General features: G+C 34.6%; 1 pseudogene; it reads right to left on the bottom strand.

The window, feature by feature from the left end:
- Positions 1-65672: 65672 nt before the first annotated feature.
- LOC141549898 (heat shock cognate 71 kDa protein pseudogene) lies at positions 65673-70976 on the bottom strand (annotated as a pseudogene).
- Positions 70977-72089: the final 1113 nt, after the last annotated feature.

Below are 72089 nucleotides of genomic sequence, written 5' to 3'. Positions count from 1 at the left end.
ATTGGCATGTTTTAAATATAATTTCAGAGTTCAAAATGAAGGGAGTAGGAAGAGGAAGAGTCCTGGTGACAGTTTGATATTTATCCTAGTTTCTTTACCAGAAAGAATGTACAGGTTAAAAAATGGTTTGCTGTGATATAGCCAAGTATGTTGTATAAGGAGTAGATGAGAAGAAGAATATCAGGAAGAGAGATGAAAAGATTTTACAAATGATCTATATTTAAAGAAATTGGACTTAATTCCAGTTTGTAACATTTGAGAGGTCCTAAATTAAAAACAAAAAACAAAAAACAAAAAAAAAAAAAAAACAAAAAAAAAAACTGGGGGTTCTTTAGCCTTCATTAACGCCTTTGGGAAAGCAGTGAAGTCTATGAACTTCTCAAAGGAACTAAATTATATTGGAAAAAATGTTTTTGTTTTGTTTTTAATTCACAGACCTCCAGATTAAAAAATCTCTCATTTAACTTAAATGAGAATTAGTTTTCTCATCTAGGATAATAAGGGGATATTTATACTTAAACTTAATTACACTTTAGTTTAAATTACACTTAAAGGGCTGTTATAAGGAAAGCATTTTTATAATCTTTAAATAACAATAAAATTTAGTTTAATATACATCCACTATCAAGTTTTAGGCTATGTAGCTGAGAAAAAATATTCCCCAAAGAAGCTTATGTATCATAGGAAAGACACGAGATAGAGAAAAGCAATTAGAAGACAATTTACTGTTACTGTTCTGTCATTTCAGTTGTGTCCAACTCTTTGTGACTTTATGATCCATAGTACACCAATACTGTCTATTGGGTTTTCTTGGCAAAGATGCTGGAGTAATTTGACATTTCTTTCTCCAATGGATTAAGGCAGACAAAAAGCACTGACAGTAAGATTAAGAAGGACCTCATAGAGGCAGTGGTAACTAAATAGATTATTGAAGGAATCTTGGAATTATAAGAGATGAAGGCAACAAAAAATTGAAAAGGACAGAGTCTTTGCAGTCATCTTACACCTTACTCCCCACAATATATTTTTCAGTCCATTGACACTGGCCATCTTGATATTCCACAAACAAGACACACCACTGCTTGATTTCACAAATTTTCTCCAGCTATAGCCTATACCTTTCCTGGATTTCTTTAATTACCACCTAAAACTACCTTTTGTGGAATATTTAAACAACTTATTGACAAAGTCTAGAATTGGGGTACCTAAATGAAATTAGGCTTTAATTGAGGTTTAGTGGCAGTTCGAGGTACAGGGAGTCAAATAGAGCTCCCCTGCAATCCCTTTGGATTCGGCACAAGGATATGGAGCTAAATGAGGTCTAGTGGCAGCACAAAAGTTCCCTGTAAAGGAATTTACAGACCCAAAAACCTAGCTTGATAAAAGAGGTTTATTATGGGGTTGGGAAGTAAAGTTAAAGTTAGTAAAGTTGAAGGTAGAGATAAGAGGGCACCAGAAAAAGTGTTCCAATGGGCAGATATCCTTGGTGCCAGGCATCAGGCTGCCATGTTTGGGACCTCTGCAAAGAGATGGCTCCAGTCTAGCTCTTTTATAATAGAGGACTTGGGCTACAAGCTGAAGGGAGCTTGTGGATGGAGTCCCAGGTTGGTTCTTGGCTGGGTTAGACTTTGAATTGAATTCAATTGATTTTGGGACTGAGCCGTCCCCACCAAAATAACAAAGATGAAACTGTGCTTGGGGTGGAGTCCCCTCCCTGAGTCGGAGGCAAAGGAGGTTTTCTCCTTTAAGGATTTTTCAGAGTTTTGGAGTTTCTTCTTCATTATTATCAAAAAATAATAATAATAATAATTTATGACATTATCATAAATTGAAATTATGAGATTATCATAAACATGACATTGTCATAAATTAATTGCCAAAGGATCATATGAATTAATAAATGAATTCTATCAAACATTCAAAAAACAATTAATTACCATAAATATATAAATATTAGTACAATGGCTACAGCAATATAACAATGTATTAGTACAATTGAAAATTATAACTAGGTTCAGTTTATTCCAAGTAAACAGAATATTTTTAGTCTTATAAATTTGAATCATTACCTTATATATTTTGTGAATAATATCATTATCTGAGAAGTTTGCTACAATTATTTTCTCTAGTTACTAGTTTCTTCTAGCTAATTGTTACCTTCTAATTTTCCTCCATTATTTATTGAAATAAAACATTTAAAATATTATATAATTAAAATTACAAATTTTATTTTACATGTTCTTTTTTATTACTTGTTTGGTCATGGACAAGATTTCCTCTCCATAGGTTTAAAAGATGATTACTTTTTTACTTCTTTAATTTCTTTTTTTTCCCCTTAATTTCTTTATGATATGACTTTTATGTCTAGATTATTAATTTGTTTGGTACTTATCTTGGTGTATATTGTAAGGTGAGGGTCTAAACTTATTCTTCCAAGATTTCTGTTTTGTTTGCATTTTTTTAGTATTTTTTTTTTCAGTTATATGTAAAAAAAAAAAGTCTAATGTTTATTTTAAAATTTTCTTCCTCCCTCCCTATCTCTCCTACCCCCATTAAAAATGCAAACAATTTAATATGGATTATTCTTATGTAGCTATGCAAAATATTTCCATATTACTTATGCTTTTAAAAATACTAAAAAAAAAAAACACCTCAAGGAAAATAAAGTTTAAAAAATAATAATATGCTTCAATCTGTGTTCAAACATGATCAGTTCTTTCTCATGGGAGAAAATTTTCTCAAATAGTAACTTCTCCCAGTAACTCTGAGTTTTGATGCTCATCAAACTCTTTCTTGTTGTTGAGTCTTTTTAATTATTAACCTCTTTGAGGTTTCATTACAAAGATACTGGAATGAATTGCCATTTCCTTATCCAGCTCATTTTACAAATGAGGAAACTAAGGCAAACAGGATTAAGTAACTTGCCCAGACTTGCACAGCTGGTAACTGTCTGAGATTAGATTTGAACTCAAATATTTCTGATCTCAGGACTGGGCCCTATCCACAATGCTACCTATCTCCCTCTAAAAGGAACATATATGAAAGATTCATGGATAGAGATATGAACATCTGGAAAACACAAACATGTATATTAAGGAGCAGTCAGTCAAAGAGGTAATAGAAAAACCGAGAGAGCAACATCATAAAGAGCAACAAACACTTTAAAGATAATGGATTTAGGGAGAAGTTGGAGAAAAGTGTCAGACGTCACTGAGAGGTCAAGAAGGATATCTACTGAGAATAGTCATATGATTAGACAATGAAGATATAATTAATAACCAGATTAAGGAATCCTATAAGCATATACAGGGCAGCATAGAAGAAAGCAGACCAGGCCTGGGTTCAAGGAGACTCATTTTCCTGAGTCCAAATCTGGCCTCATACACTTATTAGTTGTGTGACTCTGGACAAGTCACTTACCCTTATTTGTCTGTTTTCTCATCTGTAAAATGAGCTGGAGATGGAAATGGGAAAACCACTGCAGTAATTGTCAAGACAAGTCTAAATGTGGTTAAGAAAAGTCAGACATGATTGAAACAACTAAATAATAACAAAAAGAATACACTAAATTATTTATATTGAGATGCATATTCTTATGGAGAATGAGAAGTGATAGTTCCTGGAAGTTCTGCCATCATTATCTGGTTAAGTGTTCAACCAAGAGATGAGACTCAGGTTTTGCCACAGTATGGCTTGTACTTCCCAAGTCTGAAAAAGTCATATTGTTAAAACCACTTAACATCCAAATACAATAAAAAATAAAGGAAATGAAGTGACATCAAAAGCAAGACTCTCACAGTATTCTTGAAACTGGACCTACTACTTCCTGCTTCTTGTTTTTTTTTTTTGTTTGTTTATTTGTTTGTTTGTTTGTTTGTTTTATTGTTGTTTTGGGGGGAGATTATTTTTTGTTTTTGTTGTTTTTGAAAGCAGGAGAATTATTGAATATAGGCATGTCTATTAGCCATAATAAGGACACTGAACATAAAGCAACAAATATTAATGATGAGGAAAAGTTAAGATTCAGTGCAAAATAATAAATCAAAGACTAAAAGATAGGCAAAGAGTTGAAAGGGGAAAAAATTAAGTACTACAGTGTCTAGATCACCAGCCTGAAATTAAAAAAAAAACAAAAAAACCTGAGTTAAAATCCAATCTTAGAGCCTTAAAATTTCAAATAGGGTCATGAAGAGTCAGACACAATTAAAATAACTGAATAACAGCAAAGAATATAAAAAAACAGGATTACTGAGCTTCATGCACTATGATATATATGTATATCATATATGTATATCATATATGTATATATACATATATATACACTATGATATATATATATATATATATATATATATATAATAGAGGCCTTTTTCTAAGTCTTTTGGTATTCTATGTATAAATGGAAGCATCTAAGCCATACTTCTGTTATCCCTTGACCTTACTATGTTGTCAGTTCATTCCATTCTCTTTTATTAATGTAATTCTGGTCTCAGCTCATTGTCCATTTACAATGCTTATTCAATATAAAACACGTGCAGATACAATAATTCTATGGGGTGTTTACTCCAGTTTTATCTTATTGGTTTTAATTTTAAAGATATAGATATAGAAGTCAATTATAAACTTTTAAATTTATGATTTGGAATATTAATTAATTAATACTGTAATACACATAATCAGCCTCCAATAAAAGATCACAATCTGCTGGAATAAAGACTTGAAACTAAAAAGAAGAAAATCAAAAATCAAAATTAAAGTTTTATAACAGGATTAAAAAATTAAATGAACAAGCATAAAACAAAGTAACTAATGCTAGAAGATGAGTATTATTTAACTTATTTCACTGAGTTGAAAAGTAAATTTAAGTGAGCCCAAAGCCATCACAGCAGCCAAAGCTAATTCTATGGCAATACAAAATTAAATATATTACCTATATCAATAGAGGTAGTAGTTCTGCCATAATCTTCTTTGGGCAAAAATACATCTTGATGATTGTGCCTAGTTCTGGATACCACATCTTCATAGACATATATTAATCGTTTACAAAATTGTGAAACTAGCATGGTAATGCTATAGTGAATGGTTAAAATTTTGGGAATGTATAATCTGAGAAAGGCAAGGCAGAGAAAACAAAATAAATATTTTCAAATATTATGAGATATTTTTCACCCCAGAAAGATAAAAATAAGATCAATAGACAAAAAATAGAGGAAAAAAGTAGTTTCAGATATATCTTATCCTTTTTGACTCCCAGTTGGGGATTTCTTGGCAAAGAAAATTGAATAGTTTGTGGTTTTCTTTTCCAGTTCATTTCACACAGGAAGGAACTGAGGCAATCAAGATAAATAACTTGCTCACAGTCACCTAGCTAGTAAGAACCTGAGGTTAGATTTGAACTCACAAAGATAAACCTTTGTGACTCCAAGCCCAGGGCTCTATCCATTATGCAGCCTATTTGTTCCTCTCTCATGAATTACTTCAACAAAAAGAAAAAAAAAAGAAAAATCTTTCCTTCTCCCTACCCAGTTGCCAATTTAAAAATCTTTCCCTTCCTCTCCCCAGTTGCCAATTTAAAAATCTTGCCCTCCCCCTTCTCAGGTGCCAATTAAGAAATTATTTCCTCCCTCTCCCCAGTTGCCAATTTCTCTCGAACCCCTTTAAACATAGATAGGCATGGCATCAAATGTTACACGCAGTTTCCAGGCTCATACTTGAAACTTTTCCAACTCGTTAAGGACTTCTAGAGTTTTAAATTCACTGAAGCTCTTGAGATTTTAAGATAACTTCAATATCAAAGGAAACCTAAGAGGATAACTTAAAATAATGATGGCTTGTAATTCTCTGTGGTTGATAATACTCTTCAAGCATATTATTATATTTTATTCAAATAATAACTCTCAGATGATGGTTATATTCATCACATTTAGGGAAACTGATTGAAGAGTGAAATAAATTTTCCAATACCATGAGTATACTATGCATTAATCCTGGGACTCAAACCTAAATTTTCTAACTTCAATGTATTATTGTTATTGTTGTTTTTCCCATTATATCACAACTTTCTATCTTTTTTCTATATTGTTTTCTATCTTTTTTGCAGAAAGGTAAACTGGGTCATATAATCAAAATGTTTTATTCAAGAGGCAATGATGAGGTTTTGAGATGGAAAACAGAACAGACAAAAGTGACCTCATACTCACTAACTGAAAATCAGGAAAATACTTGTATACTGAAACTTTTAAAGTTCCTCTAGTTAGGATAACAACAAAAAATACTTTTCAGAGAATCAATAAACTGGTTGTGGAAAAGAAAATATATTTTGCGGAGTATGTTAAAATTGATAGAACCTTTAATCAATGGGAAAAAATAAAAGAAAGGAAAGGAGAAACCAAAAGAGTAGTAAAGGCATATAGAAAAAAGCAGAGAAATACATAGAGATAGGGAGACAGAGATAAAGAGACAGAGAAAAACAGAATCAGAAGATTGAGACAAAGATAAAGCAAGTATAAATGCTATCCAGGGAAACTAAAAGGCATAAAGATCCAAGTTTATTTGAGTTTTTCACAATTCAGTCAGAATAGAATATTATTCAGAATTTTCAAGAGAAGAAATATGACTTGCTGACCCTGATTCAATTGCCCTATAGCTATCAGAAGATTAGCTATTCTCAAGATATTTATTTCTTATTTTCTCAAGACTTATTTCTGTCTTTACAGAACACAGTTGAAGTGATTTTCTTTCTGTATTTCTTGCTTAATAATCATGTAGGGCAATGAGCTTTGAACAGATTTTAATATGAAAGACCATTTATTTCTGTTAATTTGGTTTCATAAACCATTATAAGGACAAATGATTGTTAGGTTGTTTTGTGTGTGTGTGTGTGTGTGTGTGTGTGTGTGTGTGGTACTGTGATTCTAGGATATATATAATTTACAATATTGAATCAAATTGTTTCTATTTTATCTTAGTGAAACACGAGTGGTCATCAACTTAACCAAAATTATCAGTGGTTTATGTTTGGAAAAAATGTAGACTTCTTTAATACTTCTTTTGAAGATTTCTCCTTCAGCAATTCTATAAATAGCAGTGATTATTGAATAATGTCATGCATGAAGTTTTTAAGACTTTGAGAGACTATTTTCAAAAGAGATCTTATTCATAAAACATAAGAGAAAGACATGAAAGTAAAATTTGAGAGTTCTTGAATACACTAGAGGAAAAAAAATTACTATTAAGAACATGTGTTCCTTCCAACTCTGATATTCATTGATTCTGTAAAATGCCAAATCAATTGACTTTGATTAAATGTGGGAGCTGCTTACATTTGACTATCTAAAGATACTACTGGTAAACGTTTTACAACTGGATATCAGTGGGAAAATGTATTCATGACACACTTTTAATTTTAATCTGAATAACACTTTCTCCATCACGACTTTAGGACCAACTATACAATGAAAATGCTAGTAAATCAAGCCTTGATTTTCTGATTTCCAAGGAGTAAATGCTCAAATTGTAAATTAAACAATTGGCTCTCACAAGCCACTAAGAGCTGGCTTAATCCTATCCCTGAGATCAACTCACATACTTGACAAATTAGTACAAGCTTCAGAGAAGTCATGAGCTATTTCTATTGGCTGGAATATTTAGACTAATGAATCCAAAATCTCTGAGGTATTTATGTAATTATATACTACCTCAGAGACAGAAAAGCATGATGGACCAAAAATAATCTGAGGGTGGCCCAAATCACATCTCAACTTAAACTAGCCTTAAGATAAGTATTCAAACCTGGCAGCATATTCCCTAGGAATACAAAAATGAAATACAACTAAGGTTGGGCAGCTAGATGATGTAGTAGATAGAGCACCAGCCCTGAAGGACCTGAGTTCAAATGTGACCTCAGATACTTAACACTTCCTAGCTGTGTGACCCTGGGCAAATCACTTAACCCCAGCCTCAGAAAAAAAAAAAAAAAAAAAAAAAAAAAAAGAAAAAGAAATCCAAATAAGGCATCTAAAGTGACATTCAAAAAGCATGTATGTAAAGTTTGACACTGATTTATAGCAGAAAACACCAAAATCATCTAGAAGCCTGAATAAATTGCTCAATATTCCACATGTCTCTGAGACAGACTTAAGACTTTCAAATTGAATATCCTAGAGCAGGACTTCTTAAACTTTTTTCCATTTATGAGCCCTTTTTTCCCAAGAATTTTTTATACAACGTTGGGTATATAGGTATATATAAAATAGCTATGCAATTCAAATACTTACTGAAAATTAATCATAATTTTTCAACCCCCCCCATTTCAGTTATGTGATCCATTACCCACAGTTTAAGAAGCTTTGTCATGGGGTGCTTCAATTGGAGCACAGAGTATTTAAAATATGGAGGAAAATGCTAAAGATCAAAGATCTGACATCATCTGCATAACTATGGAAAACTTATTTAAATTTTCTGGCTTCCAAGACAGCTAGTTAGTGCAGTGGATAAAGCACAAGCCCTCAAGTCAGAAACACCAGAGTTTAAATCTGATCTCAGATACTTAACATTTCCTAGCTGTGTGACCCTGAGCAAGTCACTTAACCCCAAGTGCCTCAGCAAAAATAAATAAATAAATAAAAAGATTTGAGCTACATGGACTCTAAGACTCAGTTCTATCTGACTTCAACAATGTTAAAAATACCATCACTATTCATTAATGTCTTTTAAAATATAATCTGACTAATAGCTTCCTAAGGAAAATGATAATTGGTTTATATTTATATTTTTCTCAATTGATATTTTCCTTATCTATTATGTGCTAAATTAAATGAATGAGTAAATGAATTAAAACCATGTTCAGTACACTACAGATCTACTTGTTTAGGTGATATTGCATTGTAGATCAGCCAGTTGCTGTTACCTAGAAAGCAAAATAGAAAAACCTCATTTTATATGTTACTTCAGCTAGTGTTTCTGCTGTCCAGCTAAACTATTATTCTGTTCTTATTGACTCCTTAGCTCCTTAAGTACCTTTGGAAGTATTTCAATTTTTCCCTCTATCTACAAGAACCTAAATTCAGTACTATCTCACCCTAATTCACTTATACAAATGACCTATTATCTCATTTCACAGAGAATAAAGAGACCATCTGATGACATTTCCTTTGTCTCTTCCTGTTAATCAATATTTCTAAATATTCATCACCATATATCTTTTTACTACCTTCTCAAAAAAATGGCCATTCTTGCTAAGATAAATCCCTTGAAATGTCTATATATTGGGCACCTTTTCTAAGCTTTTGTACCTATAATCACAGAATCAAATAATCTTAGAGTTGGAAAACCCCCATGGAACCCATGGCTTTTGATAGGTTATCTTGTCCTGATCCAGATTCCTTCGATACTTCTCAGTCATCATCAAGCTTCTATATTTTTGGACTCCAATCTCTACCTCTTAGTCAGAACTCAAGTTCTCCATCTATCCAACTAATTGACAAGCATTCCCCTTAACTTCACAAAACTGAATCTACATTATTACTTCCCAATCATATTTCTACTGTGCCACTAAGCTCATGATTTCTTCTTCTTTACCAAATCTAGCTTTTACTACATTAATCAAAACAACACTTTTATTACTGGAAAAGATAGATCAATTATTTGTCAATTACTTATAAACACAGTTGCTTTACAATGCCTTGTACAATGCCTTCCCAGATCACTACTACCTTCTCTTTTTAGCATGTAAATTTCTTAAGGTCAGGCACTACTAGAGCAGGAATTCTTAATCTAATTTATGTCATCTGTCTTTTAGTAGTAGGATGACACCCTTCTCAGTATAATGCTTTTAACTATATAAAACAAAACACACAGGATTACAAAAGAAATCAGGTATGTTGACAAACAGTTGTCAAAATATTTTAAAAATCAAGTTCTCAAATTCTTGGTTAAGAAACACTGGGATAATTTATCAGAATGCTTGAAACCCCCTAAACAGCCTAAATCACTATTTATTCCTATTGGCAAATCAAAATAATTTGCAAATTCCTTGACTTTACTGTAGTATGTGACACTATTAACCAGAATTTCTTTTGGGGTACTCAATTCTTCCTTAGCATCAGATACAATATTCTCATTTGATTAAACTATTAACTTTAATTATTCCTTCTTTCTCCTTTAAACAAAAATACAGTGGAAACTTGTTAGTAGATATATTTGATGAACTCTTGGATATATTATAACTTTGAGATTAGGGTTTTTTGGTTCATTTTTTTGTCAATTCCATAAGTGCTTCGTAAGTTCTGCATTTGGCCCTTATGTGAGTGTATGTGTGCGTGTTTGTGTCTGTGTATACACATTCATCATATATATAAAAATAACCTGGGAAGAAAAACAGAAATGCAAGCAGTCCACATTCATTTCCCAATGTTCTTTCTCTGAGTGCAGCTGGTTCTGTCCATCATTGATCAATTGGAATTTAATTGATTCTTCTCATTGTCAAAATATCCACTTCCATCAGAATACATCCTCATATAGTATTGTTGTTGAAGTGTATAATTATCTCCTGGTTTTGCTCATTTCACTTAGTATATATATATATATGTATGTGTCTATGTAAATATATACAAATGTATTTATATCTCCAGTTCTTTTTCCTCCGATAATTTCTTCTGATAAGCTCTAGCTGCACATCACAAACTATATTTTAACTATATGATATTTCTGCATTTATTTATTATTTTATATAATAATATCCATCTTATGGGCATGTAATGCGGATAAAATGAGATAACATACATAAAGTTCTTTGCAATCTTAAAATACCACATAATTAGATATTATCTTGTTATTCCCTTAAATTCTACCATCATAAATAAATAATTGCAAATTGTGGGTTTTCTGTTGGAAACAAAGTATAAATATCCTTAACAAAGGTAATACCTACATGAATTTTCAATTCTAATTATCTTAGTGTGAATTGTATCCCAAGTCATCCAGTATGCTGTACAGATAGGAGAAAATGGCAAAGAATTTTGATAAGAGAAAAAAGAGGGGGGGGGGGTCAAAATTCTGTAAGATACCCTTATCTTACAGAGAAGTTCTATATGCTGTGTGGTCAGTAGACTCATAGGTATCTAGAGTCAACATGTAAGCACTCTCCCATGAAGAAATAGATCTTGGTAGGAGGTAAAAAAGCACTAAAAAAGAGGTGAGAAAAGCACCAAAAGATATATCTCTCCTATTTCTCAGTCCTGTATAGGGCAGTTGACAACAGAAAGAAAGAATTTTGCACTTAGGCTCTGGGCCATCTTTGAGGGGAAGTAGTAAAGCCATAAATAGTGACAGGCTTGGTAAACTCTGTCTGTGACAGCCACTTCTAATACAAAGGACAATGATACATGATATCTACAATTCTGAGTGAATTGTGTTCATCTTTCATTTCTCCACCAAGCCCTTACATATCCCATCTATTTTATTCCAAGGTCTCTTTGCGATAAGTCTGCCTCTTTGTGAGATTGCCTGGTGGCCTTCACCTAACAAACTCCTTTTTGATAGATTGTCCTTTCTAAGAGCATAGTTACTGCACAAAAAAGAAAATTTGTTTCACTCTCTGTTCATTTTTTTTTTTGCATAACCATATTCTTGAACACCTTATATACTGTTTATATCACAGAAGAACGGATTAACTCATGTCCATGGTTATGATGCAGACAGATGACAATTCACCTACTGGTTTTTATCTCATCAGTTTCTTTTCTTTGGCTTAGTAAGTCTCTGACAATGAAGTTCAGAAACATGAAAAATTTCAAACAATGGAGCATAGCACAGTGCACATCAGCAAAGAGATAAATGAGCTACTTAAAAATCAACCTGCATATAGGAAGATGTTACAAATTTGTAGAACTTAATTTGGGAGTTTAAAAATAAGAAGGGAAAAGACTATTTGTTACCTTATAAATCATAAATGAATCAAGTTTATTATTTGTTTTTTTCTCAGCTGCTGCTTTTACCATATTCCCTTCTTTTCCTCCAAAAATGCTTAAGTTTGCATTAACCAAGGCAAGAAGTCCATAAGAAGCAGAGAATGGTAAAAGAACAAGGCTTGAATACACAAAGCCTGTACACCTATTCAGCCTTACCATTTACTAGACATATGACTCTTGATGAGATGCTTAATCTTTAAGTCTGAATTTCCATCTGGAAAACAAGGATGATTATAATTTGTACTTGGGTATAGCATGACATAATGGATACATGTCCAGTTTCAAAGTCAGGAAGATCTAGTTCAAAACTCTCTTCTGTTGGACTATAGGTAAGCTACTTTAAAAGTGGCAGACAGCACTATAGGACTAAGCTAGAAGAGGAACAATTGATCTGTAACAGTGGAGAAAGCTTGAAACAAGAAAGTGCGTCCACTAAAAACATCAATAAATAAAAATAATAATGTTAATGATGAGGACAAACTCATACATATTATGATTCTATACATATATATCCTTAAGATAAATGTGAAGATAAACTCAAATTCTGTATCTAAATACTTTGGTGTTTTAAGTGGCAGCATAAAATGAACTTCTGTTGTTGGTTGGGTATTTCAGTCATATTCAACTTTTTCAGATCCCATTTAGAATTTTCTTGGCAAAGACACTGGAATGGTTTATCATTTACCTCTCCAGCACACTTTTACAGATGAGTAAACTGAGGTAAAAGTTGCCTACGGTCATATAACTTGTAAATGTCAGAAGCCAGATTTTAATCCAGGAAGAGAAATCTTCCTAACTCCAGATCAAGTATTCTATCCACTGTGATATCTACATGCCCTAAAATAAATTCCTAATAGTATTCATATTCAAAAGAAATATTTCAAAGGACTTAGTAATTGTTTGGATATTGGAAATAAGAGTTGGGGAAGTAGTAAAACACACCAGTTCTAACCCTTTGTGGAAGGTAGAAAATCTACATGTATTGCACATTACATATGATTTTGGATTTTTTCCTACTACTAATAAGTTATACTGGGTTTTTTTTCCCTTTTTTGTCTTTAAAAATGTATTTTCTTATGGCTCTCTGGGAAGGAGAGGGATATTGGAGAAAATAATGATGATGTAAAAACAAAATACTTCAATAAAAACTTAATAAAACCAAAATAAAGCTCTCAAACTATGGTCATTTTTCTTATAATATGGTTGCTTACCCTGAGACTCTCATGAAAATATTTTACTTAGACTTCAGGTTGGCAAAGCTTCTCATGATATCTTTATGTCTTGCATGGAGAGATGCTGGCTACTTGATAGTACATGTAATTGAAGTTGAATCTAATCCCATGTTTAGCTCTAAGGAGTAATTAATGGATTTCTGTCAACCCAGAGGGAGATTCTATTTGGTCCGGGATGCTCAACATTTATACAAATGAGTTGGATAATGAAATAAATGGCATGCTTATTACTTGCCAGATGACACAAAGCTGGGAAGAATAGGTAACACACTGAGCAATAAAAATCATAAACAGGCTAAAAATATGAATCTAATCTAATAAGATGAAAACTAATAGGGATAAATGCAAAGTTCTACACTTGGGCATAAAAATTACATAATTGCAAATTGAGGAAAGAAGACCTCATATTATTCAATGTGTAAAGGCTTGAAAATTTTAGCATAATATAAACTTGATATGAATTAACAGTGTATGAGCTTGTAGACAAAAACAGAACAAAACAAAACCTTTCAGACTTTTTAACTTCATGTCCAGGGTAAGAGATTAAAAATTTTAAATTATGTTGTACTTTTTCCTGGTCAGAACATATCTTGACTGTTGTGTTAAGTTCTATATGTTTTATTTTAATATAGACACTGAATACTGGAACCACATCTGGAATGAAGCGACCAAAATTGTTTTGAAGATGATGTGATATATTGATTAGATGAAGGAAATGGAGATTTTTATTGGGGGAAAGAGAACAAGATGGACATAAATTTTAATTGTCTTCAAATATTTAAAGATATTTCTTGTGGCATCAGTTTTAGATTTTATCTATTTGGCTTTTAAGGGCAGACCTAGGAATAGGAAGAGGTTTCAGGAAAACAAAAATATTTTAGATGTAAGGAAAAACAACAATATCCATTTAAAAGAGTAACTACCTGAACTAATAATGTTAAAGCATTATTACATGAGTAATAACAATTCTAGGAGTGGAAGCATTGATTATAAACAGCTGTCTCAAATGCAGAAGAGATATAGGAAAAAGACATAGAAGAGATGTATGGATCATGAGGGTTTTTGACAATCAAGAAGATAATAGTATGCTTATAAGAATCAGAGAACTGCCAAGGAGAAAAGGAGAGATCAAAGATAAGTGGAAAAGTAAGAAAGATGCAGAAGACAATCTTATGGAAAAGATGGGATGGAATGGGATGATGTGCACATAGAGGGACTTGCTTTAGTAAAGAAAAGGGCCATCTCTTCATGTGAAACAAGAGTAAAGGCAAGATAGTGGCAAAAATATGAAGAGAATTTTTTATCAAAGTCCCTTTTTTTTCCAACAAATTGTGGGGCAAAGATCTTGGCCAAGAAGTTGGAAAAAGGAATCATTGGAGAATTCAGAAAAAAATGAAAAAGTTTGGAAAGTCTGAGGTGCATGGCTTAGAAAACTAGTAATGTGTAAAAGAATTGCCTTATAGCAGTAAGGATCCAATTGAGATTGTATAGTATAAATTTGTAGTAGACCAAATAGAATGGATCTATGATTTATTTTCCAGCTTTATTCAGTGGCATGTGTGTAGGACTAAAGGCAACAGATAACGAGAGTAATCTCAGGTGGATTCTTAGCAGAGAAAAATTTGTGATATGACAAGGATACAAGGGATCAAAAAAAAAAAAAAAAAAAAGACAGTATGTAGCTGAACATATTTAGTAACACCTCAGTAAACAATTTCCAAAACATGGAAAGGAAGAGAATATAACTAGTGCAGGGCTAATGACTTGAGAAGGACCTAAAGGATTGAGGGTTATGAGATCATGTTGAGAATTAAGAAAAAGTTTTGAGACTGACATTGCAGAGGAAGAATTGCAATGACATTAGATTGTATTCAGATAAAGCAATATTTTGGTCATTAACAATGAAAGAAGTGTACCTGTGCATATGAAGATTAAGTGATTAAGACTTAGGGTTAAGGTTAAGGTCTTTACTCATGTAAAATGGATAAACTATTTAGTTTATCTGTGATGGTTTAACTAGTTTAATAGTTTAACTGTGATGTTAGAATGTTTGAGAGGATATTGATGTGTTTAATGAAGTCCTTTTGCAGGGTTTGAAGAGGATAGAAAAACTGTGAAACAGGTTTGAATTAATAGAGGAAAGAAAGGGTGTGTCCTGGGGCTCTGTAGAAAATAGGACTAGTAAAATATTAAATATTACTATATTAAAATTACTCTCTTTAAAAATAGAGAAAAAGGAGATTTAGAACAAGGTTTGAATGATGACAGCTGGAGTTTCAGAATCACCTAATTTTGTTTGTTCTTTATTTTAGAAAAGAACTAATGACTTCACAGGGTGATATCTTGACTTGCATGTTAGTTAGATTTAAGTGAAGCTGTTCTACCTAAAGTTTTCAGTTTCATTCTTTCTTCCAGAGTCATCAAAGGCCATTGTTAAAACGAAAATCAAGAAGACTGGTGATAGCCCAGGATGCAATAGATGATTTGGGCATCTTTGATGTCTGACCAAACTCTAGCTTCAGCTAGCTTCATGGTCATTAGAACAAATTCTTGTTATTCACCTGTTCCACTGAGTAAAATCTTCACATGCTGGGGGTAACCCCCTTACTTAGCACAGGGTTTGAGGTCTGTTGGTTATTTTCAATTTGCTGGTTTAGCCAATCTGCTGAGAAAATGCTCTCATGGTGTAGTCACTGGGCAGGCTACAATATGAGTTGGATAACAGGTGAACCCCAAAAGTGAATGAGCCCTGAAAAGGATTTAGCAAGCTCACACCAGAGCTGTCAGTGCTCCATGAATATCCTCTATACCTCAAGGCAACTAAGTGGCTCAGTGGATGGAATGGTGGGTCTGTAGTCAGGAAGATCCAAATTCAAATCTGAATTCAGACACATACCAGCTGTATGACCCTGGAAAAGTCACTTAATCTCTTTCTCCCTTAATCCCAGAGAGAAGGAAAAGAAAAAAAATTACCTGGGAGGGAGTTTATCACCCAAGAATATATTTTGGGGGGTTCACATTGCCTAGAGGGGTTGGATCTCTAGATAGAGTTCTCCCAAGGTCTTAAGCAATTTAAAAGAAAGGACAAATTCTAGGAGTTGAAAGAATAGTTTTATTCCATTTCCCTTATGGAAAGAAATGAGGCCTGCAGACCTAATGAAAAGACCTTTCTCCTCTTTCCTGGAAGGGGAGTGTTTGGAATGTTGTTTCTCTTCTTCTCAAGGGAGGCAGGAGACCTGATTTATATGGAATAACATTTTTCTCCCTTCAACTCAAAGGCCAGTGCCTGGCACATGATGCAAGGATGTTTCTCCTCTTCCTGAGAGATATTAGAGATCTTAAATTGGGGAATAACTATATTAAGTGCAGTTTTACAAAACATTTGTCATTTGTAAGGCTAACTTAAACTGGATTTTCATATGTTTTCCTATTAACACTCTCTTTCAAAATGACTTGTTCTTGCTTCAGGGGCCCACTATGCTAAATGCTAAATCTTCAGTAAAAGTTAATCCATTTACAATTGGAATTAGAAAGGCTGGCTCTCCTCCCTCAGAAAGGTTGCTTGGTCAGCTTTGCTGCTCATTCCCTGAATCTCAAAGCCCCTCCAAATAAGCTGCCATTAAGTAATGACAAAAATTTTGAATGTTTAACATCATTGCTGACTAACTAGCCAGAGTAGAAACTTGGAGAATTCCACTGTATTATTATGTCTTTATCATTACTCCTCTATGTTTTTATTAGCTTCTTTTAATGGAAGTAGTATAAGTCAAATCCAAAAAAAAGAAAAGCCTCGTTGTTCATTAAAGCTGGATTCTCTAGCACATCAGCTTAAAAGCATTTCTGAGAGTAAGAGAAAATGATGACTTGAATATCCCAAGTGAATCATAATATTTTCCTTCTCTCAGATCTAGAGATTTTCTGAAAAGTATTATGGCTTTTATGGATATTAAAATGGTATAAATATAAAATGTTAGAAAGACATTTGTGTCACTGAAGCAAACTTAAACCATAAGAATGTTACTTCTGCCTAGAACCTGAACCAATTTTATATTAAGCGAGGCATAAATCAATTATATGAAATGTAGTAATTATTTCTTCAAGTCTTAGTAGAAGCAATGAGGTCTTCCTCTTCTCCAACCATATGAAATGCTGCTGTACTTTCTTATTATAGGAAAAAGACAGGATTCAATATGTTGCCTTGTCACAGGACCTAGAAGTTATTTTGGAAGAAAAGCATTTTAATAAGTTATAACTTGATGGGTTTCAATAGCTTGTGACAAAAATATGAATGAGATGAGGTGAGATCTTTCAAGACAGTTGTGAAAATCGAGTAAGGCTTCATCTACTTCAGAGTTCGAGTAGGCCTGAAGGACTCTGAAGGGCATTGCCTTCCCCTCCTACGACATCTCCCTATTTCATCCAAATATGGGCAACTATGTACTTATTGGTCAAGTTCAATTTCATGGGTAGATCTCGCGTTTAGAATGTAAGACTCTCAGCCAATGAGGATGAGGGTCAGTGGTGGGAGGGGGCGTTTTGCGTTAGGGATTAAAGGTGCTGTCCTGCCCACAGGAGGCGCTTCCTCTCTTCGATAGTCTACTCGAAGAGTGGGACGCCCTTCTCGCGAGAATGTACAATAAACTTTGCTTTTCTCTAGAGCTCTCTCCAGCTTTTTTATTAAATGGTGACCCTTCACCATTTCCGTACCACACAGTTTGGGGGCTCGTCCGGGATCCTTTACTCGGTGAGTAAGTGAACTCCTGGGTGCTAGTGGGATGGCGCCCTGCCTTGATTTAGGCAGCCCGCCAGCTTCCAGGGGCTTCTCCTTGCTCCCTGACGTAGAGTGGACCCGAAGTGGAGAAACTCAGAGAAAAGCAACGGAAACTCCGCGGTGAAAATCCCAACCGGTTGGTGGAGGACAGATCAGTCAAGTAATTTGTTGCGCAGCAACCCAGAGGTAAGCGTCCTGTGAAGCCCCTTGAGTCTAGTTATAGGTTCTGGAGGGGGCTGTAGACGGTAGACAGGAAGAGAGCTAGGCCTTCCTGGGTGACTGAGTTAACAGGCGACTGTTAGCGTGTTTGGGCGTTTAGGAGTCTGTTAAACTCCTTCCAAATTCAATGGGTATGGCCTAGTCCCAGCCAGCCCTCGCGGAGAGAAATGAGAAAAATATCAGAAAATACCGGTAGATATTCCCTTGGGAGATAAATTAAGTAATTGGAACAAACTGCCAAAATATGAGGAAAAATAAAAAGCAAGAAAAAGATGATAAGGTATTGTTGTTTTGTTGCAGACTGGTGGTACCAAAAGGATTAAATGGTACCTGAAAGGAAGGACCTGAGAGGATTTAATTCCATTAGCCCTTCCAGGGGCCTTTGGGCCGGGAGGAGAACTAGGTCTTTTGAAGCAGGGGTCGTTTCAGCTGACCAGAAATAGCTGTTAGTAAATCCCATTTGGGATCAGAAACCCTGTACATGGGGAAGTTTGTGGGATTGAGCGAGTGAAGATGGTGGCTTCCTTCCTCTTCCTCCCACGTGTCCTGACTGCAGCAGGGCCACATGGGCCGGGGGAAAGAAACCTTTAAGTTTTGTGAAATTTGGGTCAGTTACGTGCAAACATTGAAGTGTAAAGTTTAAAAATATATACATATATATTTACTTAAAGGCGGGACAGGAAAGATTGATTTGTAAAAGTAATTAATAGTTTAAATGGAGCTATGATATATTGGGTCGGGAAGCATGGTGGTGTGGGGGAAGGGTGACCACGTGGAGAGGTCCCTCCCATTAAGTATAGTGGGGTTTTTTTTGTTTTTAATAACTGCACCTCCTTGCTGATTTAGATATTAATTATTTCTACTGTTTAAAGGAAAAGCCTACATTTATATGGTGTTGATAACTGAATGTTTTATTTTTATTTTTCAAGTCTAACTGTTCTAAGGAGTTGGAACTGAAGTTTTCTGAAAACAAGTTATTCAATATTTATTTACATGTATGATAGTCTCCTTGTTTAAAGATTATTTTAATCTGATCTGATAATTTGATAGGTTTATTTGCAAAAATTTTAATCCTGCTTCCTTTTTGTCCCCTGGAGAACAGAACTATTGCTGTATAAAACTGTATGACTATTGCTATTTTGGGAAATTTACTAGTCTGTTGTGTATAATATAATTTCTGTAAACAGGGGGGGGAAGGGAAACTGAGATTTCAACTGGTCAGAAAATTGGGAAAAACTGATGTCTTATTTCAGTTCAGGCCTAATTGGAAACTACTTACTCTTTGCTTACCTCATCATTTTGGTTCCCTGATGAAGGACCTCGAAAATAGACATAATTTGGGTACTGAATGGAACTCTGGAAAAGGTAAAAGATTTTTTTCTTTTTTTGCACCGGACATCCAGGCTGCTTCTGGCCTGGATCGTTGTTAGAGCTCTATGCTCGGCACAATTCTTTTAAGAATTGCTGCGATTGACGAAAGGTCTCCTTTTGTCTTGCTCTCTTGTCTCTACAGATAAGGGAGAGGCTGCAAAAAGTTGAAAAAGCTCTTTACCTGTCCACTAGCTAGACACACCTGATTTTAGCAGATGCTGGGTTTGGAGAAGGCTGCAGAGACAAAAGGCCTTTACAGGGGACTCTAGCTGAAAATTTGCTAGACTATGATTGGCTAGCTTATGTTTTAACTTTGAATTATTGTCCTGACTCAGTCCTGCCTCAGTTTCCTTGCCTCTTAGTTCTGCAAAAAACCCCCCCTGCCTCTATCAGAATACTTGATAAGACCTTATGTTTCAGAATAGCAGAATGTCTCTCCCATTACAAGTTAATGGGAATCTATTATCAAAACTTCTTGAATTCTCTTGTGTGGAATTAGACATTCTGTATATGATTGTATTTGCATTGGATGTTTTTAAAAACAAACTGATTTGTATGAATAATGTTCACTTATGAAAGATCTACTTGGATATAAACTCATTGGGACAAATTCCTTATTGTTATCAACACAAGGTTATGATAAATATTTGTTTAGAATTTATGTATGGTTCTTCTAGGATGGTAAATGGGAAAAGAAATGGGTTTGTTAGAACTTCCACTGTTACCAAGGGCAGTCTACCTGCCCATTGGTCTGCTCAAACTTGTGAATTGCTGTGAATTGTATGCTTTAAATCAAGCGTTAAAATTATTGTGTGACCAAGATGGGAATATATATACTGATTCTAAATATGCCTGGGGTGTGGTGCATGTATTTGGGAGGATTTGGGAGGAAAGAGGATATGTAAACAGTAAAGGTAAAGAACTGGTTCATCATACACTAGTCAGAGAGATACTAGAAAATATTCTGACTCCTAGGAATATAGCAGTAATACATGTAAAGAGACATCAGATGGGAAATTCTTTTGAGGTAAGGGGAAATAGATTAGCAGACCGGGAGGCCAAGGGAGCCGGAGATCAGGAAATCTCTCATATAATGGCTTTGATACCTGTACTACCCCCTAGTCTACCCTCTCCCAGTTTTACTCAGGAGGAAAAAGAGAAGGCCTCAACTCTCGGAGCAGTTGAGAACTCGGAAGGATGATGGCTCTTACCTGACGGCAGAGAGGTACTGACCAAAGCAAGTATGAGGCAAGTCCTTCAGCAACTGCACCAGGGCAGTCATTGGGATGTCCAAAACCTGTGTGATGCTATACTGACAAGGTATGTTTCCCCCGGCCTATATACTATGGCTCGACAACTGGTGGACGGTTGTCTTGTTTGTCGAAGGACTAACAGGGCTGCCCAACGCCAGCTTCCAAAAGGGGGACGACCTCCTGGAATAAGACCATTCCAAAGCATCCAGGTGGACTTTACTGAGCTGTCACCAGAGTCACCTCAAATACTTGCTGATCATAGTGGACCATCTGACCTCATGGGTGGTGGCATTCCCGTCAGGCCGAGCAACTGCCTCGACAGTAAGTAAGGTCTTATTAGAACAAATTATTCCTAGATATGGAATGGTGGAGAGGATAGACTCGGATCAGGGAACACATTTTTCTGCCCAGGTATTGCAGAATCTGATTAGGGCCTTAGAAATCACTTGGGATCTCCATACCCCTTGGCATCCTCCCTCTTCTGGGAAAGTAGAAAGGATGAACCAAGAAATAAAATGGCAGCTGACTAAGTTATCTTTAGAGACCCAACTACCTTGGACAAAATGACTTCCTCTTACTCTGGTTAGAATCAGGACCAAGCCACGTAGAGATATTGGGCTTTCACCTTATGAATTATTGTACGGTCATCCTTTCCAGGCTTATCCTAAGGGAGACTGGGACCCTATTTTAGAAACTAAGGATTTGTTTGTTAAGAGATATGTGAAATCATTGCTGGAACATTTGCAAGGACTTCAACAAAAAGGGCTAATAGCTCAGACTTCTCCTCTAGGTTTCCCTGTTCATAGAATTCAGGTTGGTGATTGGGTGCTGATCCGTTCCTGGAAGGACGAGAAGCTGACTCCGTGCTGGGACGGACCCTACCAAGTGATACTGACTTCAGATACTGTGATTCGCACCCAGGAACGAGGCTGGACACACCACACCAGGACAAAAGGACCTGTGGCGCCACCTTTATCAGAGTGGACAGTTGAAGACAGGGGAGACCTCCAATTACATAAGAGGAGGGGACCTCCACTGAATGGAAACACTGATTCTGAATCCAGTGCATTGTAACTGTATGACTTCTCTTTTCTTACTTTGGGTCTCTTTGCCTGTTTGTGATTTGATATATTTTCCTTTGGGAAGTTCACCTTAACTTCACGGTGTTATAATAGTTGAACATTATGAGGCTCTCCCTAAGCTTTGGGTTTATCTATTTCCTTATGACCTTCTAGAGATGAGAACCAATTTCTCCTGCTCATGCAGAATATAGGGAGGACATTTAACTTATCAAATTGTTGGATCTGTGGTGGATCCCAACAATTGAACCAATGGCCATGGGTACCTATCCCCCTAAGCCCAGCCTGGATCCTTAGCAACAGATCCCAAATTCATAATGGGACTGGTTTCTGGAATTTAGAAGAGAAACATCAGTGGTCATTGACCAAAGATAGGAAAGGGAAATACTGCTTAAATCAGACAGGACGAGGTTTGAAGCTGGGAAATAGTGTTTGTGAGTGGACCTATTCGAGAACAGACCTGAGGCCAAAGACAATTGACTGTACAAAAATGTCTAAATATTGGCGGGATACGGGGAGGAATCCTCAATTGAAGTGTGGGAAGGACTAGAAAGACTGTACCTTGGATGTTCTCCCAGAAATAGGAGAGCAGGGATATTGCTATCAACAAGTCACTACTGCTGAGTGTAGTGAAGTAGAATGGGATGTATTGAGATGTATAAAAGAGAATAAGAGGAAAGGGAACATATACATTGGGTACAGTTACCAATGGGGTTGGTATAATGTCACCCCAGGGACACCCGGGCAACATGGGACTCTGTTTTCCACATTTTGGAGTACCTCTAATCTAACAGGCCAGTGGCCAGTTGCCAATTGTAGTTGGAGAAAAGAGCAAGGTTTATGAAAATGCCAGTATGACCCCTTTGTGGGGGAAGCCCCCTAGGGACGAGAGACCAACAATATTACCCTTTTACAAGGAATAGCTCAGACATATTTCCAAGGGAACAACCTGCTCTAAAGGGTCATTATTGGATCTGTGGTTTAACTGCCTATACTCATCTGCCTCTTAATTGGACAGGGAATTGTTATATTGGACTAATAAGGCCAAAAGTTTTCTTTCTTCCCGAACAGGCAAACCAATATTTAGGGATTCAGTTGTATGATAATTTGGGAAGGGAGAAACGGAGTTTAGATACCTCCATCACTTGGACTGGAGATGCAAATGGTTGGGGTGAGGCCTGGCCTCCAGAAAGAATAGTCAAAGAGTATGGGCCAGCGACCTGGGCTCAAGATGGAAGTTGGGGATATAGAACTCCAATATACATGTTGAACAGGATAATTAGGCTTCAGGCAGTTGTAGAGATTATCACCAATCGACAGCTGAGGCACTACATCTTTTGGCTGATGAAGCTACTCAAACCAGAGAGGCTGTTTTACAACATAGACTTGTGCTGGATTATTTGTTGGCTGAGGAAGGGAGAGTTTGTGCTAAACTAAATTTATCCACATGTTGTATAAAGATTGGTAACAATGGTAATCTAGTGAAGGAAATCACTAAGAACATTAGGAAACTTGCTCATGTTCCTGTACAGATGTGGATCTCACTATTCAATACTTCTTGATGGTCCTGGTTTGGGAAGCTGGTGGAAGCAGCTCCTTTGGTTTGGCCTTATAGCCCTTAGTGGTGTTATATTATTCCCTATCTACATCCCTTGTTTGATCAGATTAATAACCAGAATTGTCCAAAACTCATCATCTGGAATGATCAGGTTGGAAGAGAAAGCTGAAGGGTCTGTTAAATAGATGCTGTTAAAAGGGTAAGGGTGGAGCCGGTGGCCCAAGGCCAACAGAAACCAGAAGGAAGTGAGGAATTCATAGGGAATGTGAAATTATGTTACAAAAATTTGAAGAGATCTCAGTGTACAAAATAAGAGGAGGGACTGAATGAGATGAGGTGAGATCTTTCAAGACAGTTGTGAAAATCGAGTAAGGCTTCATCTACTTCAGAGTTCGAGTAGGCCTGAAGGACTCTGAAGGGCATTGCCTTCCCCTCCTACGACATCTCCCTATTTCATCCAAATATGGGCAACTATGTACTTATTGGTCAAGTTCAATTTCATGGGTAGATCTCGAGTTTAGAATGTAAGACTCTCAGCCAATGAGGATGAGGGTCAGTGGTGGGAGGGGGCGTTTTGCGTTAGGGATTAAAGGTGCTGTCCTGCCCACAGGAGGCGCTTCCTCTCTTCGATAGTCTACTCGAAGAGTGGGACGCCCTTCTCGCGAGAATGTACAATAAACTTTGCTTTTCTCTAGAGCTCTCTCCAGCTTTTTTATTAAATGGTGACCCTTCACCATTTCCGTACCACACAAATATTAAACTAAGTTGTGTTCATTTAGCAGTGAATAGTGCAGATAGTGAATAAGGCAGATAGGTGGGCACAGGGAATAGCATTTGACAGAGTGCCTTATGGTATCTCCCCCCTTGTTAATAGCAGTTGGGGGTGGGAAGGAGAAAGGGGAATGATGCCAAGATGGCAGACAGGTCTTTTTCTGAGCTCTCCCTATGACCCTCACAATAAAAGCAAATTTAGCCTCTAATGGTTTAGGAGTAACAGAATCCATGAATATTGAGAATATAAAAATTATTGTCAGAAAATAATTTTTAAAAATGATATTATAAACAAATTGGAAGAACATAGGATACTTTACCTCTCAGATCTGTGGAAAAGGAAGGAATCTGTGATCAAAGAAGAACTAGAGATCATTATTGATCACAAAATAGATAATTTTGATTATATCAAGTCTAGAAGTTTTTGTACAAACAAAACTAATGTAGCCAAGATTAGAAAAGAATCAGGAGCAGCTAGGTGGTGCAGTGGATAGAGCATAGGCCTTGAATTCAGGAGGACCCGAGTTCAAATCTGATCTCAGACACTTCCTAGCTGTGTGACCCTGGGCAAGTCACTTAACCCCAGCATCAGGGGAAAAAAGAAAAAAGATAATAAAGGAATCAATAAAATGGGAAACCATTTTTACATTCAAGAGTTCTGATAAAGGCCTCATTTCTAAAATATATAAAGAATAGACACAAATTGATAGGAATTCAAGCCATTTCTCAATTGATAAATGGTCAAAGGATATGAACAGACAATTTTCAGATGATGAAATTGAAACCATTTCTAGCCATATGAAAAGGTGCTCTAAATCATTATTGATCAGAAAAATGCAAATTAAGACAACTCTGAAGTACCACTACACACCTCTAAGATTGGCTAAGATGATAGGAAAAGATAATAATGAATGTGGGAGGGGATGTGGGAAAACTGGGACACTAATGCATTGTTGGTGGAATTGTGAAGGGATCCAAATATTCTGGGGAGAAATTTGGAACTACACCCAAAGAGTTATCAAACTGGATTTATATGTCAAAGAAATCTTAAAGGAGGGAAAGGGACCCACATGTGCAAAAATGTTTGTGGAAGCCCTTTTTGTAATGGCAAGAAACTGGAATGAATGGCTGAATAAATTATGGTATATGAATATTATGTAATATTATTGTTCTGTAAGAAAGGACCAGCAGGATAATTTCAGAGAGGCTTGGAGAGACTTACATCAACTGATGCTGAGTGAAATGAGCAGAACCAAGAGATCATTGTACATGGCAACAACAAGATTATATGATGATCAATTCTGATGGATGTGGCTCTCTTCAATAATAAGATGATTCAGACTAGTTCCAATAGTCTTGTGATGAAGACAACCATTTACACCCAAAGAGAGGACTGTAGGAACTGAGTGTGGGTCACAATATAGTATTTTCACTCTTTTTGTTGTTGTTTACTTGCATTTTTCTTTCTAATTTTTTTTCTGTTCTGATTTGATTTTTCTTGTACAGCAAAATAATTGTATGAGTATTTATGCATATGTTGGATTTAACATATATTTCTACTGTGGTTACCATATACTGGATTACTTGCCATATAGGAGAGAGGGTGCGGAAAGGGGAAAATTGGAACACAAGGATTAATGTAACAGAATTATCCATGTATATGCTTTAAAAAAAAAAGCTTTTAAAAATAATAATAAATAACCAATAACAATTTCTACTAGGGAGCTTAGCTTTTTTTGGTTGCTGTTAGTCTTTCTTTTTGTTAGTCATTCGCCAGCTTTTAGAATTTAGCCTGTCAGTCAAAAATGAGATAATAAAATATTTGCCTCTTGATTTATAGATGATCTAAGCCTACAAATTCTTTTGAGACAATTCACCACACTGTGACAAAATCTCAATATATTTTAGGGTTCAGCCCTGGTCCCCAACACTTAGTAGTCCATATAGGGAAAATCCTAGAATCCCCTACATTTTGGAGTTCAACACTTCTGCAACTCTATACCCTATCAGTACAGCTTTATAATCTAGTCTTCTCTTTTTTCTTAATGGTTTTTAATTGACTAATTGGTGAAATATATTGAATGTGATATAGATACATATATACATATATGCATAGATGGACAAATACACATACATAAATACCTAGATGAATAAATAAGAGATAGGGGAGAGAGAGAAAGAAACAGAGACAGAGGGAGAGAGAGAGAGAGAGAGAGAGAGAGAGAGAGAGAGAGAGAGAGAGAGAGAGAGAGAGAGAGAGAGAGATTGAAAGAGACAAATAAATGAGAAGAAAAAATCTGGGGGAAAATCCTCAGGTTTACTAGGCAAAACAAAAACAATCACTATTTCCAATCACTCCGAGGCAAACAGGGCCAAGATAAAGATTAAGTGATCTTTTTGTCAGCCAACCTTGAGACCTAGAATCATTCCTCAAGAGGTTATTTTCTGAGTTAGGGTTGCATTGAAGTTTGCTATGAAGAAAATTATACTATAGGTAAAATGCTCTGGATATGTTCCTGCTTAGCCTCCTCCACATAATAAAGAAAAAAAAATCTGTTAGAAACAGAAATAAAAATAAATATTTTGATGTTTCTTTAACAATCTTTTTTAAAAATTAAATCATTGACTCTAACATTCAGAAAATATCTCTGTGATTGCTTAGTCTAACTTTGGTTGAGAATCATTTTTCAATGGCAAGGGAGAGGGGGTGGCTATGATTTTTTTTCTCCCGCACTCAATATATTCCCACTTTCTCTAGTGAGCAATCAAATATTTGAATCATTGGAGGGTCTCAGCACCATGATTTTGACCCACTGCAGCTGGGAGTAGATAAATCGAACAAAATTAGAAAAGGTGCAAGGACCTATGGCAAGAGCCAGACTCTCCCTGATAACCCCAAAGTTGTTAATAGCATTCCTTGTTTAGGGTGGCATGGAGGCCTCCCTGTTGCAAAAATAAGCATGTCAGGTCCTCTGCAGTTCTGGAGCACCAGGGAATCCAGTTTGAGATGGACAATTCAATATGAGTTAAGTCTGCAATTATTTGTGCTCTTAACTCAGCATCTTGCTCAAGGCTGTTGTGCTGGCCATCCTAACCCTACTAGGAGGAAAAGGGACTCCACTACACCATGCTATGGAGACTGCAAGGGACAAAGGCGATACCTGAAATGGCTCCATTGGTCCTTACCTGGAAGAATAGACAGTGAAAGATACAGAAAGGGTGTGAGAGTATAAACACTTCAGGAGCCTGACACCAAAATGCAGCACCCTTTGAGGATACTGCAATATTAATTAAGGAACTGGGGTCACAGTACTGGAAGACTCTTAGACTCTTAGAAAGACTCTTAGAAGCAGTCACAAGACAAGTGCCTGTATCTTGGAGATTTCCAAAAGTGACTTTTGGTTGTTCTCAAGAACAGGTAGAATGGAAAGTGGTCCCAGAAACTGGGTCTGTTAAGGCAATTCCATTAAAATAATGGGGTTCAAAGTTAAAGCATATTCAGCAATCATAGCACAGCTAGAGTTTTTTGTGGGGTTTAAAAATGGATGTACAATTGGTAATAAACCAAGCAAGTAGTAAGGGCAAAAAGAACTGTGTGGAGGGCTTCCAATTTGAACTGGTGGGCTAGTAGGGGCAGTAGTGCCTGAGGCAAAGTGAACAGGAACTGGTGGCACTAGGGATGGTACAGGGACTGAATGGGGTTAGGTGGGACCAAGGTTGTGGGAAAGATTACTGTGCTAGCTAGAGAGATACCTGTAACCTGCTGCCAGAGATTTAATTTTTGTCAAATCCACTTCCCACCTCTCCTCTGGCTGCTGTCCCTTTAATCTGATCCCTAGGTAAATTGTCTGATGCAGGTGTTTTCCCATTTTTTCAAGTGCTTCTGTGAAAATCTACCAGTTTTCCTGGTCCCTTATCTCTTATCCCCCCTTTTGTTTTGTTGAAAGAATCATCTGAGGGGAAGTAGACACAGCCACAATTATTATATGTGAGATGGATACCCATCTCACATATAAGTCCTGAAAGTGAATTAAAGTTCCTGTACATAACACACTAATAATAAGTGTTTTCTACTCTAGAACTTATCTAAAGATCTTCCAAATAATTACATGTTCTGAAGGGAACATTGGTTCAGTTAAATAATGCAGATACATATTATAATATAACAAGCACTAAACTGAATTGTTAGTGTTGCATTCTTTTTCAGCAACACTTACCCAAACTTTAACCCAATATTTTTCATCCTAAATCCTAAATACTTCATAACAGGAGACCCACTCAGAATTTGGCATCCATACATCAACCAGTTCTAATTCCTCCCAAATCAATGGGGCTCAAAGTCCATTAGGGACAGGGGTGATGATCTCATCTTCTGAAATTGCTTCCTGCTGAGAATGGGTGTAGAGCTGAATCATTCTACAGAATCCCATTTTGAGGGTAATATGCTGGAAGTGATTGAAGTATCCAATGGGTTGATCTATGTCCCTGAAGGTGGTTAATACAGCTTGACCAAAATCTAGAACAAAAAAGCAACTCTAACACATAAAGGTTAGAACAGTCTGAGATAGAAAGACTGGTCCACAAGGACTGGTACAAAATATGAAGAGGCCATATAGATTGGTAACAGCTTCCCATGTAAAGAAACATGTTTGTCCCACAGGACAGATAATTTTTTTTTTTTGTAATTTATTTTTTATTTTTATTTTATTTTATAATTATAACTTTTTTTTTTGACAGTACATATGCATGGGTAATTTTTTACAACATTATCCCTTGCACTTACTTCTATTCAGATTTTTCCCTTCTTCCCCCAACCCCCTCCCCCAGATGGCAAGCAGTCTTATATATGTTAAATATATTACAGTATATTCTAGATACAATATATGTGTGTAGAACCGAATTTCTTGTTGCACAGGAAGAATTGGATTCAGAAGGTAAAAATAACAGTTTACACTCATTTCCCAGTGTTCCTTTTCTGGATGTAGCTGATTCTGTCCATCATTAATCAATTGGAATTGGATTAGCTCTTCTCTATGTTGAAGATATCCACTTCCATCAGCATACATCCTCGTTGTTAAAAGTATCATTGTTAAAGTGTATAATGATCTTCTGGTTCTGCTCGTTTCACTCAGCATCAGTTGATGTAAGTCTCTCCAAGCCTCTCTGTATTTCTCCTGTTGGTCATTTCTTATAGAACAATAATATTCCATAACATTCATATACCATAATTTACCCAACCATTCTCCAATTGATGGACATCCATTCATTTTCCAGCTTCTAGCCACTATGAAAAGGGCTGCCAAAAACATTTTGACACATATAGGTCCCTTTCCCTTCTTTAGTAGTTACTTGGGATATAAGCCCAGTAGTAGTATGGCTGGGTCAAAGGGTATGCACATTTTGATAACTTTTTGGGCATAATTCCAGATTGCTCTCCAGAATGGTTGGATTCTTTCACAACTCCACCAACAATGCATCAGTGTCCCAGTTTTCCCACAGCCCCTCCAACATTCATTGTTATTTGTTCCTGTCATCTTAGCCAATCTGACAGGTGTGTAATGATACCTCAGAGTTGTCTTAATTTGCATATTTCTCTGATCAATAGTGATTTGGAACACTCTTTCATATGAGTGGAAATAGTTTTAATTTCATCATCTGAAAATTGTCTGTTCATATCCTTTGACCATTTATCAATTGGAGAATGGCTTGATTTCTTATAAATTAAAGTCAATTCTCTGTATATTTTGGAGATGAGGCCTTTATCAGAACCTTTAATTGTAAAAATGTTTTCCCAATTTGTTACTTCCCTTCTAATCTTGTTTGCATTAGTTTTGTTTGTGCAGAAACTTTTTAATTTGATGTAATCAAAATTTTCTATTTTGTGATCAATAATGGTCTCTAGTTCTCCCTTGGACACAAACTCCTTCCTCCTCCACAAGTCTGAGAGGTAAATCATCCCATGTTCCTCCAATTTATTTATGATTTCGTTCTTTATGCCTAAATCTTGGACCCATTTTGATCTAATCTTAGTATGTGGTGTTAAATGTGGGTCCATGCCTAGTTTCTGCCATACTAATTTCCAGTTTTCCCAGCAGTTTTTGTCAAATAATGAATTCTTATCCCAAAATTTGGGATCTTTGGGTTTGTCAAAGATTAGATTGCTATTTTTATTCACTATCTTGCCCTGTGAACCTAACCTATGCCACTGATCAACTAGTCTATTTCTTAGCCAATACCAAAACCATTAAATCAGGTACACTTAGACCACTTTCCTCTGACTTTTTTTTCATTAGTTCCCTTGCAATTCTCGACCTTTTATTCTTCCATATGAATTTTGTTGTTATTTTTTCTAGGTCATTAAAATAGTTTCTTGGGAGTCTGATTGGTATAGCACTAAATAAATAGATTAGTTTGGGGAGTATTGTCATCTTTATTATATTCGCTCGGCCTATCCAAGAACACTGAATGTCTTTCCAATTATTTAAATCTGACTTTATTTTTGTGGCAAGTGTTTTGTAATTTTGCTCATATAATTCCTGACTCTCCTTTGGTAGATATATTCCCAAATATTTATACTATCGACTGTTATTTTGAATGGAATTTCTCTTTGTATCTCTTGCTGTTAGATTGTGTTGGTAATGTATAAAAATCCTGAGGATTTATGTGGATTTATTTTGTATCCTGCAACTTTGCTAAAATTCTGAATTATTTTTAAAGGACAGATAAATTTTAAAGATGTGACAGCAGTAATCTCAATAAACAAAACAGCAACTAGGTCTCACATTTGATCTGATCATAGAAATCCACTAAAGGAGGAAAAAAGCAGGGTCATGAGTATTCTATAATCTAATCAATCAAAACTGATTCTCTAGGGCCTCAATCTGAGAGCACATACATGACACAGGATTAAGCAACCTTAACTCAATTTTACTTCAGGCAATTGTCCCAGTAGCAATTCCACCTTAAACCAGGCTCAGGAATATTCAGGTGGATTCTCATTCAAAAGAACAACATTAGGAAACTGAGTTAGAAGGATTCACTTTGACAGAGGCCAAGGTCAGCCTCACAACTCTGGCCCAAATACTAATTGCTCCCTGTAATAATTCAGGATCACATTGATCTGAGTGACTTTTGGCATATTCTTTTCAGATGGTGAATCACTGCTTGATGTTGTATCAAACAATAATATCTGAATTTAAAATTCCCAAATAATATCAGCTACAATCACAAGAGATTTTATCTCCAAGAGCAAATTTCATTAACCAAGACTTCAGATGAATCTAGTGCTCAAGGATCATATATCCTGTATAGGTATTGACTATGACCTTATATTGATAGCAGTAAGAAATTCATCCTTGAAAGTTCATAACTTATCTTTCACATCTAAGTAAAGAAATTTGAAATTGCATAGTTTATAGCAGAAACATGTTCAAAGGGACAAAGGCAAAAAAAAAAAATATATATATATACACATATATATATATATATATTATCCTCACTTTAACACTTTAAAATGATTCAATACAATCAATTAAAACTCACATAGAATATATAATATCGTAATCTCACATAAAGGAACCATATCAGAATTAATCATTAATAACTTCATCCTAAAAAATATTCATTCATCTTTCTCCAATTGAGGATTTCTTATACCCTTTTGGAAATATAAATAACAGGTACAACAAGGTCTATATAAAACAAAAATATCCCACAAATAATTGTGCATACCCTATCAGATCAGGTTAAAATTGTGCTTTAGGTATTTCAAGAAAGCTGTAGATCACATTTGTTATCACATTCATTAAACAAGGAGACCAGTATGCACTTAAATAAGCATTAAGTAATTTGCTGAAGACAGATGGACACTTGGTAGAAATAATCACTTTTAGAGAACTTGTGGTTCCAACAAATTTCTTAAAAGTTTCTTGCATTGCTAAGCAGTGGAATTTATGATGTAGCATCAAAATACTTTGCCTTAAAGAAGCATAGACTTGGAAAAAAATAAAAACAAATATTCAGTTATTAATACCATGTAAATATAAGCTGTTCCTTTTATGTTTTCCCTGAGGCCATTGGAGTTAAGTGACTTGCCCAGGGTCACACAGCTAGGAAGTATTAAGTGTCTGAGACCAGATTTGAACTTAGTTCCTCCTGACTTCAGGTCCGGTGCTCTATCCACTATCCTATCTGCCTCTACAATACTCCTTTAAACAACAAAAGCAATTAATATTTCAACCAGTCAGGAGTGAGCTGAAAATTTTCACTTCTAAGAAGCAGCCACACCCAGGGGGGAAGAGGGTGAGTTCATTTTTCATCTTCTAAGCCAAAAGATCTTTCTCTTTCTTCTTCCCCCACTCCACTTTTCCTTATAATTAACTCTTTCATATTGCCAAATCCTTCTCAGGATTTTGACAGCCAGTGTGTTCCATTTACCCAAGTAAATGGCAAGTTCCTTCCATTAAAGGACTTGCCCTTTTTTATCCAGCCTACTCCTCTCTCCTCTAACATATCTCATTCTCTCTCATTCTAATCCCAACATTCTGTCTCTCCCTTTCTCTAACATGCTTTCTCCCTCTCCTTCCAACATGCTTCCAAGCCAATAACCCTTAACAATTTCAGGTTTCAATATTTTGTCAATAACTCCTACATAGTTATCAATTTTCACAATTTTCATACATAATAACCACATAAACATAACATAAGCTATCACAAAAATGAATAGGAGCCTCATGTAATTCACAGCCATATCAAATTTTAATATACATTCCAATTAAAAATTACTTAAACAAAATCAATATTTTTCCATGTGATATTGTTTCTGCAAATCAATCTTTTTTTGTCCCATGTATATAAAATCACCTCTTTTCTCCTTTCCTTTGTTTCTTTTTCTTCAAAACTTTTAAGATCCACAACATAGTTAACAGCTTTATAACTTCACAAAGCTTAAACACATGTTCAGCAGAGATGACAAAATTTAAAAGCCTAGCTCATAGAGAATACAAACATATGACCTCTTCAGATAAGTTACCCAAAACTTTAACAATCTATTTTTAAAACAAATAAAATCAAATACTGCTGCAAATTTCCAGTAGTAATGTTTCAATATTCAAACAAATTCCTAAGAACTTATACCCAGAATAAACAGATTTAGCATGTGCAAGACAATATTATCTCCCACATATTCAGAATCATAATACCAAAGCATACTAAGCCCCAAAAATTCAATAGATGAGCCAATAAGCCATACCCTTTTTCCCACTTAAATAAGTTTCCCTAAATTCTAATTAAATGTTGCAGACAAACTGAATTATCATTTGGATATTTTTTAAGACATACAAAACTGACTCTCAGAAGTCTGAGCAGGCTCAGAAGTCTTAACTAAATAACTCAAAAGGTGTCTATTCCTTGCTAGAGTTTATTTGTTTGTTTTATAAAGCAGTTGATATCAGCTTCCTTTGTTCTCTTTCTTACTTCCCCCCATTCAGAACTATAACCTGATTCAGATAAGGTTTTTGCCCCCCCCCTTTTTTTTTTCCACCAGGCTTTCAAAACAGGCTGCTTTTCTGCCAGATTTTAAAAGCAACCAGGGTTTTCTGTTTTTCATACACACACATCACAAACACAGACCACACAATACAATAGAATTCTCACCATATATCAACAAATATAAACCAGGGACAAGCTCTTGATATCTCAGGAGTGCTGTGAGGGGAGTTTTCAGTTTGACAATCTTTCTCTCCCAGAAACAGAAATACCCAAACTGAGCCTTTTCAAAGATTAATTATGCTTCCAGACTCCAGAGTAAAACTGCTGAGATCAGACCAGGTGTGTTCCCTGCCTTCACAGAAAGTACCCAGATGTATTTACCTGCATTTTACACACATACACACACACAAAATACCCAGAACCAAGTTGTGTCTAATGGCACCCAGATCGGTGCCCAGATTTATCTTTTGCTTTTTTACACAAAAAGATACTCAGAAGTACTGTGAGATTTCTCCCCAGTACATCCCAGAGCTGTTTGCTATGTCCAGCCAGCCTTTCTTAGGGACTCAGATTTGCTAGCAATCAGAGCAGACAGAAAACTTACTCTGAAGGGGTTTCAAACGAGATTCTCCACTTAGATCAAATAGAGGTCTGTTAGTGGTGAGCTTTACTTCATCTGGATCTAGTCACCTCTGGGGCCCTGGAACAAACCAGGGGCCGGCCCACCTAAGAGAGTCCAGAACCAGGCTGCTCAAGAGGCTCCCAGCCAAGGCCTGCAGTTACCCGGTCTCTAATCTTGCTCTCAAATCTCTCATATCTTGCTGGAGTCTCCAATTAAGTGATACCAGAGAAACTGAGGCAAACAGAGATTTAATTTTTAAACTTTAATGTGGAGTTTAAGCTACCTGACTGATGGGACTCTTGTTCAAAGGAAGAACAAGCATGTGGTGCAGATAAACCGAGGCAGGGAACTTATATAGGGTTTTAGCTAACTAGGGTTTGCAAGTAGAATACATAATCTGAATATACAAAATTATAGGGAAACAAAGACAGATAAGATGAACAAGAACATTGAGAGGACAAACAAGCCATAATTCCAGGAAAGGATCATAACTTAATCCTGACAGGATAGGGGTTAAGATAAGAAGGTCAAGGACAGGAGACAGTAAAGAGAGGGGCAGTACTCAAAAGGAGGGAGAATTATTCTAGCAAAGATTGAGATAATACACCTGGAGTTTGTGACACAATGGTATGTAAAGGTGGTCAGAGTTTCAAAATTTTTTCCCCAGGATCTTTTTTAAACTCAACTTCCCAGTCTAATGGCAAGGAAGTGGGAGAATAGCTTTGATTTTTTTTTTTTTTTTTATCAGTGCTCAACAATGGCAAAATATAAGAAATTAATGTATGTATATAACCAATAATAAATGAATAAATAAATAAACATACCTTTGGATGGTAATATAATGCAATGTAGAGGGCCATCTTTTTTTGGAGATAAATTCAGTACCTGGTTTGAAGGTATGTACAAGTCACCTCCTTATTGATAATAAAATGAAGACTTTAATTAAAAGAGGCAAAAATCCTTTCCAGCTCTAATCTACGATTTTATAATTTTTTAATCTCTTTGAGGACAGAGTGTCATTATAATCTTTGTTTCTCCAGTAGCTACCCCATTGTCTTACATATACAAATGTGCATAATAAGTGTTGTCACCCCATTTCCAGTTTTCCAGTTTTTCAAATGTCTTTACTAATTTGTGGTGCTCAGAATGTTCCAAAAGTATAAGAAAGTTTTGTTGTGCAGAGAAACAGGTAAAATAAAATGGATCTAACACTTTGTACATCTATCTCTGTCAACATTTACTAGGAGAGTTTCCTTACCAAAAGCTTCCTAGGAAATCATAGGTCCAGACCAAATATGTATATGTGTAAACACATTATTATATGGTCTGGAGCTAGTACTAAGATTAGATCTTAATCTACTATACCATGTAGCCTTTATTATATTTTATGTATTAAAATTGATTTCAAAACAAAAAACCATACAAATACACACACACACACACACACACACACACACACACACACACACACATATACCCATACATTTTTAGTCACTCTAAGTTTCCATCAGATATATTTTATTTTTATATCCATTCTTTCTCATTCACTTTTCATCTTACATGTTCATAGTTAGTGATGGGGGTGCAGCTTCTAGGAGAAATATATTAGTTATCCTGAGACCTTAGAAGTGCTATTGATCTAACATTCTATCAATGATCCTAAAGTCTCCGAGTTTTAGGAATACTATAGTATAGTCTTAGAAACACTGCTGACCACCAGATAACAGTTTGTTGGTCAGTGATAACAAGGTTTCTGAGACAAATGTTGGAGTGCATACTAGACCACTCCTCAGTTCTACCTCTAAACCATAAAATTAGTATATCAGTAACATGAAGAACCAGATCTCCCTGTCTTTTCCTATAAATCTATCTCCTTGCTCTGGTTCTTTGCTAAATCTTTTTGGTATTTAGCACTCTTCAATTGGCATTACAATTATAATAAACTTTGCCCTTTGACTTGGAGATGTTTTCAAGCCTGAAAATTCTTTTCATATAACTTGAGACACCAGTCTGTGACCCTAACCTTTTGGGGTCTCCTTTTGAACTTCAAAAGTTGGAACTCTATTATCTTATGTCTCAGTTCCTGGTAAGTAAAGTGTTTAAGTAAAATAAGTAAAGTAAAATGGAGTATAACTAAAGTGGAGAGAGGAATAAAATAGTTATTTAGGTCAATTTCAGTTTTAAATCTATAATTCTATGATGCTATAATTATCAGAATAACATTCAACATTCTAAGCTACATAGGAAAAGAATAGGGATGATATCATATAATAAATATTTTTAAGCTTAATGAACAAAAAATGGATGAGTTTTAAACATAAACATCATTGAAATTTCCAGTGAAATCAATTTGCTACTTCAAAGGAATTGGAGATCATTTAGTAAATGGCTCCATCTTTGATAAATAAAGAAACAGATGCAGGGAAACAACTGACTGATTCCAACTCATTCAAGAAAGATGATGGTTCAACACTTGGAACCCAATCTCATCTTTTTTTTTTTTTTTTTTTTTTTTTTTTTTTTAAACTACGTGGGAGTATTTAATGGATATACATAGATATGCTTGACTTTAAGAGCTGAGACTGCATTCTAGCAACCTGCCCTGAATTTTACTCCTGCAGCTCTAGATTGGGGCTGTCCTTGGTCTTGTCAGTGTCAAAATAAATTTGAATGTTATATATATGCCATTTTACCACATACTACCTGGCTGCTCCTCCTCCTTCCCTCCCTCTCTCTCTCCCTCTCTGCTTCCCTCCCTTCCTCCTCCCTCCTTCCTTTCTTCCTTCTCTCTCTCTCTCTCTCTCTCTCTCTCTCTCTCTCTCTCTCTCTCTCTCTCTCTCTCTCTGTCTTTCTCTCTCTCTCTGCCTTTATCTCTTTCTCTCTGTCTGTCATTATCTCTCTTTTTCTCTCTCTCTGTCTCTCTGTCTTTCTCTCTCTCTCTCTGTCTCTGTCTCTCTCTGTCTTTGTCTCTCTGTCTCTGTCTCTCTCTGTCTCTTTCTCTCTCTGTCTCTCTCTTTGACTCTCTCTGTGTCTCTCTCTGACTCTGTCTCTCCATCTCTGTCTGTCTTTGTTTCTGTCTCTCTTTGTGTGTGTGTCTCTCTCTGTGTCTGTCTTCTCTCTCTCTCTGTCTCTTTATCTTCTCTCTCTTTGTCTCTCTCTGTGTGACTCTCTCTGACTCTCTCTCTGTCTGACTGTCTGTCTTGTCTGTTTTTGTCTCTCTCTATCTCTGTCTCTGTGTCTCCATCTCTGTCTCTCTGTGTCTGTCTCTCTCTCTCTGTCTCTGTCTCTCTCTGTCTCTCTCTCTCCCTCCCCCCACTTTCCCCTTTTTACTCCTTCATGCTCTGCTTTCCCCCCTCTCTTCTTTTTCTTTCTTTTTTTTTTCTTCTTCCCCTTTTTCTGGTCCCCCCTCCCATATGTAAGTTTTAACTAACTTCCCTCTTACTCTTTCTAATGTGTGTCTTGATCCAGCTGTGGGGTAAGGTGAGTTTGAGAGAATATATTTCCAATCCCCTCTCTCCATCAATAGCTAAATGCACATTAAACAAGAATAAGGAAGAGATAAACAGTTTTTTTTTTTTTTTTAATGCCTACATTACAGATTGACATTACTTTGGATGGCCAAAATATTGAGTTAGCAATCAGTTTAAATATCTTAAAGACTGACAATTAAACACTTTAGTAGTTAGATTTTGAATTAAACAGGAGGGGAAAGAGTAGGGTAAATTGTATTTGAGAAACTGAACAGGATTACTTATCACACCAAGCTGCTCCCTAGCACATAGTTTTATCTTTGCTAACACTAATTTTTTGGTAATGTATGGTCATGAATCTTGGACCACCACAATCTCAAAAAAAAAAAAAAAATCAAAGTTGTATATGTCTCAGAGGGCAATGGAGAGAAGCAAGCTGGATATAAGTTTCAGCATGTTTCCAATAATTACCTTAAAGCAAAAACTGGTAGAAAGTATATTATTGAAAAAAATGAGATGAGAAAACTATGTAGCAGGACCAAGAGGTAACAGATGGGCATCTCTCTTGTAACCACAGAGAATAAAAAATACAGGTGGCCATCAGCACATCAGATGATGCTTTTGTGAATGATTAATGGAAGTATGTGATTAAGAATCACATGGTATGAGAAATTATAGAAATTGTTAATAGTGCAAGTCTAGGTTTTCACTATATTTTATCATAGGTCATGGAATGGGCAATAAATAACATTTTCATGGCTTCTCAAATACACGCATACACACACAAACACATGCATGCACATGCACACACACATACACACATACACACACACATATATTCTAAACACATTCAAAGAATATCATTCATCCATTAGCAATCACCATTATTTCTGGGAAGAAATCATGTTGAATTTTTTTTTTAACCAATAGTATCTTTCTTATAAGTTCTATTTTCTTAGAAAATTAAGGAAGCCAAGATGTACAATCTGACTGGGTTTGCATCACAGTAATTTTTACTTCATTAAGACAAAAAAATGTATCTCTGGGATTAAACAAAACTCTTCCTAATAGTTAACCAGGGATTCCTTTGAGGGAAAGGTGCCCATCAATTGGAGAATGGTTGGGTAAATTATGGTATATGAATGTTATGGAATATTATTGTTCTGTAAGAAATGACCAACAGGATGAATACAGAGAGACTTGGAAAGACTTACATCAACTGATGCTGAGTGAAACGAGCAGAACTAGGAGATCATTATACACTTCAACAATGATACTTTTTGAGGATGTATTCTAATGGAAGTGGATATTTTCAACATAGAGAAGATCTAATCCAATTCCAATTGATCCATGATGGACAGAATCAGCTATACCCAGAAAAGAAACACTGGGAAATGAGTGTAAACTGTTAGCATTTTTTGTTTTTCTCCCCAGATTATTTTTACCTCCCGAATCCAATTCTTCATTTGCAACAACAACAACAAAATTCGGTTCTGCACATATATATTGTACCTAGGATATACTATAACATATTTAATATGTATGGGAATGCCTGCCATTTAGGGGAGGGGGTGGAGGGAAGGAGGGGAAAAATTTGGAACAAAAGGTAGTACAAGGGATAATGTAAAAAATTACCTATGCATATGTACTGTCAAAAAATATTATAATTATAAAATTAATTTAAAAAAATAAAAAAGAAGAAAAAAAATGTAGCACATCTAAAACCAGAGACTTTAAAAATCTTTGAGATGGAACATTATCTCAAAAGACAACAAAATTTTCTATTCAGCCCTCCCTCCATATGAAAGAAATGATTTATGAACAATATATAATATTGGGGCACTTTATGTTCACTTTCAGAGATACTGCATAGAATCTACAGATTTCCATTTTTTTTTTTTCAGGAGAATGAGTACATTTTTTAATATCAAACCCCTGGTCATCAGAAGTTAGAGATGACATAGATTCTGGGGACAGTTTGGGAATTTGCAAGCAATTAAAATTAATTTGGATTAAATCTCCTGACCAACATTCTGGATCTTTTTTGAATTATATTATCTTCCTTTGGCATATAATTTGAATGTTTCAGACACAAAGAAAAACTAAAATAAATTTCAGAAAAATTCACCATCATTTTCTGTGTCTTATCACCTGCAATATAAAAAATAGCCTCAGATACTTTAATAGTATCAGAAAACCACAAGGATGGAAAGAATTTCTAAAACCATCAAGTCTGACTACTACAACTACATGACCAAAAATTCATAAGTGTAGAATATGTGACAAGTAGTCATAAGAGTTTGCCTGAGGTCCTGCAGTGAACATGTGATAAATTCTACTTTTAGATATGGATTTTTCGCCTTATATCAAGGTGAAAGTTCTCTTTTTGCAACCTCTATCCATTGTGTCTAGTTATGCTTTCCAGATTCAAATCTAATATCTCGACACATGAAAGCCATATGATGCTTGAAGATAAATATCTTTCCACGCTAGAACTTCTCTTTTTCCAGTTCCTCCACCTGATCTTCATTTGACATGAAGTCAAAGACCCTCATCATCCTGCTTGACCAATTTTGAATAGTTTTTGGAGGAATAAGATCACTTCTTCCTACTGTCATGATTCCACATCCATTGGAGCTCAAATTTACCTACATAATCTATGCTTTATAACCCAAGATTACCTGACACCATAGTTTAAAATAGTTGTATCCTTAGATTTCAATACTATATATAATGGTATGGATACCAGGGTTGGAGAAGAGGAGAGAAAAAGCTGACAACAAAAATTATCTCTGAGACCTTTAAACCTGTAGAGGAGAAATACATCTCCCAACACTCTCTTCCCTCCTCCTTTGACACCTTCAAACCTCGTCATGGAAAGTTACACAAAATGAAGAAAATCTCACTTAAGAGACTTGGAGTACAGAGCTATCTCTGATGTAACCCTTTTCAGAGAGCAAAATAATACGGCTGTATCTGTACACATTTAGAGCATAACTGGTGTATTCTTTTCTTTTTTTACATTTTAGTTTGATCATTTGAAACTGAAGCAATTACAAATTTTACCAATGTTGATCAATATATCAGTTTCTTTTAATTCTCAGTTGAAAGATTCTGGGGCACACACACACAAAAAACCATATATATGCGTATGTAATACATAGCACATATGCAACACAAGCACATATGTGTCCAATTTGTTATTTACTATACTTATTTTATATGTGGAAAAATATTACTTCTCTGGGTAACACCCTTTTTTAAAATAATAACTCAATAAACAATCTTGAGGATCCTTTTACAAATGTACATTTTAAAGCAAAGGGTATATTTTGTAAAGCTTCAAGCTTTTTCATAATGGTGCTGCTGCTGCCTCAGACATTTTTTGATAACTAGTGCAATTCTGGAGTGGAAATTGCACTTGGTGATAAATTTTAAAAGCAATTTAGTTTGGAAATATTAGTGTACTGTGGATAGAAAGAGCAAATAATATAGTTAAGCAGACTAGCTGGGATCTAAAATTTACAAATAAGGTGCAGAGATGTTTCACCTTAGGGACTGGATAAATGGTAGACTAAATACATAGCAATAGTAAGTTACTATACATCAACTAGGATTTAGAGTGACCTGTATAAACTAAATTTATTCATTCATTTATTCACTCTTTCAAGTATTTTCAAGATATATGCAGAGTTATTGCAGGTAATAATAAGAATAAAAAAAGATTTGAGTTCCTGCCCATTAGAAACTTGAAATCCATTTGGAAAGACAAAGCAATCGTGCATTAAATAAAGAAATAATATGAGGTAATATGATATACAGGAGTGAATTGAGATTTATATCATTGAAGAAAACTCCCAAAAGGAAATATCAAATACATTTGGGCAGTTTAGGTGGGTTTTTCCATGCAAGTAAAGGTAGATATCACCCCAATCCAAATGCTGTCCTGGATGTGGAAATTCCTGTGATTCCAGTTGAGGTTCCAGTCATACTCAGGGTTTTTTTGTGGAGGTAACCTGGAGGTATTTGTACTTTACATAATTTAATCAGCAACCTGAGGGCCTTCTTCAGTTCTTCTTGGTTGAAACAGGAGAATCCCTGTTCTTCTCCAAGTCTTCTTGATTTTCTACCAGTCTATGTTTCCCGGGAGGTGCAAATTTATGCTCTTTTCAGGGGAAATCTGGAGAGTTTGGAATTTACTGACCTACTCTCCCATCTTCCTAGACTTCTCTGTGATGCACAGTTTAAAAAGCTTTGGTATAACAAGTGCTAGAAGGCCCCAAAGGCTTATATAGTTATTAAAAAGAAACTGAGATTCAGCAAGGTGAAATGACTTTGAAAAAGTCACACATTTCATGAATGTCAAAGGAAGGATTTTAACTCTGGTCCTCCAGAATAAATGTCATTTTCACCATACCAAACTGCCTGTTAGGAGAGTTCAAGTGCTTGAACTAAAGGCCTGCTTAAGAACAAAAGGCCCCTTTAAAGACTGAGATGATCCTATCCTTTCCTTTTGCTGCTTGCCTTAGAGAGCATTATAAATCCTATCTGTGCCTCAGACTTTCTCTGCTAACACCCACCTTGATACCCAAGGTAGCAATGGCACCATCAACATGTGAATCTGATGATTCTTATTGGTTTAATGCTCTGATTTTCTGATTCTCTCCTAGTTCCAAACTATGACTTTTTAATGAGCACTTTCATATATGTACTTTCAGTTTACAAAGGAGCAACTTATTTTCACTTACTAACCTTTTGCACTTTTTCTGCATGGTTGTTTTAGTAACTTTCATCCAGTTACTAATATCTCATTTAAGAGTTTCAAGAATGAGTTTTCAAATCATGATTTCTAATTTTTGATTCTATCATCTTCATCTATTTACCCTATAAATTCACCTAAAATAATTTTCTTAGAACTGAAAATTGATTTTTTTTTTTGATCTCTACACATTTCAAAAGTTCAAAATTTAAGAGAATGTTAAAATCTCCAAGTATCAGTCAGTAGTTTCATGCTTCCCACCCATCAAGTTGTGCTTTCCTTTGAAAAAAACCTCTCTTTTTACAATTTGTTGTGGATTATGACCAATGTTTGTCTGTAGACTAAAAAGTAGCAAGTATAGAGGTAGATTTTAGAAATAATTTCATTGATTGATTGTTCAGTGAGAAGCAACAGAAAAATTCTGGAGAATATAATGTGAAAGTAAGATAGCATCTTGGATATGTAATCCCAATCTACAAGAACAGAAAGGGAAGGAATACAATCATCGAAAAAGATAAGGGCAAAGAAAGAATAATAATTTGATCTTGATTGAGTTAGATTCTAAGAGAAAACTAAGAGCTTTGATCAGTTGATCAGAAAGGAATTTTTTTCTGGGTAGAATAAGAAAACAGAGGGAAAAAATGATTTAGAGATTAAACGATTAAGAAATTAGGAACAAAATACTTTTTAAAAGTCAGATGATGGTCCAGGTGACTCATTTTAGCTTTAAAGAGAGATTGTACCTGGATCAAAGCAAGAAAGGCTCAAGTATTACCAAAAGTGAGGCTTTAAGTTGAATATGATAGTATAAGAAAAATCACAGAATATTGAAGTTAGAAGGAAGTATAGCAGCCACCTGGTACATACTTGAAAGGAATTATTTTTGTATTATATCTATTAATCCTCTAGGCTATCCTTGAAGACTTACAATGAAGAAAAAAATAATCAGTTCCTGAGAAACCTTATCACATTTTTGGACAGCTCTCATTGTTCAGAAGCTTTTCTTGACAAAAAGTCTAAATTGGACTAAAATTGTGCTACTGGTTATTGCTTATTGCTATCTGTGGTCAAATATAGGCAAGTTGGTATGGTGAAAAGAACATTTATTCTAGAGCAGAGGGTCAGAATTCAAATTTTTTCTTTGATATTTATGAAATATGTGACTTTGGATTAGTTGTTTTACCTCCCTGGACCTCAGTTTCTTCTGAAAGTGTAAGACTATCTACATAAAAACCTTTGAGGTCCCTTCTAGCCCTTGCTCTATGGTCCTTTAGCAAAGCTTAACCCTTCCTCTTTGTAATAGCCTTTCAAATCCTTAAGTTATTCTTAATTCAATCCCTCCCACCTAAATCTTATCTTCCCCAAGCTAAACAACTTTTTTTTTTTTTCTTTCAACTATTGGTATTGTCTCTTCAATAGATTGGTTGCTATCTTGAGTAACTTTTGGAGCTTATCAATGTTCTTTTTAAATTGTGGCACATATAAATGAACAGAATATTCCTTATGCAGCAGAGTAAAAAAGGACTATTATCTCCTTATGCCTGGAAGCTAGACCTCCTTCCTCAATGCAACCTAAAATTGCATTAGCTTTTATGACTGCTGAATTTCACTGTCACTTTATATTGTGGCTACAAACTACTGAAATCCTCAGTATGGGGAAAGAACCAAATTGTGAGCATTTACAATTATACTTATATATTATTAAGCTGGATTTAGAAAAAAAAAGTTATGCATTTTAAAATTGCATATCTATATCAATATATGCTTTGTATATTAAGAATTCCCCCCAGTGCTGAAGGAAAAATATCTTTCCTCTTCAACTGACTAGAAGCTGTTTGGAATGTTGATATTTTGCTGTGGACAGGATTTACTAGAGGAAACTAAAGAGAAAAATATTTCAAAATCACCATCCTCTTAGCTTTCTTTTTCCACTTTGTGCACTTTATATAATAATAATGTTCTATTTGTCTTTTAAAATAAATTGCATACAAAATACTTCTTATTAAATTGTAAATTCCTTCAGGTTAAGTAAGATGTGTCTTTTTAATTTTTTTTTTCCTTTCAGTAACCAGAATAATATCTTAGATATAAAACTGACAGGTCTGATTCTTTCCTGAAAAAATAGGATCCAGAACATGCAGTCATATATATAGTCCTCCATTTTTATATCAGAGGTCATCTCTTTCAACCTTGAGTTTGTTTGTTTATTCACAGTGGAATACCCTCTGGCATGCAATACTCTTTCTATCACGGGGAATTCATCCTGAAGATTCCATGTCATGGAAGGGAAGAGATTGACCAGCTTTTATTTTCCTCCTTGCTGTGCTTCTGATTTTCCTGACTTAGACTATGCTTTCTCTTCCTCCCATACCTTCTTTCTTTTTCACTTCGACACATGTTTTTTTCTTCTCCCTATAAAATGTAAATTGAGAGCAAGGGACATTCCTTCTTTTTCCTTGTATTTGTTATCCTAGTGCTTTGCACAGTGTCTGACACATATAGTAAATGCCTGTGTTGCCTTTTATGGGGAACTCCTAAATAAGGAAAGTGCACCTTCCCATATCTAAAACTATATAACTCTTAGAAAGAGAAGTAAAAGAAGCAATCACTTATTGAACATATACTATGTGTCAGACACTTCACAAAATCTCTTTGATGTAACAATCCTAGTAGTAAGTGCAAAATCTCCATTTTGCAGTTGAAGAAGGCTCTTTCTTGTTCAGGGTCACACAGTGTGTTAAAACCCTGTCTTATTTTGATCACCCTGATCACCTCCTTCTTTCTAGTCAGTGTAGTAATTTTACAAATAACCAGTATGAAGTGGAAATAGTAGGAAGTAACATTGCAAAGGGGAACATAGAAATTACAGACTGTCTCAAAGATCAAAGTACCATGATTTACAAATTATATCATATATTAACTAAAATTCATGTTCTGGTAATATGGGCTAGAATCAGGGAAAGCAATCTAGGCGTTGCTGTCAAGATGCTTTGGTCTTATTTGATTTGTAAATATCAGGCAAATTCCAGATATCAGCACTAAGATCAGCAGATCACCAAAGGGTGCTAATAATTTTGAGATTAAATGGATATATTCACTTTAAAGTCTTACTGACAACTTTAAGGTGATTTAAATATGTTAACAAACTAACTCCAAGTAACTAACTTACAGGTAAGAGTTGGTCTGTTCCCCTTAAAAACTCTATAAAACTGAGACCTCAGTTCCTGTCACTTGAAGACTTTTTCATCTCCATTATCAATGAACTCATAATTATGTAAAACTCCCTGCCTCTCCTCTTTCTCATCTCTGCTTACCTTTATTCATCAACTATCCCCAGCCCAATGGTTTGTTTCTGTACTCTTTTCCCTGCTTGCTTCCAATGAGAGTATAACTTATCCCATTTCATAATTTTATAAATGGTCCATTCATAAAAAAGTAGATGTCTGGGCCAAGATTTGCTCTCAGGTCTTTCTAACTCTAAAATCAGCTGTCTACTGTGCCACAATAAATCTCACATTCTGGTACTCAGTAGACTTTTGCTGACTAATTATTGTTGTCATGGTAGAGAACTTCTAGTTTTGTTTATTAGTTCTTTTTTATTTTACTTTCAATTTTAGTCATCTCTCCTTTGACTTTCAAAATTTCTATTTGGGTGTTTAATTTCATATTTTTAATTTCTTGTTTGTCTAGGTTTTTTTTTTTTTTAACCTAGAATGTGTTAAAAAACACATTGCATTTAATATTTTTGCTTTTTATATCTTTGTGAGGTTTTATAGCCTAATCCATGGTGATTTATTTTTATAAAACTTCCTGAGAAAGCTAAATATATATATATATATATTCATTTCTATTTCCATTAGAAAAAGAAATACTCATTTCTATTTACAGTTTTTTCCAGAACTCTATCATATCTAATTTTTCTAAGATTCTATTCAACTCCTTAACTTCTTTCTCATTTATTTTATGGTTAGATTTTTCTATGTCTGAAGGAAATAACTTGAGGTCATTAAATAGCACAGATTTACTATTTCCTCCTGTGACACATTTGAATTTTCCTTTAAGAATTTGGATGTTATGTCATTTGATGCTTGCAGATTTTTTGTTGATATAACTTGTCTATGGCAAAGCTTCTTAAACATAATTGATTCTATTCCAGTCTTTTATTTCATATTCTTTTAGAGGTTTCTTGTAAAGAACATGTTGAATTATTTTTTCTAATCCATTATGTTATATACTTCTTTTTCATAGGTGAATTCATTCAATTTATAATCACAGATATGATTATTAACTGATTTCCTGGTTTCTTTTGTTTATACCTTTCTTTTCTTTTTTTTTCTTATTCACTTCTGGTTTCTTCATCAGGAATGCTTCGAAATGCTCTATTTTACTAAATATATATTATTTTCCCCAAAGGATTATATTCAGTTTCCTAAAAAGATTATTCTTGACTATATACTAAATCTTTTGCTTTCTAGGTTATTATGTTCTGAGTGCTCAATTTCTTTAAAATAGGAGCTGTTAAATCTTTTATGAACCTATTCATGACCATATATGTTTTAATGGTTTCTTTCTGACTGTGCGCTGTGACCTATGAACTACTCACAGGAGTACTAGGAGTACTAGGAGTGTGGTTATAATATTTCTGGAAGTTTTCAATTTGAAATCTCTTTTAGAAGGTGATCAGTGGATGCCTTCAATTTTAATTTCACTGTCTGATTCTAAAATAATAGAGCAGGTTTTATCTCCAAAGGGCTATCAAACTGTGTATGCACTTTGATCCAGAAATGTCTCTACTGGTACTATATCCCAAAGAGATCATTAAAAAGGACAAAGGAACCACATATGTAAAAATATTTGTAGCACTCATTTTCATAGTGACAAGGAATGAGAAAATGAATGGAAGCCCATCAGTTGTGGAATGGCTGAATAAGTTATAATATATGGGTGTTATGGAATATTACTGCTCTATAACAAATGATTAGCAGGCTGTTTTCAGAAAAGCTTGGAAAGACCGATGTGACCATATACTAAATGCAGTAAGTAGAACCAAGAGAAAATGGTATATATAACAACACAAATGGGCTAGTGGTAGGTCAAAATAAGGAGATAAGGTGGCTGATAATTCAACAGAACCTTTTATTAAGAGAAATCATGCTGCTTATATATCTTAAAACCATATGTTGTTATGAAAGGCATTGTTCTCTGACCAATCCTGGTTTGTGTTTTCTATGATCTAGCTCTCTGAAGCATGTTGTTTGTTTCTAGAGACTCAATCTTATGTAAACTTCACAATGCCCCAGTAATTGTGCCAAGACCTTATGTTTTCTCATGATTTCAAGCTTAAATGCACTTTTGATTAATCTTAGAAGGAGAAAAACATCCCAGTTATCAAAGTTTTTAGCTTCTTAGGAATTCTCTACAAAATATCAAGATTATATTATGATCAACTGTGATGGACTTGACTCTTTTCAATATGTTGTATGTTTATTTGCTTGTTTTTTTTTTCTCATTTCTTCTCCATTTGATCTGATTTTTCATGATAAATATGAAAATATGGTTAGGAGAATTGCACGTTTAACCTCCATTGGATTATCTGCTGCTCAGGGGAAGGAGAAAAATTTGGAACACAAGGTTTTGCAAAAGTTAATATCAAAAAACTATCTTTGCATGTGTTTTGAAAGGCAAAAAGCTATTATTAATTTTTTAAAAGAAAAATGAAGTAAAAAATAAAAACAGAGCAGTTTTCCTTTATAATTTCTTGAAATATATCTATTCTCTTTTTTTGATCATGACTTTTGGGTAGTTCTGTAATTCTCAAATTATGTCAATTCAATTTTTATTCCAGGTCAGTTTCTTTTCTATGATATATTTCGCACTATCTTCATTTTTTTCATTCCTTTGACTTTGTTTTAGTATTTCTTGGCTTTTTGAGTTATCTTTAACTTTCATTTTATCGCTCCTAATTTTAAGGAAGTATTTACTTTGATGAGCTTTTTTTACCTCTTTTTCCATTTAGTGAACTATACTTTTTAAGTAATTAATTTATTGAATATTTTTATGCTTCTTTTCATATTTTTTGCATTGCTATTGCTTCTTTCCCAGTTGCACCTTTATAATTATATTTTACTTTTTAATGCTCTTTTTACTGCTTTTTAAAGCTCTTCAAAGAATTATTTTTGGGTCCAATCAGCATTTTTTCCCCACTGAGACTTAACTTGTAGATATTTTCACATCATTTTTCTCTTCTGTATTTTTGTCTTGAGCTTCTCTTTCAATATGGTAACTTTTTTGGTTTGTTTGTTTATTTTGAATTATTGTTTGCTTATTTTCCCCTATTTCTTGACTTTTGACTTTAAATTATGTTTAGGCTCTGCTCAACTTTGGAGGTGTCCCAAACTTCATTCTTCTTTTGCTCTGTTCTTTTCACATCTAGTTCTATAGGCCTTTAAAGTTTTCAGTGCTTCCAAAGTTATATGATCTGTAGAGAGGTATGGAAACTTCTCTATTGGTCTACATTCTTGTCTTTATGCAGGAAGGGCTCTTGTGCCTTTGCCATCACAACTAAAAGTCTTGGAACTAGCACTGTTCTTTTCACCCTGAAACTACCATCAGGAACTTTACCCTGTGATCGTGAACAGTACCTGTATTCCTTGTTACAGCTAGCATTCTGTAACTCAGAACTGGATAACGGAAATTAAAGTTTCCAAGCAGCACATTATCTTATGTACTGTCCTCACACAGGGATCTCTTGTAATCTGACCACTGGTATAATTTCTTTAATCTGTTTGGTGAGAGCTCCTGGAGCTATTGCTGTTATTGTTGCCATTATCACCATTTCTGCTATGCTCTGACCATTCCAGTGTCCCACATACTAAGTTGTTTTAGACTGGAAAAATGCCCCATTCTCATGTTTCACTGATTATAAAAGTGCAGAATTAAATTTGACACATTATTTTAGAGTTTTTTCCCAGAGGAATGTTGGGAAAGTTCAGCTTAAATACTACCTTTATTCTACCATCATGGCTCAGGTTGAGAAATACCTACGGTAGTATTTGAAATGGTAGTGAATGTTTAGTCTTAGAATAATGTAGGTACTTATGGTATGAATAAAGTAATAAATGACCTATCAGTTCTAGGTGACCTATTTTGCTTCATCTGTAAGCCTAATATACTTATACCCTGGTCCTAGCTTTCTACATGTTTTTAAATTGTAACTTTTCACTGACTGCTGAAACCATTTGTATCCTTCAAACCTTGACTGACATGACTTGACTGGCCTCTTCATCTACTGCCTGCTCTGCCTTTCTGAACCCTTCAAATCAAACTTTTGTTTTCCTCATCTCGACTTCCTCTTCCTACATTGACAACGTACAGTACCAATACCTGGATATGACAAAGCTCATATTATTTTAAGATACCAAAACTATACATTTTTATCACTGAAAGAACACTGATATGATTTGCAGCACAAAGCTAACTTGTGGCTACAAGTCATTTTGGATCTCTATCAAGAGGTAACCATAGAAACGTTTGTGCCTCTTGAGCAATTCTCTGCTGGAATCTTGTGTGTTTTCTTCCTTGAATAGCCTTCCTCCCATGGACTTAGCGCCCCGAATTACATAAAGTTTTTACTTTTTTCCTCTAGTTGAAATAAAAGAGATTCTAGGATTTCTCAATTTCAACTGACTTTATAACTCCAAAGGAAAATAATGTTAAGAGAAGCCCATGTTGCAATTATTCCCCTTGAGAAATCATAAGATCCAGCTACTGTCTATTCTATTTTACATTCGTAATACTCCATCCTTTTTTTTTTTGATGTTTTAAATACTAGCTGCTCCTCATGTATATCATGTATATCAATCTCATTTCTTATATTATATTTTGACTTCTTCATGATTAATTGCTAGGTACTATCTTCTTTATGAAAATTTTCTATTCTTCCACCAAAAATATGCCTTCCACACATTCCAAATGTATGTGATCTATTTTTTATATACCTATATAGTGATCAATAAGCAGCAAAGACTGCTGCAAGCATAGTTTTCCCCCCTAAAAGGAGAAGGTGTGGATTTACAACACCAGAAAGGAGCAGATGGCAAGGAAAATATTTTGTGTGCCTCAAAATCCAACAAAGCAGACTGGGAGGGGCACAAACCTGTGATATTTTCTGCCTAGGCAGGAAGGTATGACAGGTAGAACAGTATGGCAGATATGACCTGCATAAAGAACTTACTTTATGGTTCCAGAGAATATTACAATACATGGGAGCCACCTGATAGTGGCTGCTGGAGATCCAAATCAAACCTGCAGAATGGAAACTGAGAGGAAGTTTCTGTTTTTTGACCTCTTTGACTGAGAGACCATTGCATTGTCTGACCTCTCTCCTCTTCTCTCTGCCTCCAATTTATTTCATTCCCAGTCTGCAACACTTGTGTCAGTAAAGGCTGCCTTGCAACTCCTTCAAATGTTATGATCTATAGCTATGGAGGCTGTCGGAGAATTGACCTTCCCTTAATAATTCCACATTTTTTGGTTTTTGCTGTTATTTTTCCCCCACAGCATGGTCTGCACACTGAGAAATGCAAGCAGCACTATCACTTCTGGATGGTTGTAGCAGGTCATGTAGCTTATCATGGAGGTAAACTTTCAAAGGAGAAGAGGATTATAGCCAGAACAGGCATTTAAGTCTCTCATCAGTCTCCTGGTTTGGCCCTTTGATATGTTGGCCCATTTAATTACCCCCAACTAAAAGTTTTACCTTTCCTTTCCTGTGGGTTACCAAAGGAAATCTGGAAAGATACTTCTCACAAACAGCTCTGGAATGCTGCTGGTTCTTCTTGTAATTCTTATGCTTCTTATACCCCACATTCAGGTGCTGCAAGGAAGTGGCAGTAACAGAGAAAGAGTTTAGAAATGTATATAAGCATAGGAAGTCTACTCTATCTTGTCCCTGAACCTACTTAAAATTCTAGAGACTCTAGGAAATGGACTTAAGCTGGGTAAAATTATCTTATTGTTTAAGATGAGATTTTATCTTCTCTTTAGTGAAATATATATATATATATATATATATATATATATATATACATATATATATACATACATATACATACATACATATATATATATATACATACATATACATACATATATATATATACTCTTATTTGTTTACAGTCAGCAAAATTTACCCTATTTCTGTTTAGTGTTTTGCTTGGATAAATGGTTTTACTTGATAGTATTTTATTTGTTGTGATCTTTTGTGGGAGAAATACCCAAGCTGGCAAGTATAAAATAGTGATTTTTATACTTTTTCTACTTTTGACAAGAAAATTTTACACTATCCCAGATATATAGCTATACAAATCAAATATTTACTATAGTAAATCATAATTTTATCACCCTTACATCCATTTACATAACCAAATTAGGGTTCTGACTCAAAGTTTAAGGAACTTTGATATAAAAGACTACCCTTCCCATCTTTACTTACAATACTTCAAAGTACAACCATAAACCAATTGAAAAAGTGGATAATTGGGAAATATTTAACAAAATAAATAACAGTATAATGATATCTTAAAAGTAAGTTAACATGTAGGATTAGGGATTCTTATTTTGATGTTGACCCATTCTCTAGACCTGAAATTTCAAACATCAAGAACCAGCAAAAGTTTAGTATGTGTCCTGATTTAGAGTAAAATGCATCAAAATATTTCTGAGGTTTGTTGTCTAGACCTATGGCCCAGCAAGCAGGTTGTGCTCTGCACTTGGCACAGCAATAATCCTTTTCATTCTGAATGATATCACTCTCTGACAAAGTGTACTGCTTGACTAGCACCAGGTATTCACTGAGGGATTTAGCTGCCTCTATTTCCCAAGGCCATCCATGACATATTCACAATATCTGTTCCTTGTAACTGCCGGGTACTACACTCCTATTCCTGTCATAGAACTCTGGTTCTGTACCCCACAAAGTAATAATGAACCCCAAGACTTGAGACAATGACTATTCCCACAGGGCTCAAGAATGCCTGTATTGCCCCAAGAAATACCAATCATAAGAGGTATCTCAAGACCTAAGAATGATTGTGTTGTGGTCCAAACTCTTAAGTGGCCCCAGTAACAGCAGTGTTAAAACTCTTTTTCTTAAGAATGAGGCTTCTGTTTACAAATGTAATTTTTCTCAATCTGAAATTAATTAAACTTCTGTTTTTTTGTATTCAGACTCACCTGTCTCTGACCTGCTTAGTTTCAAATCTAGCCATGAGGTTAGTGGCCAGTTCCAATCTGATTCACAAATGTAACTGGGTAATGTTCAAGAAAATCAATAAATATGCAATTTAACATAAATAATGTTAATTAGTAAATTTCCAAGTCAATATACGACATTCAGGGATCCTTTCTTATTTGAGATGATACTATTGTCTCAGACTACTAACATCTGAGGGAAAAATATATAATTCTATGAAGCAGCTATAAGAATATATATAATGGCTAGAATTTTGGGCCTGAAGTCAGGAATATGAGTCTTCCTAAGGTCATATCTAACTTAAGACACTTATTAGCCATGTAACCCTGGACAAGTGCCAGCCTGTTTGCCTCGGTTCCTTATCTGTAAAATGAACTGGAAAACAAAATGGAAAACCATTCCAGGATCTTTGTCAATAAAACCTCAAATGTGATTATGAAAAGTCAGATAATACTGAACAACAACAAGAAGACATAATCGTAGATTGATACTCTTCTCAGAGACAAGGAGGAAGGGAGAGCATCTAGCTTTAGTAGTATCTTTGGGTGGTTCCTACTCCTTACCATGAGGTAGGTATAAGAATGATCCTCAGTTCTCCTACTCCTCTTTGCCAAGGTAAGAAAGAGCTCAGATCATATTTACCAATGCCATCTGTGACTTGCATTTATATATTTATATAACCCATGTGTGAATTAATTGTTAGCAGCTGGAGCCTTGTGTCCCTGATTCTCTTATGTATCAGCCCAGATCCAATTTTCTGTTTGCCTTAAAGTACCTGCCTTGCAATGCTGCAGGAACCTGGTCAAACTTACTGTTTACTTTGTAGTCAGATAGAAAGCCAAGAATTCAGAACCACCTTTTTTTCTCCCCTGCTTTGCTCCATTCAGATAGAGCTAAATGTGTCTGTTGTTCTAGCTACCATTGCTGATGATAGGTTCTCTTATTGTTGGATTTGTTTCCATTTGCTGTAGGCATGTCATTATTTGAGATTGGAGTGTACTTAAGTGGACAGCCTTGAGGGCTTTTGTATTTCACAGACTATGTACACCAAGACCTTGAAACTTTGGCTGGAAGTTAAAAGCCCTCCCTTGCAAGATATTGAAGTAGTTTAGTTTTATGAATGATCCCATAAATCCTCCAAGCAGAACCCTAAAATCACTTAGAATTTCCATGGAAAAATTAGCCAGTCAGAGCCACAATTCTACTGAAAGCTTATAAATACTGATCCCTGAAGTTAAACTCCTTCACTTTTAGCAAAATGAAGGGGAAAAGTTAGACAAACTACACCCTCCACAATGACATCTAGTTGCTATACCTACCTCAGATAGATTCTAACTTCTTGATTGATAGTTTTGCTTAAATCCCTGCTGCCTAGCACAGCACTGGGGATAAAAAGCCACAGTTACTCTGGAGCATCAGCAGCAATTTTAACTGTTGCCTTGCCATTGGACTCCAATAACTGGTGGAGAGAGTAAGACTAATCTTACTTAGTAACTTTGTATATCTCTGCCTCACTCAAATCTAGTTCACATATAAGGCAAGACATTGCCCTCATAATGTCACTGGTCACCTTTGAGAACAAAGAATGAAAACAATAGGTAATATTGATTAATTGATAAAGGAGAGAAATAAAAGTATTAACTCCAATTACATTTTTTATTGTAGTATTGTAGTATACATATATATATATATATATGTATGTATCTATACTTATGAGGTATTTTGGGTATGAGTCAAGTTATATAATTTCTGAAAGTCAGTTTGGGGAATTAATAGGATAGAGATTCAATGTTTTTCAATCAGGAGACCCTATTTGGAAGAGTGTTCTTATGTTTTTTGTTTGTGTGTTTGTTTTTGTCACTTTCCTTGAAATTATGTCCAGAAACAATAGGGTCCAGAATGAGTCATGCATGTAGGAGATCATAGACTACTATTCATAGGGGATCTTCAGATTGGAAACTAAAGCCCACCAACCTCACATTAAAAAACATTCAATTTTTACTTACTGAAACTTTACACTGATCAAAGCAGTCAGGCTCTGAGCCCTAATCAGGCTTAAACTAACTAGCTTCAACTTTTATTTTTTTAAACTAACATTTGGGGAAATTATATGCAGAGCCTTGACATGTTCTTTCTTTTTCTTAGTACTATAATGTATTTTTAAAATTCAGAATAGTGAACTAGAATTATACATATGTATAAATGTGTGAGTTTTCCACTTCATTTTCAAGTAGAGAAAGCCTAAAGAAGGAATGAAAAGCTTTTATACCACAAATTAATGACAGGAAAAAATTCAGTGTTCACTATACTTAGTTAAATGCATGAAGGGCTGTTTCAATGACTGCATAATGTTTTATATTTGTCTTTTTGTTTATATGTTTTATGATGTCAAAATATAAAAATATTTGGTTGTGATTAAACTGTTTATGTCTTTGGAGCAGAGGAGAGCAGCACATATTTTAACTGTGAGTTGTTTGACAATTCACTCTCACTCTCTTGAAATAAAATGGTTACCAATAAAACATTTTCAAATGGACATATTTCCTGTAATTTTAAATGAATTTTGGTCAAATTTTGTATGAAGGTAGAAGTTTCTCAGATATGTGATTATACTGAGTGGTCCACATTTCACAGGACTTTCAGTGAAATTCATTCCCTACAATCCTTAAGGGCTCTATTTAAACCACAAAATATACTTTGTATAGATATTTCTAAAGAATAAGGTGGAAAGTTGCCCAATTCAAAGATATTAACCTTTTATGCGGGGCAAGTGAACAAAAAGCCTTTTTATTATTATGGTCAAAATCATCATTAAAATGGCTTCAGTATAACAAAGATAATTCTATTTCCTATCAAAGTGATCTTTCTAAAGTACAATACTTGTGCTGTGACTTGCTTTTTCCCACCCCAACACACACACGCACACACAAATAAATTCAATAAACTCTAGTGAATATTGCCTATAAGATGAAATATAAAATTTTCTATTTGTCATTCAAAATTCTTTATAACTTACCCTTACCCTACCTTCTAAGCTCCCTGTGCTTTATACTCCCTTCCAGGTATTCCATTACCTAGTGCCACTGATCTCATTATTCTTCTTCTCATAAAACATTCCTCCTGACTAAGCATTTTCACTCTTTATCCTACATGCCTGAAATGTTCTTCCTCTTCATCTCTGTTTCTTCATGTCCTTTGTTGTCTTCAAGTCTCAGCTAAAATCTCATCTTCAACAAGAAATATTTTCCAATATCTCTTACTTCTAGGATTGATTCACCAGAAAGATTCTAAGCTTTATGTAAAAGAAGGTTTAAAGGAGGTTAAATATTCCACCACCCCCCCCACCTCTCCAAAAGAGAGGAGAGGAAAGTAGAGTTAAGTTGAGAAATTATCAAGTATAAAATGCTAAGTCAATCAATATAGTGATGAAATGTCAAATGATCCCATTATCCTATAGCATTAGAGTAGGGAACAGCTATTATATGGAGTCAACCTTTAACAGAGATACTGACTGACAATGGAGTACATGGAAGGTTGTAAAAACGAAATAAATAAACTACCCAGGATTCTAATCTAGACTCTCAATTCAGTGAAGTAAGAGAACAAAGACTTAGATTCGAGTGCCACCTTGCCCTACTTTTACAGAAGAGGAAATTGGACCTCAGAAAGGTCAAAGGACTTATTCAAGATCTCAGTAATAGCTGTCTTCTCTTTCCAAATCTAGCATTCTTCTTACAACTGCAAGAGAAGACAATCACTTGCAGCTAGTGATTTTTTAGATCTAACTTCACAGAGTAATATTTAATATTATTTAATATTTAAATACAGTAATATTTAAAAGAGCTTTGAAAATTTTGTAAATTACTAATAGGATGAATGACAACGTCATGGAGGTAAGAAAAAGAAAAAAAGTATGGTGTAATAAAACTAAATAAGCTATTTAATCCTGAGTAGAATGGTGTGTAAAGCCGAAAGACAATGGTGGGAAAATAAACTGAGGACAAATTATGTAGGCCTTAAATTCCAGGCCCTAAGAGTCTCCTCGGGAGGAACTATTGAAATTTACTGAGTAAAGAAAATTACACTATCATAGCAAATGTTTTAGAAAGGTTGATGTGGTAGCAGATGAACAGATTTGAAAAGGAAACAAATAATAATGATAATGATTATAAATAATATTAAGATGGCATATTGAAGCTTCAAATAGTATGATTATCTTCTCATTTGATCTTCACAATAGCACTGGAAGATAGATTTTTATCATCATTCCCCATTTTACTAGATGAGAATGAGAGATCAAGTTATTTGTTCAAGATTAACAGCTAGTGTGTAACTGAAGCTAGAATTGAACTCAGGTCTTACTCTAAAATTAATATTCTATCCATGGTCCCATTAAGCTAACAAGAGCTCAACATCTCATCCAGACTGTGAACAGATCCAAACATTCTGCAGAGCAATTTGGAACTATGCTCAAAAAGTTATCAAACTGGGCTGGATCAAACTTTGATCCAGCAGAGTTTCTACTGGGCTTATATCCCAAAGAGATCTTAAAGGAGGGAAAAGGACCCACATAAGCAAAAATGTTTGTATCAGCCCTTTATGTAGTGGCAAGAAACTGGAAACTGAGTGGATGCCCATCAGTTGGAGAATGGTCGTATAAGTTATAGTACATGAATGTTATGGAATATTATGTTTCCATAAGTAATGATCAGCAGAATAATTTTTAAATAGGCCTGGAGAGACTTACATAAATTGATGTTAAGTGAAATGAGCAGAACCAGGAAATCATTGAACATGGCAAGAACAAGATTATACAATGATAAATTCTGATGAACATGGCTCTTTCCAACAATAAGATGATTGAGGCCAGTTCCAATGATCTTGTGATGAAGAGAGCCATCTACACCCAGAGAGAGGACTGTTGAACTGAGTGTGGATCACAACATAATGTTCTGACTCTTTTTGTTGTTGTTTGCTTGCATTTTGTTGTTTTTTTTTTTACTTATTTTCTTTTCTTTTCAATTTGATTTTTCTAATAGGTGCCAATGACCAGCTCATACTCAATGGAGTATCTAGTTTATGATGGTGGAGTTTTCAAAACATTATAATAACTTCAGTTCCATAACACTCCTCTGAGATCCACAGCTTCTCAGAGCATGCCTGCTTTGTTAAGTTCTTCAGCTTATTAGCACTTCCTTTTTCCTTTGCTAGGCTGTGGTACAGATAGCTCTCCTGTTGGATCAATCTGGATTTGAAATTGGTGAGTGGTCTCTGACTAAAGTCTCCTTCCCTAACCACCTCTCAATGTCATTAACAACTTCTTCTAGTCCCTGACATCACAGGCTTGCAGAAGAGGATGTTAGTGGAAATGAAAAATAAGGAATTGATAAAAACACACATCACAAAGGCGGAGATGACAAGAGTTGTCAGCTAAGATGGAAAAAACAATAAAAACTAGGACAAACAAGGAAAGAAAGCATAACAAAAGAAAAAAAAAAGGAAAGAAAATCCATTATGAAGGACAACAGCAGAAAATACTGAGAGCTAAGAAAAGTAGCAGTATTCTATTTTATTTCTGAGAAAACAATAATATGTTTTGATTTTTGTCAGCCCTTTTCCAAATTATCCTCTATTTTTTTTTATTGATCAGAAACACTTATATTTTTGTAAAGGGGAGATTATAATAACCAAACATATCAATGTGTTCAAGCTCCAACCAACAAATTACTTAAACAAGTATCATAAATATATAGAATCCAAAGACACAAAGTTTATATATAATAGGCAAAAGGGTTGGGGGAAGGAGGAAGGGAGAAGGAAAATGAGCAAATATATACACATATGTATGTAACTTATACATATGCATATAAGCACATATTATTTATTTACATATAATATTACATATATTACATAGACTCATACACAGTACACATTTATATGTATATTGTATCTATAACTACATAACTTTCTGTGTATTGTGTACATAATTGCATGTTTGAACATATATAATAGATCCCCCTAGAATTTTCAATGGAGTATGTATAGGACAGTTTTATAACTCCAGAAAGAATGCTACTTATATTTATATTTATTTGGGAGTTGTATATGCTTACCATAATAAATAAGGGAAGAGAAATATAAACTCTAGCTTTCTTGTGACTCTTAAGTGGTAAAAGTCATAGTACCTCATCTCCATTTCACTAGGATTCTCCAGCTGTTTTAGACAGTGTGAAAATATTCTTGGAATTCTCAGTTTTTAAGGTAAAGTTTGCCCTATTTTAAAAAATCACATATTATAATATTGGCTAGATCTCCGTTGCTTGTAGTGTAGAAAATGGCACTCTCTTCTCTAAGCACCTAGTGCAGAAATATTCTCTCAGTGGGTGCTAAATGAACATTAATTAATGATGAATGGATGGCACTTTGCCATCTGTTCAGTACTGACTTAAAATATATTACTGTTACTTAATTGGATTATTTTTAGTCTTACTGTTCCAGTTGAGTGAACACTAATGGTTAAAACAGAATTGCCTGAGAAAATCAAACACCCCTTTCTCATTTCATTTCAGAGTACTGACTGATTTTTGAATGATAAATACTTTGAATTATCAATAAAGAATATTTTGCCTAAGAAAAGATTCTTTAAGTAGAATTCAAAATTCCATGCTTGAAATGATAGCCAAGGAATTGCAATTCACCTAAGACTATATAAGAATTACACATTCAAAGGATTATCAAAGAGTTTAGAAACAACAAATATGATATATGCATATAGTATGTAATACTACATGTCTATTTGAAGAAAAATCATATTTACTATGTCTTTTTGTGGTTTTCCTATTAATTATGTAGTATCCATTTCTCTATGAATGAGAAATTGGGAGATTGCAAATGCTCTTTGGGCCAAAAGGGATTTCTGAGAGATTAATTCAGCCTTTTCTGATCAATATTTCAGCACAGAACAAAGCAATAGCAGCACATAGCATAGTAACCAAACCAGAGAGACTTAACTTTCTTTGTGAAGAGGAATCAGGAGAGACTCACAATGCAGGTGTTAAAATATCCAAGGATGTCTTTAAGAACATTCAATTCTATGCTTCTCATCCATTTTACATTAAGGGCCTCCTGGGTTAGATTCTCTTCTTTCTTGAAGCCAGGTCCAGTGCAACGTAGTGACACCACATCCCCGATGTTTCCATAGACAAGAAAGTACAATTCCATGATGTAAGGGAAAATATAGTAACCCTGTACACTTTACACAGTATCTTGAGACAGATCAAATTTCTATTCATTTTTGCTGAACACCAGAGCAAGAAAAGGCATAAAATCATTTTTAGGATGCAGACTACAAAATTTAAAATGTTAAGTATACAAATATATACTATTTTGCTATATTCATGAAGCTAATTAAATTCCCACACTAAATCAATGCATTATGATGTTACAGAAATAGAACCTGGATAGAACAAAATAGACTTTGCTCCAAAGTATCAAAACTTCAGGGGCATAAAAAGTTAATACAGACATTCCTTTGGGAGTATAAACATCTAGTTACAGAAAAATAGAACCACCACATCATAGTGGATAGAAACCAAATCTCAAAGCTGTGAAAATTTAGGTTCAAATTGTGCCACTGACACATACTGGCTATGTGACCCAAGTCAAATCACTGAACCTCTTTCTAAGATGGTAAGTTGCTGATATGATTTAAATCCATATTCATATTCCAATTCCAATTCACCACATAGAATAATAAGTTCTTAAAATATTGGTAAATAATTTTAGGAGTGTTATTTATCATTATCATTAAATCAAAAGATTAGATAACTAACAGATCATTGTTAATCTTATATCAGCAGTTGCTGCAGTTTTTTTTTTTTTTTTCCACTTCAGGATGCTTCACTTATTGATAACTGTTCAACTGAAGACCATTTATAGAGATTATACTTTTAACTAAGTAGCATATCACTTTGACAATGGTTCCATTTAGTTTGATAGCTATTTTACCAGAGATCTTTTTGCACCTAGTGCATGATTTTATTTTATTTTATTTTATTTTATTTTTACAATGTGTCCAACTATTCTGGTGGTAGCATATGGTTAGTTTTGTTAATTGGACATTTTGTTATGCTGTGTCTGCAAAGTTTCTTTTAGTTTATATTCAAATGTTTGTTATCCTTTGGCAGTCTGTTTTGTTATGTCTCTGTTTATTTTGTGACCCATGAATATAGCATGTTTTTCAAACTGTGTTTTGGCAGATTTTTTGCAGATGCCCACCATGTGTTGGTTTTCTGCTATAGTTAAGTTTTTTATGTATGTAGCTAGATAGCAGGACTAGACATTATCATCGTGAACTGTTATCATTTCAGCCTATAAATGCTTATATTTTTAGGAATCTAGTATTTCATGGTTTTTGCCTTTAATTAAAAAGCCTGACAAGAATTTACTAGGTGTCTTCTATATGTTAGGCACTGGGAATTCAAAGATAAAAATGGACAATTCCTGCCCTGGAGGAGTTCACATATGTAGGAAAGGAAAGGAAACACAATATTTATAGATAAGTAAATATAAATTTGGGTTATTTTATACGAGACTTGTGATAGCATCTGTATATGTAACTCCTAGTAGAAACAACATTTACAAAAGCTGTTTATTATCTGTTCTATAAATTTTAGTTTTATACAGTTGTTGAAGGCACAGTTTAAATAATTTTCGCAGTGTCCCAAAGTCAGGATGTAGAAACTTTTCTTGAATTTAGTACTTGCCTCTAGTGCTAATATTTGAGCACTACTTGACTCCTGAGTGAGCTTCCCTTTCATTATTCTCATGCTACATGAAAATATAATAAAGAGGGAAACCATGAAAAGCCTTTTAAAGGAGGATCATATTTAGCTTGAGTATTAAAGAAAGATATGGGTTAAAAGACTATAGAGAAAAGGGGAAGGACTATTTCAGGAATGAAGGATAGCCTGTGCAAAGACACAAAGGTGGACAATAAAATGATACATAAGAAAAATAGCAAGTCTGACAGTTTGCTAGTTTGTCTGGAATGTATTTTGTTTAAAGAGAAATAATGAGTAATCAGACTAGAAAGACAATCTGAAACCAGATTGCAGAGAGATTTCAATATCACAAAGAAGAAATTACATTAAATCTAAGAAGCAATAGAAATCTCTGAAGTTTATTAAGTGGGAGAGTTACAAAGTCAGATCTGTGCATTAGGAATATCAAAATGTACAGTTGATAGACTGCAGAAAGGAAAAGTTCACTGAAGGAAGATCGATGAAGAAACTAGGGCAATGGACAGATAGATGAGAGGTAATGAGGACCTGAACTAGGGTAATTAGGGCATAATTAGAGAAATGAAGGCACATGTTTTCCTGTTATGTTAATATTCTAGATGTACTCAATTTATAGAATTCTTGTTTCTTTCCATAGATTGATCCATAAGGGGACAGCCTAATATTCTGGGAGCTTCTTCTGATTGCTTTAGCATTTTCTAGATTTCACTTTTCAAAAAAAAGTCCTTTTAAATTTTTTGCCCAGAATATACTGATACACCTCTTAGGTCTTTCCATTGTTCTTTGGAATAGTAATTATTTTGATTCATTGAAGACTGTGGTATTTTAAAGTTATAATGCTAATATTAATATATAGAGATATGCTGATTGATATTAATATTTATATATATGCACACACATCAATATTTCTGAATGTATGTGATCTTGATAACAGCAGTTTGAAGTAACAAAAATACTATTAACTTTCCAGAAAGTAATCTGGCCCAATACTCTACTTTAATTCAATTTTCAGACCAACTTATTTTCTAACTGCAATGTTTGTTCATCACATACCCAGACACACACACACACACACACACACACACACACACACACACACTCGTCCCAAATGCTTGCACATAAATCTATCTCTCTTTCCCTATAGTTAAGTGGTCTAGTGTTTAGAGCTCCAGGATGATTGAAGTTCAAATCTAACCTCAGACTCTTAATAACTATTTAATTCTGGGCAAGTAACTTAACCGGTTTGTCTTAGATTTCTCATTTGTAAAAAGAGGGTTAAAATAATACCTACCTCCCAGGGTGGCTATGAGGATCTTTAGTTTTTAATAACTTCATAATTATAAATAATAAAACTTTCATTTTATTCTCACTACAGATTTTATTTTAACTTTTTAAAAAAGCTTTTTAAAATTACGCCTTCTGTTTATATTCATTACAATCATTTCCTAATGTACCAAAGTGACTGAAACTTCCCTTGTAACAAAGAAAAGCAACTAAGTCAATATTTCTGACATCATCTGAAATACTCTATGCAGTATAAATCCATTTTTCCATTAATAGGTGGGGAATATATTGTAGGATCTGTTCTCTCAAATTAGGCATACCAATTTGAATTCAGCTATATTTTCCTGTTGTTTTCACATCTTATTATAGTCATTGTATATATTGTTTTCTTGGTTCTTCAACACTCCATAAAAATCTCCCCATCCTTCCCTACCTTCTATGGATCTTTTTAAATCTGAAAAAAAGTTATAGTTTTATTATAATTTACTCTAAAGAGCTGCATCAAATCTATATAGTAAAATGATCTTTGCAAATGAACTCATATACAAAAAAAAATGTGAGACCTTATTTTGTCAAATAAAACTCATTTCTGTCATTCACTCACTTAACTTCTCAAACAACATAATAAGCAGTTTGCAATATTCAGTCAGAACCAATCAAATATATGAACACAACCAAAATGCCTTGAGCCTCAAAGATTTGTATCCCTCAGGACATGAAAAAAATAGATACATGGTGCCTTGGATCTAATAGGAATTATGTTCATGTTTTTTGAAAACAAGACATCTCATAAGTGAGCATTAACAACCTTGGACTATTCCCCTCACTAAAGAAGAGAAGTGTCAGAACTGCCTAGATTTCTGACTTCAGCTGTCATGTATTATACTGTGTATATTATTGACTTATTCTATGTAGTGCAGTGCTGAGTGAAAGTATTTTGCATTGTTTATCAGTAACTTATTCATCAAAAGAAGCTCATGAATAATTCCATGATTCATAGAAAATCCACAGGGAAAGGTACAGAAAGGTTAATAGCAATTGAATTTGAGGGGTCTCCTGAATGCAGGGTAGAAGTAAGAACAGCATTCAGTCTCTTAGGAGTAAATCAAATATGAAATTCCAAGAAGCAACAGTAAGCAGGCAGATCTAATGGGTAGCCAAGAAAAACAAAGTAGTCTTTTTTTTCTTTTTTTTTTTTTTAAAGATAAATTGCAGAAGGTACTCTTGTTTCTTCTATTAAACTGTTAGCATTAAATCATCATAAACTCCCTGAAATTCATTAAATTAATTTGCCTTCCCAATGCTTTATTCTGTTTTTTTCTGAACTTTTCTGGTTGAATTTCAAAGTTCCTGTCTATTATCTCTTGACTTTCACAATATTGTATTCCAAGGTCTCCTTCCATTTAAAAAAATGCCAATATTGTGTGATTCTGATTATAATTCCTTGGTATTTGAACAATTTCTTTTGCTTTCTAAATCATGACGGTATTTATTTATCTATCTATCTATCTGTTTGTTTGTTTATTCATTCATTCATTCATTCATTCATTCACTCATTTATTTATTTATTTATTTGTTTGTTTATTTAGTTAGTTAGTTAGTTTTGAGCTGGAAGTACTAGATTTTGGCCTTAACAGTCCTAGGACTTTTGATGATTCTTTCAGGATATACTATCATGATTTTACTTTCTCCTCTGGGTTTAATATATTTAGGCAGTTTATATTTATGATTTCTTGATATTTCTTTGGACTATTCTAATTTGGAGAAAGCCCATTTGTGGAGTAAGGATTATTACTTTCTCTATGAAAATATTATTTGGAATTCTTTACTTTTTAATTAATTTTTAACCTCTTGCTTCTTTTCTTCTTGATATTCATATACACGCTATCCAATAGTCTTTCTTTTTTTTCCTTCAAGTCTTTCCTTAGAATTATGGAGTCATATTTTCAATGATTTTAAACATTCATTGATGTATGCTTAGATTTACTTATATTTCTAGGTTTAATTCCTGAATTGCTATTTTGTACTAGGGTCAAGTTTAGCTCAGATGCAATTTTGAGTGGAGTGGACAGCTTTGCTTGAGTCAGATCCTTATGAGTCTTTAAAATATAGAGTGCTAGTTGTTTTGAGTACTCATTAGTTTCTCAGAACATAGTGTTGAACCTCAGAGTCCCTAGATCTGAGAACTCCAGTGCTAAATTTATTTTTATTATATTTATTATTGTTTAATGGTCTCCCCAAAATATCCAAGATTTCTACCTTGGAACTTCCTAATCCCCCTGGAATTTCCATAAGGGATACCTCCATTCTACTACCTCTGGCAAAGAGTCTCAGAGTCCATGAAAGGTAGCTGGGTGGCACAGCAAATAGAGTGCTAGACCTGGAATCAGGAGGAACTGAGGTCAGTTAAATCCAATCTCAGGCGCATGCTGCTTATGTAATAAGTCAATTCATTTTTCCCTATCACTTTCTTTATCTGTAAAATAAGATTAATTGTAGCACATATTTCACAGAGTTGTTTTTGGGATCAAGTAAAATAACATTTTAAAATCACTTAGCACAGCACATAATAGGCACTTAATAAATGTTAGTTCTTTCTCCTCCTTTCTCTACCTGCATCCTATTTCTGATAGCCCCCCAAAAATGTACTTATATTCCTAGAAGGGCCCTCTTTTTTCTACTGCTAATAATCTTTTTTTCCAATTTAAATAGAATTTATTCTCAGAACAAGAATCACATTTCCATTTATTTATTACTGTGTTGATAAAAGTGCAATGTTGTTTCCTTCTCTCCCTCTGCACACATTCAAGTTTTCAGAATGCCCAGATTTACATAGTAGCTTAAATATTTTAAACTACTACTGCCTTGGCTACAAATCTAAGTTCTTCAATTTTTAGAAAGGTATGTGGAAGGCTCTTTCTTCTGGTACATGTAGTCAACCTCTTCCAGAAGAAGCACCTTTAGATATAGCTACTTCATCCCCTGGGAACCCACCAGGCAAGACTCTTGGCATACATCCTGCATTCTGGTATGGCTTAGGGATGATGGTTTTGAAGATGTTCTCTTTCTGCCTTTACTCAAATTCTTCTCAGCCATCTTATTCTTATCCAGCCAGTTGATTATTCCATTACATTTGTCAAGGACCTTTTGTTTTTCTTCATCACCAATATTGCTCCACAGTTTTTCATCCTTCATAGTAGCCTTCATGTTGAAAGTATATGATTCAAGAGAATTCTTATAAGATACCTTGTGTCTCTGCTTCTCATTCTCAGCCTCCTGAACCATACATTCAATGTCTTTTTTGTTCAGATGACCTTTGTCATTTGCCTATGCTCTCATCCACAGCAGAAACATTAAGGATGTCATTTGCATCAATGGCAAATGTTACTTCAGTCTGTAGAATACCTCTGGGTACTGGGGTGATTCCTATGAACTCAAACTTGCCAAGCAGGTTGTTATCTTTTGTCATTGCGCTCTCCCCTTCATAAACCTGAATAAGCACATCAAGTTGGTTTTCAGAATATGTGATAAAGATCTGTGTCTGCTTGGTTGGAATGGTATTACATTTGATCAAAACTGTCAAATCTCCTCCAAAAATTTCAATTCTGAGCGAAAAAAGAGTCACATTCAACATCAATAATTCCTGCACATTTTCAGATTTATCTTCAGACAAAATGGCAGCCTGGACAGCTGCACCATAAGCAACAGCCTCCTCAGGATTGATGTTCTTGTTGAGCTCCTTGCCATAGAAGAAGTCTTGCAGAAACTTCTGAATTTTGAGGATGTGGTGGATCCACCCACCAGGATAATGTCATGAATCTGATTTATCTAGCTCAGCATTTGCTCTATCTTATTTTTTGGTAAGTTATGAGGTAGATGGAGTCACTTAATATGGTTTCTCATTGAATTTCTTGATCATTAGTTGGTTTACTATGAACTTCAGGGTTTTTTAAGTCTTCCTGACTTCAAATCTGGCACTCTATGCACTATGCCATCTAGATGATCCAACAAATTATTTTAGTTATTATTATTTCTTTCATCCATTGTGTGGCAAAATTCCTTGAAAAATGCACTTGCAATCAATGATCAATGATTCTATTTCTTTTTACTTCATTCTTTTCTTATCTCTCTATCATCTATCTTTGAATTTCATCATTCCACTGAACAACTCTTTCCAAATGCTAAATTTAGTAACTTTTATTTTTCAACCTCCATTCTCCTCCTCCTCTCTGTAGTCTTTGAAAGTATCATTCACTATTTTTTCCCAAGTACCCTCTTCTCTCCAGGTTTCTCCTCCTGCCTATCTGTATCACCACTCCTTATTTTTCATTGCTAAATCTTCATTGAGTTTAAACCCTTATACTATGAATGTCCCAGAAGGCTATGTCCTGGGGCCCCTTCTCTTCTTAATTTATTATTATCTTGCTTGATAATTTTTCATTTCTCTTATATTCAATTATCATTTTTATGCTGATGATTCTCAGACTTGTTGACTACAAATATATTAGAGGACCAAAACAGATAAAAGGAGACAAAAAGAGAAATATAGATTATATAAAGTTAACAGATTTTACACAAACAAAAGCAATGTGGCTTAAATTATAAAGGAAACAGCTAACTTGGAAAAATCTATGTGTCAAGTTTCAGACAATAGTTCAATGGAAACAATGGAAAGATAGAGAAGTGATCAAATATCTGAGAAAAAAAGATTCATCACACAGCAGATAATGAATATAATCAGAAAGTTCTCCACAAAAGAAAAACAAGCTATCAAAAAACAAAAAAAATATTTAAAATCTATAATAATAAGAAAAATTAGGGCCTGTAGTTCATGATGTAGGAAAGTCACACGGAGAAATCTCCCTCTATCAATTATAGAACTGTTGCCATAGTCTTCTGATCATAATACTGTTCCATAAGAAAACTAAAACAAGTGCATTATTTCAATATTGATGTAACTCTACAAATTTCTATAATAAATTTTCAAAATATTTAAATTTTTCACAAAAAAGGCCAAATTATGTTGAAAACAGAATGAAGTATGTTGAACTTTGTTCAAGGGAAATGCATTTGGCAGAAGGCAGGAAATTTAAAGGGCCTCTAAGAGCACTTATATTCTTCTGAAGAAGATTTTGCTGGAGCTCAGAGGTATAGCTTCACAGGTGACTTAGAATGTAAGCTCTGGCTCTTCAGGAAGCAAGTTTTTCCTGATACCAGTTAACAAGGAATCTGTCAGACAAGCGTGGCCTAAAAGTGGCCCAATTATTCACAGTTAGAAGGCAAGCCTTTTATGCAAGACAAAACTACAGAAGAGAGGCATCCCTCCTGGGCCATTCCATGCTGGGAAGATTCTCTACCCTTTTGTATTAACTTCAAAAGTGTTGCTCTTACCCTTGCTCCACAAACTTTTCTTTAGGAAACTTGCAGGTAAGGATAATCATGAACATGTGATCAGATTATACTTAGAAGGACCAAAGGGACACCTCTCATCCTGAGGCAGGAAACTAGGGTTTTCTATCCTAGTAGGACCAGTGATAAGATGTTCTCCACAGCTGGAAATTGATTATTGAGTCCATTCTGCAAGGTTTCAGAAGATATCTGTTCTAGTTTCTGAAGTGACATTAACTCTGGGTATCCATTTTTTCCTCTGAAAAATGAGGACCTTGAGCATGGTGATCTCAAATGCCTCTGTGAGTCTGGGATCAGGGTTCAATTTGATTCCAATTTATCACCACTTTTAGCAAGAAATGGGTTAACATTCTGTGACCTCGAGAAAAGACCATGAGCTTTAGGCTTTGAGAAAGTCACTTTAGTACTCTAAGGTCTCAATTGGATTTGGTGATTTGGATTGGATTTGGATCACTTTGATATCTAATGTGATATTCTGATTGTTGGGGGGGGGAATTGACTATAAGCCCTTTTCTCAAAGACATATAACATATATCTCTTTTCTCTTTGGGTTACTACACTACCCAACCTTTATCATCACTACCATGTAATCAGGCTTATTAAATGCCACACTGAAGTGGGAAAAAATCCTGAACACCTGATTATTAAAAATAAATTAACTAAAATAAGTTGTCAGATGACCTGCTTCATCGTTCAGGCTTGGGGGAGGGCCAACTTCATCTAGAGTAAACTAGAAGGGTCCTAGGACCTCTTTCCGTATAAATTAGTATCACATATACTGTCTCTTCCCATTGAATCTGCCCATTTATTCCAGTTCACTTTTTGTAAAGCTTGTCCAAGTTTTACTTACTTACTTACATACTTACTTACTTACTTACTTACTTACTTACTTACTTACTTACTTACATTTCTCTAAGGTAACTATTACATGCATTCAATTTCAATTTTTCTCAGCTGTCACCTAATGAGTCATTTTATAACTAATCCATCACTATTTTGCTGTGCATGGATATGGCTGAAAGCTATCAAACAGTTTTAGAAAGGATTAATTATGTTTATAGGTCATTTTGTTTTGATCCATTAGAAGCAATTATACAACTTAGGGATAACAGAGAAAAAAAATAATATATTATCTACTAAGGATGGGAAGGGGACACAGAATCTGTAGAGAAGTTCCATCCTAAATACATGATCAACTCTTTTTCTCATATTTTCCTAGTCATTTGTTTTATAATTTGCAAATCTAATAGGAATATTCCTGAAGTGATGCTAAATGTTCTCTCTAGATCATTAGTCCATAGCTTAATTAAATCTGAAGTCTTTGCCACCATCCAGTTATCTGGAGTTAAAAATGGATTTGAAAGAACATCAGAGAAAGAGCGGGGGAAAGCAAGACAAGCAGGCACTGAAAATATCTAGATTCTGTATTCTTGTCAATACAAAGTTAGGTGTGACCAGAAGTAAAAATGTATATAAAAAGGATAGCACAGGGAAGTCAACACCTATCCTCTTGTGCTTCCTTTAAGCAGTCCAGTCATAAAAAATAAATAAATAAATAAATAAATAAATAAATAAATAAATAAATAAATAAATAAATAAATAAATGAAACAGAGAAATAAAAGCAGATATCATCATACAAAATCACACTAAATCAGTTAGGCAATTTTCGCTGAGAAAATATTTATTTGGTGCTTTAAGAAATACTAAATACTTCTTTCACACACACACACACACACACACACACACACACACACACACACACACACACACACACAAAGCCTGTGAGGGATTCAATGAAGTGTTATTGTATTCATTTAATGCATGATTAAACTAGGACACAGAAAGGTTAATTAACTAGTCCAGGTTCACATAACTAGTAAATTCCAGTATTAGCACATGATTTTCCTGACTTTGAGTGCTATTCTCTCTACAATGTTATTTTGATTATTAGGTTATAGCTAGAATTAACTAATATTTGGAAATGTCTCATAGATTTTCTGTGGTCTTTCATGAAAAGAAAGCACTAAGAAAAGAGTACATACTATCTGATCATGGTGTTTTTTTGCAAATATATTCTGTTTTCCCTTTGAAAATCTACACATTCCATAACAGAGGTAGTATGGGGCTATGCTATTTGTTCCATCCCCTGTAGGAATTTGTCATTACCAATAGTGCCTCCTAGACAGACAGACCCATACCCATAACCTCACAAATTGAGAGGTAATATTACTTAGTAAATAATGTAGTGCATTTGAAGGTAGATAATACTTCAGTTAAATTCCCATTTAGAATACTTGTCCTTGGCTTAGTTTCTTCATTTTTAAAATGAGAAGGTTGACCTAAAGGGTCTAATGTCCCTTCTGGATCTATGATCTTACATCCTAAAACATCATTCTTGGAAACTGTAGTATCATCTGTCTGTGTTACAAGTAGAAGATTTAGCTACTGTTTTATTCTGATCTCATAAGCAAGATGTTGATATTTTCATTCAATGAAAATGCCTAACAAGAATCAACTTTCTTTGAAATGAGTAAGAAACTCAATATCTCTCATTACTTCTTCTTTCTTCCACTTTGGATAAATTCAGCTGAAGTAGTAAGCTACCCTGTTAATTTTTTTTTTTTTAATTTACCTGAAAGTGCTAAGTGACTTTCTTTCACCTCCATTTCTTTAAGGCTCCTTTGCTGACACCTACTGGCTCTTCCTTAGCTTATATAGAAATATGGGCTAGGTGTGGCAGGAATTCTTTAAGCAGAATTATCACATGGTCTGAAGTCATTTTTAACTTATTTTCAATGAGAAATGCATGGAATTGAAGAATATTACTTCCAGATAATGTATTGTCAAAAGATTATGTTCTTTCTGATACACACACACACACACACACACACACACACACTCAAAAATCTTTGAGAATAAGAAGAAAAAGAAAACCTTCAGCTTCATATTTTAAAAGGCATAATATTTAATTAAAATGTATTATAACCACTTTGATATCAGTTGACATATTCCTGCTGAAAGGTCTTTAGGATTAGCAGATCAGGAAAGATGAAAAATTTTGTGTAAATCAATTAGACAGCTTCCACTGAGAAGTTAATGGGAAGTGTTCAGCCATCAGCATTATAATTGCAACCTGTTGTTTATAAGCATTTCTACTCTAAATTTAATGTGAGCTCTAATAGTTAACCAAATATAATTATGTTATTACTTATACTTAAAGATATAATTTAAATGTACGTCATAAAATGGAGATGGAAGGACCTTAAAGATCATCAAATCTAAGCTTTTCATTTTACATATGAGGAAATAAGAGATCCAGTAACGTTAGATCAGGACAAGAAACAGCCAGGTCTTTTGATTCCCAGGCCAATGTTCTTCCAAATGCACACTATTGTGCATAATTTTTTAGATAATTCTTTATCAGTTGGAACTGATTATTTCTGTTACCATCACAACTCACACACAGAGGTATATTAAGGCCTGATCTGTGACAGTCATAGGTCAGTGGGATGCTTATATGAACAAAATGACACTCAGCTTGAATTGAACAAATTCTTAGATATTGTCATTAATTTCTTGGGAATCAGATGGCCAACAGAACAATGATCTCCAGACACCACATTTATGATACAACCCAGCTTACAATAAAGAAAAAAGAAAATGTATCTACACATACACAGAGAAAAGTAATGAAGCCCATAACTATATAAGGGCTGTAAGAATAGGGAGAAAGAGTTTTCATGTAATTAGAGTAGATGACTGTTGCATTCTTTTCCAAC

This window comes from Sminthopsis crassicaudata, chromosome 1 (assembly GCF_048593235.1).
Source record: "Sminthopsis crassicaudata isolate SCR6 chromosome 1, ASM4859323v1, whole genome shotgun sequence".
Taxonomy (NCBI): Eukaryota; Metazoa; Chordata; class Mammalia; order Dasyuromorphia; family Dasyuridae; genus Sminthopsis; species Sminthopsis crassicaudata.
The sequence above is the reverse complement of the archived record's forward strand: the minus strand, read 5'-3'. Positions and strand labels throughout refer to the sequence as shown.